The following is a 71,823-nucleotide window of genomic DNA, read 5'->3' as shown; positions in this document are numbered from 1 at the left end:
ATTAACCATCATAAGAGCCTGTGTTGCTAACTTTTCGAGACAGGTTTATTGCATAACGTATCAGGGAATGTTATCAAGATGGTTTATTTACTTCATTCTTGTGCCTATCCCATTGCTGGGTGGAGGACACTTGTCAAAGGAGCTCGCTGAAACGCTTTCTCAGCATGGACAGGCCCACGGGGTTGAATGCCCTGTAATTCATTACTTCCCCTCCCCCCCACCCCCACCCCAAGGAAATCTGAACACAGAGAAGTAGAAGCTGTAGGGAGTTGGGGGGGGCACCTCTGATTTATTCTAGGACATATAGACATTCAGACTCAATGGGGCCGTGAGGATGGGCCAGATGACAAGTGGAGATTGTGCTCATTCCCATCAATGACGTGCCCAGCTCAGTAGAATCTCATATTTTAGAGGATTGCTGAGCTATTTGGCGATAATAAAGCCACGGTTTCAGAAGTGATTCACAGACTTGGATGACCGTGAGGCGTGCTTTTAGGCTTGGGGGCCGGGGGTCATCAACAGCAGGACATTCTGAAATATCTTAGCTTGTCCCTATGACTCCGCAGTATCTCCAGAATTGTGGACCCAAATGGGCGGCCCTCAGGCCCATCTGTGGACAATGGCAAGCTCTCGGAAAGCATCTTCTGAAACCTAGAGGCAGAAATGAACGCATTCCCCTGTTCTTCTAACAGTCTCAGGCATTACAATACAATATTCTCAGCCACTTGATCAAAACTGATCGATGACAAGCACCGGCCCTGTAACTGTGCGCTTTGATGGGAATAAAATTAATTAAATGGGGTGTGGGGTTTTTTCCCCACCCTTCAACAGTTGTATTGCTGCTAGAAATCTATACTTTTAAATATACTTCATTGTTATTCATTAAAACTGCGTGCAACCTGTACTTACACAGCCTCAGTCACACAGGCCATAACTGAAAAAAGCTGGGCATCTCAGGCGAATGTGCTTCTAGCAAGCAGATTTGCTGTGCTCCCCAAACCAAGCTGCATTTAGCTTGAGGAGACAGAATAGTCATAAGGCTTGGCCGAGCAGGCTCTTTCATAAACCTGGCAGAACATGATCAACAGACCCCAGAGGACTCACCGTTAAACTGGGTCTGCAGTAAAGTGGCAGGCATAAATCAGTGCCAGGGATTTAGAGAGGTCGTTTCCATATCTGGTGATGGGCCATCATACCCTCTCTGTAGCTCCTGCTCCCTCCCTGGCCTGCGGCCGCCCGTGAGTCTATGTGGCTGTTCCTTAGCCCCAGCTTTGGGGCCCTCCCGTCCCACATCTCCTTGTCCTCATTGTGCTCCGGGTCTGTCCCCTGTATTAGCGGGTGCCCCTCTCCCCTTGGCTGCCTTCTCTAGCCCGTCCTGGTTTCCCCCATCCTCCTCTCTGAGTTACTTCCAGGATAGTCACTGTCTGGGGAGAAGTATCCTTTGATGCTCACGATTTTTCTACGATTCTATCACAGATGAGACCGATGGACCCAATGGATGTGGTTACAGTCAGAAGCGAAGTTCACGGGCACAGCGTGCCCCAAAGAAGCAAACCCTAGAGTTCAGCTGATGCCATCCCAGTGACAGGGGAGCGGGAATCAGGACCCAGAGATTCTGGGTGGTAACCAAAGAGTGGCTAGCATTACAAAGAACTGCTTTGATGTGTCCTATTTTAGCCTTATAATTCATTAGAATGATACATGTGTCTCCAGAATGTCTTTGTTTAATACAGTCCTCTTCTCTAAAATCTTCGGGTCAAATTGACGCTTTAGGAAAATATACACCTCCCACCGTATCACCACGTAGGCCCAGGGCCAGAGTTCCCTGTTTGAGAAACATAGACATCCATTGGCACGATGAATTTCCACCAGTAATTCTGCCATGCCCATAAAGCAAGTGGGGAAACTGAGACTCACAAAGGTCAAGTGACTTTTTCTGAGGTCGTCTAGGGCTTGGAGTAAAAATGTGGTCCCAAATCCCCGTGCCGACCCACTCCCGTTCAATTGAAGTACTTTGCTTTCCTGTCTGGCAGGCAGCCCCCGTCCCTTGCAGAAGCAGCCTGGAACTTCGAAACTGCTCAGGACATCCCGTTTTCGGAGAGCGTGGAGGGTGACCCCCCCCTCCCCCCGCCGCCCCTGCTCCGCATGTCCCTGCAGCCACAGTGACAGCACACGGCTGGCACGTCACTAAAGAGCAACAGCTAGAAGTTCAGAGGGAAGGGAGCCTCGGTGCCTCCTCGTGCACGTAATTGGATTGTGGATTCAGCTGTTGCCTCCAGGAACGACAATCGTCAGAGTCACAGGGGGGCTGGGTAAGCTGGGTGCCCTTAGCAGAGGGGGGCTGTCTGGAGGCCCCGGGGACTCCCCTGGCAACCTGGACAGCTTCTGCTTGGTCTCCTGCTCCTGCAAGGAGCGGGAGCAAGGTGACGCGGCTGGGGCCCTCTGTCCTTCCGGCATTAGCCCAGGCAGGGGCAGCGTGGAGGGTGAGGCAGGCCGTGGTGGCAGCAGAGGGGGTGGCCTGGGGCCCCTGAGAGCTGACTCCCTGGAAGCAGTCTGATGTCAGGCAGCAAGGAGGGAAGCAGGGCCGGGTCTGGGGTTCTCATCACACAGTCTCCAGGCATCACCCTCAGGTGCCTCGGTCAAAGCCTTGATGAAGTTCAGGAGGACTATTTAAAATTTTTTTTTTAACATTTATTTATTTTTGAGACAGAGAGAGACAGAGCATGAATGGGGGAGGGTCAGAGAGAGGGAGACACAGAATCTGAAACAGGCCCCAGGCTCTGAGCTGTCAGCACAGAGCCCGACGCGGGGCTCGAACTCACGGAGCACGAGATCATGACCTGAGCCGAAGTCGGATGCTTAACCGACTGAGCCACCCAGGCGCCCCACAGGAGGACTATTTAATGACATAGACTCCCGACCGCCTTTTGATGAATCACCCTGCCCCACCCCGACGCAGTGCAGATGCCTCCGTCCAGCATGTTGACTTCCTCTCTGCCTCACTGCCCCCCGCCTTCCTCCCCTCACTGACCCTTGGCCACCCCAAAGCTGCCACTCTCTTCTGTTGCCTTTGTCAGCGCTCATTCCTGCTTCTGCCTAGAGCAGTGTTCCCACTGTGACTGCCTGGCGAAGCCTCACTTCTCTGGCAAGATTCAGCCTGAGTGCTGCCTCCTCCGGGAAGACCTCCCTGACCATCCCAGCCTGGGCCGGGCAGTTGAACTCTGTGCCCCCACAGCCTTCACCCCATATCACAGCTGTTACCTCCACTCCTCTGTCTCCAGCACTGGACTTTGAGCTCCTTGAGATCTCTCTTCCTCCAGTGCCGTGTGGGAGGTGCCGAGGAGATAGTTTTTGGATAAATAAACAGGAACAACGGGAGTGTGCCAACGATAACTACAATGGCTGCCACTTACTGACTGCAGACCGCGTGCCAGGCTCCGTGCTGGGCAGTCGACACGTGTTAGCTCACGTGATCCTTAGCACGGCCCTGTGAGATTTGTCATCCCCATTTTACAGGTAGGGAAACTGAGTCTTAGGTGGCCCGAGGGCACAAGGCCAGGGGGCAGCAAAGCCAAGATTTGAACGGAGGTCTGTCTGGTGGAAAAGTCTGCGCCTTTAACCAGCATGGAGCTTGGGCCCTGGATATCCCAGGCCGCAGCCTGCAACCTGGGCTTGACTTGCACAACCATTTCCGGCCACCTGGGGCAAGGCCTGGGACCCCAGAAGGCCCTCGACATCTCCCTTGGGGGGTTACTACAGCAGCAGTGTCTCTGTGAATGAGTCCCCCGGTGTCTTCGCTCCATCTCAAGCCCCCAGACCCACCCCACCTTACGGTGGAGAGGAAAAGATAAACACGAATATTGTATGATCTACAATGGTTTGTGTGACAAGAAACTGATGTGCCTGTGAGCATACCCGTCCCGGCCCGGGCAGCACTGGGCCTCGTCCTGCCTGCAGGAGCCCAGACGTTGAGGAATGAGCCTTTCAAAGTCAGTCCCCCCCGTCAGGAGAAGCCACATCTCCGGAGCAGTCCGGTGGCCGGCACCGATCCACAGCCCTGCCTGCCAGGCTGTGCCAGCTGCACTGGATGACCCCTGAAGCAGTCGTCAGAGAAGCAGATGAGGGAGAGGACGCTGTGGGCCTCATCCCTGGGTCCCTAAAGTCAAATTGCAGTGCTGTCTCCACCTTGGGCATCTCTGGCCCAATTGTGTCCTTTCCACTCCTAACCGCAGCCTCTCAGAGGACGACTCGGCCAGCAGACCTCGGCCAGCCCTTAATCACGGGTATTCACAATGGGGGCGCTGTGGCCTGGAGAGTCTAAAAGGGCAGATCGTCCAAACTCACCCCATGTCTTCCCTGCGCCGTGGGTAGGCGGTTTTCAGTTGATGTCTCGACACTGGCCGCCTGGGTGTTGACAAAGCTCAGAACCAAGCCTCGCTTTGCAGAAGATGAGAGCCGTCATCTCTGCTCCCAGACCTCGCGCTCCTGCTCTGCAGTCTATAGTGGGGTGCGGATGCCTTAGGGGTAGTGGAGAGGAGCAGAGGAAGACGATGTGGGATGGGTTATTAGCTGACAAATGGACTTTCACTGTTGTTTCATTGAGGCTCCAAGCTGAGGACGGTGGGTGACGAGTTCCTGCACATTGTGAAGACAGGGGTCTGTGCTGGATATTCCCCAGTGTATCTCTGGAGCACAATTCTCCACCCCCGTCCTGCCAGGATGACCTCTACAGACAGCATTAACTGGCCTCCCTTGCCCTGGGGTTTCAGGCTGAATTCAGCCAGTGGGAGGCACAGGCAGGAGATCTGACGGCAGGAGGAGAGAGGCCAGGGTATTTCTTCCTCTGGCTCCTCTCTGCTCGGTCATCGCATGAGACGGGCTGAATCCTTCTAGTAAAGGCTGTGGCACCTGTGTGACAGTCCTAGATCTTGTAAGGTTCCAGAAACATCTCCCTCCCTTTGCCCATTACACTCAAGATGTTTCTCAATCCCTTGTGTTTCCCTGAACCCTGCCCACACCTTTATAAATAATCTCTTTAACTCTCTCCAGTTACCCCTCTGAGCATGCCATCTGTTTCCTGGCCAGAAACTGGCCCAATAGACATATCGCCAGACGTAGCCTTTCCTCTCAGAAAGGAGAAGGTTTGAGACAGAATTTTGGAGGGGAGCTGGTGCTCTGAGTTTCCCTTCCTCTGTCTATCTCAAGCCAAATAAAGGAAGCTTGCAGAAAATCACACGTAGGAAGAGAATGTTGTCTACAAGCAGGAAGAGTGGCACTCCCCCATCCCTGGCTGGATGCTTACACTGTAGGAACTCAGAGACCTGTCTCTAATTCTCCTGGCGTGGACCTCAGAAAAGCACCTGGGAGCTGCCCGCATAGGCAGAGTTTGGAGGTGCAAGGTTACCTCCTGAAGGCCAAAGGGATCATTACAGGTTGGCCTGGCTTGAGCTGTCTTGAAAGGTGCTGCCAACACTGGCCGGAAGGGGAGACCAGGCAGGCTGTGTGGGTGCACCCCCACACAGTTGGGGAGTTGGAGATGCCGGGGAGTCACGAGAGATCAGTGGGAAGCCCACTGCCCCCATCAGAGAACTATCTTATGGGGAAACTGTCTCGTTCCCCAGAGAATATCTCAAGGAACCCACAAGGTTCCCCCACAAGAGACAAAGCTTGCATTCGGACTTCTACCAGTAGCCAGAGAGCCAATAACAGCTTAAACCAAATAAAAAGATCCTCTCTCCCTGCACCATCCATGGAGGACGCAGAGGCAGCACAGAGTAGGGGAGGCGGAAGAGAAAGGTGGGGGCGGGGGGTAGAATAAGCAGCAAGCGGCTTCCCTTCCCCACGGCAGGGTCTCAGGCTTGGGACAGGTGGGGGAGGCAAAAGTGGGAAGAGCTTTCAACTGGATAGGAGACTGAGGTTTTGATTTGGGTTGAAATGGATTTTTAAACAACCGAAAATAAAGTTACTACTGAAGAGTGAAAAGTGATAGGATCATAGGGTAGTTCAGGTTTTCATTTTTGGAGGGACTGCCAGACCACTTTCCAGAGTAGCTGTACCATTTTGTATTTCCACCGTAGTGCACAAAGGTTCCCTTTTGTCCGCATCTTCACCAATATTTCTTATCCCTTGTCTTTTTGATAACAGCCACCCTAACAGGTGTGACATGATATCTTGTTTTCATTTGCCTTTCCCTGATGATTAGCGATGTCGAGTACCTTTTCATCTACCTATTGGCCACGTGTATGTCTTCTTTGGAAACATGTCTATTCAGGTTCTTTGTCCATTTTTAATTGGATTATTTGCTTTTTTTTTTTTTTTTTTTTTTTGCCATTGAGTTGCCTGAGTTCATTATTATATATTTTGCATGTTACCCCTTCTATACAGTTTTGTGACAATTTTCTCTCACTCTATAGGTGGCTTTTTCAGTTTATTGATTATTTCCTTTGCTATGCAAAAGCTCTTTGGTTCGGTGGGGATATATCTGAAGCAAATGAAATCAGTATTTTGAAGAGATATCTGTATATCTGTGTTCACAGCAACACTAGCCACAATAGTCAAGAATATGGAAGCAACCTAAACGGCCTTCCGTGGATGAACGGATAAAGAAAATGTCATACACATATATAATGGAACACTATTCAGCCATGAGAAACAAGGAAATTCTACCTTTTGTGACAACATGGATGAATCTGGAAGGCGTTATGCTAAGTGAAATAAACCAGACAGAGAAAGAAAAATACTGTTTGGTATCACTTATATATGGAATCTTTAAAAAAAAAAAAAAAGCCAATTTCCTAGAAACAGAGAACAGAATGGCGGTTGCTAGGGGCTGGGGGGTGGTGATGGGAAGACTTGGGGTCCTATAGGTAAAGGGCACAAATTTTCAGTTAGAAGAAGAAGGTCTGAGGGTCTAATGTACAGCAAGTAACTATAGTTAATAATGTGGTATTATACCCTTGGAAGTTGCCAAGAGGAGATCTTAAGTATTCTTACCACACCCCCCCCCCCCATACATACACACACACACACACACACACACACACACACACACAAAGCGTTAATTATGTTAACTATAGGAGGTGATGGATGTGTTAACTATCTTGATCTCGGCAATCATTCTACAATGTATATGCATATCAAATCATCACATTCTATACTTTAAATACATAGAGTTATATTTGTCCATAAAAGAAGAAAGAACGTTTCTAGGATCTGCTTCCTGTGGGGTGGGTGGGTGTGTGGGTGGAGAGGGACATCTGAGGGAGCAGGTCTGAATGCAGTAGTGAGGGGAAAGGCCGTGTCCTGATTTTCCCACTGAGCCCGCTCATTCAATAAATTGGCTTTAAAGTCATTTACGTCTTTGGGATTCTGCAGGACTACGGGCTGAATAAAAACATAAAAGGAGGGTAGTTACCTAACCCAGGACTGAAACAATTAGGGCAGGTGGTGAGGTTAATGAGAAGTTGAAGGCAGAGTGACAGGCCACTACCTGTCCCCCAGGTCACATCTGAGGACAAAATGCAGGCAGAATCTGCATTCGTCTCCCCGGCTCTTACAACTTGTACTGAGTGGGGGCTCTGCTGGGCACTTACTTGGGCATGTGTGGGCCTGGGGCAGAGATGCAGACACGAATCCTGACCACGAGGAGCTCACAGTCCAGTGGGATATTTGATTAATCTGCTCCTTTATTTTTCTATAATTGTTCCCTTTGTCCGCCCCCCCCCCCCCGAAAGGAGTCAGCTCCCGAGAACAGAATCCACAGCAGACAATCGCTTACACATTTACTGAACACCTACCGCAGGCCACGCTCTGTACCGACCACGGGGGGACCCAAGACGTCCTAAGTCACTTGGCTCTTAGCCCATGCTGGGCTCAGGGCAGACATGCCATCAAAGCTTCAATTTAACTGCATAGACATGACGGGAAGCAAGCAGACCCCTCTAGGCAGGGGTGTGCAGGGTCTGTGTGGGTCCCCGGTTTGCTCTGGGCTGGCTTCATGCCTCCCCCGAACGTAGCCATGGATAAGACCCAACCCCCGCCTTCAGAGAACTTGCTATCCAGGAAGAGAGATGACAAGTAAGCCCCGAAGAGCAATCACACATGTGACGAGGCACCGTGTAGAAGAAAGTTGGGGTGCAGTGGAGACCGGCGAGGGCAGGGATGGTTTGGACCGGGACTAGGGAGGCCGGGAGAGGCTTCACATGGAGACAATGTTTAAGCTGCAAGTGAAAGGAGAGAAGAACGCTCCAGACCGAGGGAGCCGCTCAGGGAAATCCCAGCATGCACTTGGGAAATGATGGGCGTGGGGAGCTCGGGAAATGTGGGTAAGGGGCATGCTTGGAGCAGTATGTCCTGCTCGTCTTATAGGCCATGCTAAGGGGTTTGCGTGTTCCCCTTTGGGAAGCCACCTGTACGTTTTAATTTAGGGAAACGCTGGCCTCGGATTTGCATTTGGGGAAGCGTAGCATAGGTTGTCATGTAGGACCTGTTAGGAAGCTGTGGGGAAACTGGTTGGAAAGCTGTGGTCGTAATAATCCCATCAAGACCTAGGAGGTAGAGGTGAGGCCAGAGGCCAGAACCTTCAGGAGAAAGAACTGACCAGAACCAACAGGTGAGGCGGGGGAAATGGAGAGGAGGCCGAGCCAGTGGCTGGCGGACAGGCGGGGAAGCCTCATTCCAGTTGGTTCTGATCTGGCCACGCTGTGGGCCAGTCATCAATCCCGGGGCGCAGGTGGGGAAGGCCAGGATCCAGCCTCTGTGCTCAGAACCAGCCAGGGGAGGCCCCTGGGGCCCAGGCCGGGCATCTGTGCCCCAGGCAGGCATCCTCCAGGCCCCCTGCCTGGCTTAGCTATGTCTCCAGGCCTAGAGGCTGCAGCAGTATTCCACAAAATTACATTTTCCTCTTTGAAGGCAGCCTTTGCAAACAGAGCATTACTTAATCGAGAAGATATTTAGATCTGTGTATCTCTTGTAAGGTACACGGCTCCCCATGGTGACATCTTAATGGCCAGGGGCACAGAGAGGAAGGTAAATAATGTTTACCTTTGCTGCGGCCTGGGGATTCTCCTCGTTTGTCAGATATGATTAGCCGTTACCCTCCTGGTCCCCGCTTGTTATTCAGGTCCCCGCTTGTCACAGTCACACCCCTTTGGATGCTCACGCCTTGCTTTCTCTCCAGCTCTCTCTCCCTCTGGTGGCACCCTGACTGGCTAGTAATTTATGTATGACAATATGAGACTAATTCGGTTATTATGTCAAAGGGAAATTGAATCTAGGGTTTTAGTGCCGCATCTGGGAGAAATCTTCAAATGAATCTAGAGTGGAGAAAAAAGCCTCAAAGTTCGATTCATCCGCTTGTCACCCTGTCGGCAAGATTAAGTCATTATAGAGGGCTAAGCCAGGGCCAGAAATGGGAAAGGAGAGGAAGGAGATAAAGGGAATGAGAAGGGGGTGGGGAAGCGTGAGCGCAGGGAGGAGGAGGCAGAGGCTCTCGGCTGGGCTGTGGGAGGGAAGCCTGGAGGCAGCCGGCCCTGGAGGAGGAGGAGGAGGGCTTCCTGCCTCTCTGGGGACTCCCTTATTTACCCACAAAGGCGGTCCTAGCTGTGTGAGAGCCAGGGGACAGATGGACAGGGAGGAGGTTCAGTGGGAGGGCATTTATACAAACATTAGCTTGTCTCCGCTCCTGGGTGTCTTAAACATTGTCTGAGTTAAAATCTGCCTTCCCTGCCTTCTGGGATTAGAGCGCTTTGCTCTGAGGCAAGTGGGATGCATCTAAGCTCAGGCGACCGACCGACGGACGGAAGGAGGGACGGGAGGGTCCCAGCCTCCACACAGTGGCGGGGCCCAGCTATATGCCACGGGCTCGCACGTCTAGGGGACCGTGTGTATATTCACTCTCAGCCTGGCGAGAGAGGAGGAGGCAGATGGGGTGGGTGCCTGGGAGCCTGGGTGGGAATAGTGGGGAATGAGGACCAGCAATGTGCCTGTGACTTGAGCATAAAGGGATCTGATTCCCAGGATTTACGAAAATTCCTTTAGAAGGTTGTCCTACCCTCCACGACGCTCACACCCTGCTTACGTTGTCGGTCCCGTTGTTGAGATCTATTTTCTCTGCCGTGATGGTGTTCTCCACCTTTGACCTTGTGGAAATGTTTAGGTTCACTCGTGCTGGGGGGTATGTTTCCTTTCTCTCCCTTCCACCCTATGGCTCTCCCACTCTGGGTGTACCTGGGTCTCTAAGCAGCTCCTTCTAGCTGCTGGGCCTTCCTCTCCCGGAGGAGGGTCGTGGGGGACTTGGCAAAGGGAGCCACCGTCACACCAGGAAGATGAGCCGCCACGTTGGTACCCTGTGGAAACTGTGGTGCCCAGATTTGAGTGTCTCCCTAAACGTCAGATTTGGACTCTCATAAACTGGGACCACCTACTCACATGGGGAAACTGAATTGCATGGTTACCATGACTACAGGTCTCCCCTCCAGCCTCATAGGTATGATTCTTGCCTCTTAGAATCTCCCAGCCAGGATTCCTCTGGCCCCCAGAGAAAGGTGCCAGAAGGTCATCTTGACCATGCCAATGCCTCCGGGCAGGATTTCAGGGGAATGACCAGGCTGGGAGTGAATCGAGGCTCGTTCCTACACTTGTCTTTCTCTAACCAGCCCCTCTTCTTTCCACGTTCCTGGCCTATCCACGGAAAAACAACTCCCCCCCCCCCCCCAAAGAAAAAGGAAGAAGCTCAAATTTAAAAAAGAAAGAAAGAATTCAAAATAACCCTCAGTTCTTAACTCACGTCAATTTGACTGTTTCTTCCACCACCCACACATCGGCTTCGACCAGACACCCACCTAACAGTACTTATGCAAAAGATATCGGCAGCTGCTACTAACCCGAGAAACGTCTCCGTTCTCAGAGTGGCTTTGTTACCACCCATTTCTTGGGCCTCTGTGCGTCGGGGGGCTTTTTCCACTCTAAGGAGGGTCCCGCTCCCCTCAGAACGACCCTGGCCTGCTGCAATCTTGTGCCCTCGCCTCATCAGCAAACAAGATGGGTAAAAGTCTGCCCCATCTCTGACACCCACCTCCACGCGGCTTAATACCAAGCTTCTGTTAATTGCACTGTGTGATCTCAGGGATAGTTATTTATTAATAGATTATTTGGAGCCCTGGATAGGTTCATCATTACAACCAGAGGATTTGAGAGAGGCCAAGGGACCTCGGGTGGGTATCGCTGAACGTCAGAGGAGGGCTGTATTTGAGTTCAGGCAGACCCTACCATGTCAGTGGTGGAGAACAAAACCCATCGTCATTCTTGGGGGAAAGCTGTCTCTATCCATACTAACGCAAGCTGTCCATTAGGTAGGCCTGCCCGACCCCATGGAGGGACAGGTATCTCCTTAAGTTCATGGACATCCCAGGAGCCCTCAGGCCTGCATTCCTAATAAGCTGGGTGTTCCTAGAAGGGCAAGTTCTAGGGAAGAACAAGCTTGTTGCAATTACTTTGTTCCCAGTCTGCTGAGTCCTGGCATGGGCTTGTCATCAGGGGTCATTTCGTTCATTCTCCTGCCTCCGGGCCCAACGACAGACAAAATAGTTGGACCAGCTAGTTGGGGGGAAGGAGCTCTCCTCCTTCTCGAGTCTTCTGGGAAGAGAGATCACACAGCTCCCTAAAGTCATGCACAGCAGTGCAGGCAGACCCGCTCCTGAAATCCTCCCCAAAGCCTCATGCTGCAAACTTAGCCAGAAGAACCAGATGGTCGGAATACTCTGAGTAGACAGGTAGGGGGTGGCAATGCCCAGCGAGGGACCTCATGCTGACTCCCACCCGGGCTGTTCACTAGCTCACGGGAGACTGAAACCAAGAGCCACCTGTCAGTTTAGACCCTCCAGAGCCCATGCGGGTCCTTGGAGAGTTCATCCAGGCCACTTGCTCCAGAGCAAGGGGGCCACCATGGCATTTCCGTAGACCCAAGCAGAACCCACACACCCTTCCCACTGTTGCTGGGATGGGGCCGTCGGTCTAGGCTCCCAGCCAGCGCTGTTATGTCAGTGGGGACAGTGTGGGGGATACGGCTCCAAGAGCAGGGCCCAAAGAGGGCAGCAAAAGCGGAGGGGACATCAGGAGGGGCACTTTGAAGAGATCCCGGTGGAGAGACGTTGGGTCTGGAATAAGGACTAGACCCCCCAGACACTGGCTATGGGACAGACACAGTTCCAGGACGGAACCTTGGGACCCAAGATGCCTGCACTCTCCCTGGTTTTCAGAGACTGGGCTCAGTGAGGCTGGTGGGTGAGGCTGGGCTTGCAGGGGACATCAAGGGCTGTCATCAAGGTGACATCAGCCGAGGAGAGAGGAGGGGCTCGAGGGCGGGGCAAAGAGCCACGCAGGGCAGGCCGTTTCTGGGCAGGACTGCTACTGGAGCTGAAGAGACAAACGAATAAACCAAGGCTGGATTTAGGGATGCGCTGCTTTCTATCTTGTTAGTGGATCATTCTCTCTAGCTTTGCTTTCCTTGAGAATGTATTTAAATTTTAATTTTATAAGTAATACACGAATACATTCGTGTAACAATCCAAAGGATACAAATGAAGCAAAAGTCGTGGTTACCTCCCTCCAGCCCTCTCCCCTCCTTGAAGGAAATCACTGTTTTCAGTTCACCGTTTGGATAGATGGGCAGGTAGGGAGATAATAGACAGAGATAGGGAGATAGATGGGTGGATGTCTATGGGGCTTGTCTTTTTCACTTGACAATTTCCTTGGTGTGATTTCCGTGCCAGTGAAGAGATCATTTCATTCACTTAATTGTTGCACGCTGCTCCATCCATACGTGGTACCGAAGTTTAACTGTAACCCTATTGATGGCTATTCATTCTGTTGCTGTTGTTCTCATATTTACAATAAGCATCCTTTTGCATGGCTTTGGCAGGTTTTAAAATGGGTTTAGGAGAGATGGGTGGGGATAGGAGTCCCTTGGGATCCTGGTGGGGGTGGCCTGGGGTGTGGAGAAACTGGGCCAGTATTGAAGCAGGTCACCGAACGCTCTCCGGACCACTCCTGTGCCTTGGCCAGCTTCTCAGAGAATCTGCTTTCCGTGGGGCTCGAGTGGCTCACGGGGTTGGGTCCCATTGCTACCCCTCGATGGCTACCTTGAGACCCAGACTACAGCTGGTACAAGAGGCCACATTCCACCGCGACTGTCTGGTAGGAAACGTGCAAACTCCATAACCCAGCCTGTTCTGGGTAGGTTAGAGCCGGACATCGGCGTGAGAGCCAGATAATCTCACTGCACTGATTTCCAACAGACTTGCTCTTTCTCGAAAAGGATCACAAGCCATATTCCTGCAGCAGCCCCAGCTGAGGGACAGGTGCTATTTTGAGCTGTTTTCAGTAATTGGTTAATGCAGGGATGAGTGGGAAGGAAGGTACAAGGGCCGTTCTGGATGCAGGGCTGACGTCATGGGTGAGTTTACAGAGACGTGGTTTCCTGTGTGGCTTTGGGAGCTGTTTCTCCCTCTGATCACGTGTCTCTGGGACAGTTGGGGAGGACGTGACTCCTTTGTTCTCAAACCTTTCACGCAGCCTCAGGCCACCTTGGCCTTTGGTCTTGGTGCGCCATCTTAGGGTTGGGTGAAAGACGCAGGCAGCCTGCCCAGGGGCCCAGAGAAGAGCAGAGAAGGGCAGGGTATCTCTTTGTTTGCATGCTGTGAAAAGAAATCTGCTGCAAGCTCTTGTCTTTCTCCTGCTTCCCCATCCACTTGCCTATTGATGGGACTCCCCCGAGGCTAAGGCCAAAGGCAAGACACTGTCCATCCTCAAGGCCGACCTTGCAGAGGGAGGTATCTGGTAAGAGCAAGGACTCTGGAGCTGGACATCCACTGAGTTTATGTCTTGCCTCGCATTCTTAACACCTATCTTCTCTGTGCCTTGGTTTTTCCATCTGGAAAATGGGCACAATTGTTACCATATTTCTCCTCAGAGGAGTATAGTCAAGGCTCGGTGAGAGGAAGCAAATGCATCACTAAGCACACTGCCCAGCAAAGGGCAAATGTGTAAGAGCCGGTGGCCATGAGGAAGGTTTATTACATCGGATTGTGGTGCTCTCTTTAGCTTTCTGTTGCGTCTGCCAGAGTTTGAGTCCTTTCCAGGGATCAGAATCATCTCCCTTGTCTCCCCAACGCAGGTCCTCCAAATAGATTTCATGAAAAGAAGTGTGGTAGGTGAAAAGTGGCCCCACTGTCTTTGGAATTCCCTCCATCAGAGGTCTATTTCCCTGCTCTGATCTGGGCTGGCCATACAACCTGCTTTGACCAGTAGAATCCAGCAGAAGTGATGTCACCTGACCTCCAAGCCCAGGCTTTAAGAGTACTTACAGCTGGGATACCTCGGTGGCTCAGTCGGTTAAGCGTCCGACTTCAGCTCAGGACCATGATCTCACAGTTTGTGAGTTCAAGACCCACATCGGGCTCATTGCTGTCAGCGCAGAGCCCTCTTGGGGTCCTCTGTTCCCCTCTCTCTCTGCCCTTCCCCCCACACGCTCATGCTCTCTCTCTCAAAAATAAACAAACACTAAAAAAAAAAAAAAAGAATACTTACAGCTTCTATTCTTTGACTCTTGCTGCTCTGAGCCTGGCCCCCAGCCGTGCATCCAATGACAGCCACGAAGGTAAACCCTGGTGAGACCAGCAAAAATCTAGCCCAAATTGCAGAATCAGGAGCAAATAGATGTTTGCCATTTTAAGCCACTGAATACTGGGGTGTTTTGTTTGTTTTTTTAATGCAGCGATGGATAAATGATAACAGGAAGCTTGGGGCAAATCCTTCCTAGAGGTCATAAGAGACAAGAGGGAAAGCTAGGCATATCAGAGTGAACCACAGGACTTCAGAAGGTAGAATTGCCCAGGTTCAGAGAAAACAGTCCCAGTCCCAAGGGTAGAGGCTCTAAAAGGGAAGAGGCTCAGGAGGGCCGAGAGGCGCCCCAACACTGAGTTCTGATGCTGTAATCACAAATGAGGCTGATGGGGAAAAGGAAGGCAGCGTCTAGGGTGACCCACGGTGTAGGAGGAACCCCGTGGTGAGCGCAGACTGTAACCAGGCACGGTCCAAAACCGGGGGCGGGGGCGAGGGCGAGGGGGGGGGGAGGCGGAAAGGGGGAGAGTCCACATCCCAGGCAAGCAGGACCCTTGGGGGAGGGTACCAGTGACACCACAGTCCCGGACGACCTGGGAACGCCAGGGAGAGCGCGGTACATTAATGATGGTGGAAGCAATTGCAAGGGAAGCAGCCCCGTTCTTTCGGGAGGATATTACAACGTTGAGAGAGGACCCAGTGAAACAACATTCCCAGCCTGCTTGTTTCCTATCAAGGGAAGCCTTCAGCCTGTGCGCGTTGCCGCGAGCCTTTATCAAGGCAGCGCGCATCTCGAGCAGGGAGTGGCGCCGCCAAGCTCCTTCCCCGGGAACTACACCCAGCATCTCCGCATCAAGCTGCCATGGTCTCGAACTGTCTGTGAGCATCTGTGCTTTATCATGATTTATCTTGGGCAGCCATTAGCACGCTGTGCCCTCAGGTATCACCTAAGAGAGGTTATTTGCGGGGGGCGGGGGGGGGGGGAAGGGGAGGTGGGCAGGGGGCGGTCTGGGAACACCTAAAACTTTGCCACATAAATTAAGGGTTATGGTTTCTTCCCTTTGCACCGTTTCGGCTTACAAAAGATCTCACAGGAACACTGCTTTTGGATAGTAGAGGAAACCTGTATTTGCTTGGGATTTTTATTCCCGGGCTAAAGTGTGTTTCACCCCAGCGCTCGGGAAAAGCTTCACGCGGGATGGACACGCGGCACCATCTCAGGGTGGTTGAGCCCCTGGCATCAGGATCCACTGGGACACATTCCTGTCGAGAGCAGATTCCTGCCCACAGCCTTCCCTCACCCAGCCTGACTCATCATCTCTAAGGCTGGGGACTGGGAACATATATTTATTTAGCCAACACATGCATACCACTTACTGGCGCTGTTCTGCACAATGTATACATACCTCTCCCTTAATCTTCATAACGATTCCACGTGGGAGAGCCTCTTGTTACTTCTATTTTAAAGATAAGAAAACGGAGGCCTGGAGAGATTGAGTGAGTCACAGTAAGTGACAGGGCTGAGATCTGAGCATGGGCATTCTGGCTCCCGACTCCGTCGTGCAGTCAACCACTATGCTATGAGGCCACTCGTAGATTTTAAACACTCCACAGGTATCCCCCTGGCTCACTTACATTTGCAGACCACGGCTCTGAAGGATCCTGGGAAGGGCGCCTGGGTGGCTTCGTCGGCTGGGCATCCGACTCTTGGTTTCGGCTCAGGTCACGATCTCACGGTTTGCGGGTTCGAGCCCCGCATCGGGCTCCGCACTGACAGTGTGGAGCCTGCTTGGGATTCCCTCTCTCCCTCTCTCTCTCTCTGCCCCACCCCTGCTCACTCTCTCCGTCTCTCTCTCTCTCTCAAAATAAATAAATAAACTTAAAAAAAATAATTTAAAAAAAAGGATCTGGGAACAGAAGAGGAAAATGGTGTCCCCATTTACTGCGAGAAAGGCATCCCAGAGACTGTCGTCCTTGGTAAAACTCCAGCATTGGTTTTTAAATAGACGGTTTGTGGACACGAAGGGAAACGGTGAACATCGGGAACCAGCACGGACTCACGAAGCACGAGCCAAGCCAAAATCATCTCATTTATTTCTCAAGAGTGTGGCTGGACTAGAGGATCGGAATGTAGTGAACACGTCAATTCCACCAGATGACGGGTTCAGTTTGAGGCAGACCTGAGAGAACGGAGCCAAGGACACACGAACATAGAGCTTTGGAGAAGACAATCCCGTTTCTCTCTCTCCGGATGGGAACGAAGCGTGTTGTCCAATTACTCTGGCAGCCACCTTCTGAACAGGAGGGCAACCGGACGTGAGAAGCTAGTGCTGTGTGTCTCTTTGACAAATGGTGCTGGGAGAACTGGACAGCCACGTGCGGGAGAATGAATCTGGACCGCTTTCTTACGCCATACACAAAAATAAATTCAAAATGGATGAAAGACCTAAATGTGAGACTCGAAGCCATAAAAATCCTGGAAGAGAATACAGGCAGTAACTTCTTTGACATCATCTGTAGCAACTTCTTTCTCGATACGTCTCCTTGAGGCAAGGGAAACAAAAGCCAAAATAAACCGTTGGGACTACATCAAAGTAAAAAGCTTCTGCACGGCGAAGGAAACAACAAAACTAAGGGGCAACCTACTGAATGGGAGAAGGTATTTTCAAATGACATGTGTGATAAAAGGTTGGTATCCAAAATATATAAAGAACTTATATAACTCAACACTAAAAAAATAATCCAATAAAAAATAGGCAGAAGACATAAATAGACATTTTTCAAAAAAAGATATACAGATGGCCAACAGACACATGAAAAGATGCTCAACATCACGCATCATCGGGGAATCGAAACGACAGTGAGATATCATCTCACACCTGTCAGAATGGCGCCAATCAAAGACACCAAAAACAACAGGTGTTGGCAAGAATGTGGAGAAAAAGGAACCCTTGGGCACCGTGGATGGGAATGCAACCTGGTGCAGCCACTGTGGAAAATGGTACGGAGGTTCCGCAAAAAGTTAAAAATAGAACGACCCTACAGCCCAGCAATCACGCTGGTAGGTATTTACCCATAGAATACCAAAATACTAATTCAAAGAGATACAAGCACCCTGATATTTATAGCAGCATTATCTACGACAGCCATGTTATGGAAACAGCCTAAGCGTCCCTCGAGTGATGAATGGATAAGGAAGATGTGGCATAGATGTACAACGGACTATTACCCAGCCATAAGAGGAATGAAGTCTTGCCATATGCAAGACTTGGATGGAGCTCGAGAGTGGAATGCTAAGTGAAATAAGTCAGTCAGAGAAAGACAAATACCATGGGAGTTCATTCTCACGTGGAATTTAAGAAGCAAAACACATGAGCAAAAGGGCAAAAAAAAAAGGAGGGGGGGAGGGCACGCCAAGAAACAGACTCTTAATCACAGAGAACAAACTGATGGTTACCAGAGAAGGGGTGGGTGGGGGGATGAGTTAAATAGGTGATGGGGATTAAGGAGGGCACTTGTGATGAGCACAGGGTGATGTATGGAGGTGCTGAATCACTCTATTATACACGTGAAACTAACATTACACTGTATGTTAAGTAACTGGAGTTTAAGTTTAAAAACGAACGAAACCCAACCAGCCAAACAAAAAAGGTAATGCTGTGGATGGCAGACGAGATGGGTAGAATCGAACCTCTGGGGACATCATCAAGCCACTGGATCAGCCAATCCTAAAGCTGTACCCATCCCTGGGCTTCTCGTTATGTGAGACCTACGGTCTCCTTACTGTTTAAGCCAATTTGATTTAGGGTTTCTATAACCTGCAGGGAAAAAAAAAATCCCGATATAAGGGGGATGAATGCCTTACCTATGAAACACTTTAATTTTAGAAAGTTATTTGCCCACAGTTTTCATCCTTATGGGCAAATTGGAGAAACAGGGCTAAATAATATCATCAAGAAGATTCCCAGCCAGTGGATCTAAAATTGCCCGGAGGCCAGGTGGAACAAGGCAGGGGGTACCTTTAAGACAGCCAGGTGCACACTCAGAAAGGTTGTATTATCTGCGCCTTTAAAAGGACCCCCAGGCCAGCAGCATTCAATCTTCTGGAATTCATCTGGACATTGCCTAAAACACGGCTCATTTGTCTCTGCATATTCCTAAGCTCAAACTCCAACTTTGGTGGATGCCGCCCCGAGCTACTGACATTTCCAGCCCAGAAGCCACAACCTGTCACCCTTGCTTCCTGGACAGATGTGACTCTTACCGAGTTTGACGGTTCTCCCTTGACCTTATCCTTTTCTCCTGGATTGGTATTGACCTTTGTCCCCTACTTCCCCCCAAGTGACCCCTGGCATATCTCTAGTCTTGGTCCAAATACACAGGTGTGATGGCACTTGACATTGGAACCGGAGTAATGCTTTGTAGATCAGTATCACCTGCTAGGAGGTGTCTAGGAGGTGATACAAGACTCCGCCCTTGAACCCTGGCCTGACTTTGATCAACTACTTGGCATAGACACTCAGCTTACCCCATCTGCAAACCCCTCCAGGCTGCAAGCCTAGTGAAAGTACCAGCTGACAAACTCCACTTCAAAATGATCTTAAAAGTGGCTGGAATAATAAGCTGAAAACATTTTTCTTATTCTTAACTACAGCGGTAGTTTATAGTAGTGTATGTAAAATAAAATCGCCAGCTAACTAAAGTAAAATAAAAACCCACAGTGAGTTTCAAACGGGACACCTGGGTTGAGCGTCTGACTTCGGCTCAGGTCATGATCTCGCAGTTCGTGGGTTCGGGCCCCGTGTCGGGCTTTGCGCTGACAGTGTGGAGCCTACTTTGGATTCTCTATCTCCCTCTCTCTCTGCCCTCTGCACCTCCCCTACTTGCTCTCTCTCTCTCTCTCTCAAAAATAAATAAACATTAAAAAATGATGTGATGTTGCTGTCCAAAAGGCCAGTGACATCTTAGGGATGCACCCTTCAAGTAAGTTGTCTAAACAATGGAGGTGATTTCCCACTGAAAATGGAATTCTTGGGGGGGGGGGTGCTATATTTGGAAGAGGGCATCAGAGGAGAGGGACAAGCCTGGAGAAAAGGGAGGCGCAGGAAGACAGGAAGAGGCCTCTGCAAAGCTCCAGCACGCAGATCTGAGATCAGTTGCAGAAAAGCAGAGTTTGGTTCATTCTGAGGAACGGTCTCCCGTGCCATATAACTTAGGACAAGTTCGTGTGACCTGACGGTGCAAGCAGTGTGTAGTCAGACAGTCCCGGGTTCAAATCCCAGCTCTGCCACCCGCCCCGCCCCCCCATGGCATCACCATGCACAAGTCAGTTTTTATGAGACTCAGTTTAAATTATTTTTATTTGTTTATTCATTTTTGAGGGAGAGAGGGAGAGAGACAGAGTGCAAGCAGGGGACGGGCAGAGAGAGAGAGGGGGAGACAGAGAATCCAAAGCAGGCCTCAGGCTCTGAACTGTCAGCAGAGAGCCCGACACGGGGTTCGAACCCACGAACCGTGAGATCACCAGGCGCCCCCTGAGACTCAGTTTAAACTTCCATTAAATGGAGATAAGAAGGCCTACCTCACTGGCTTATCTGCCATAGTCTACCTAAAGTGCTTAGCGTAGCACTGGGCACACAGTCAGCACTCAATAAATGATAGTCCTCCTTATTAATAGCAACAACCAGATAGGGTTCCAAATCGGGTAATAGGTTCTCCATCACCGTGGTGTTAGGCAGAGGCTGTGTGTCAACACATCAGACTGTTAGAGAGGATTTTTCTGCTCTAGGTTGGAGGTTGAAATAGCTGATTTGTCAGGCCCCTTTGAACTATAATTCTGTGATTTTAAGTCATTACGAGAGCCCAGGCTCCTGGCCGGGTCAGGGACAGCAATCTATTAGTGGGATTGAAATTCTCTGCTGGCCCAAGGGGACAGAAGTTTCCCTGTGTGAACTGCTGTTCAAATATGTCATGCGTGTGCCCGTGCATATCTGCACGAGGATGCAGGCGTGCAGGTATCTGTGCGCATCTGTGTGTTTGCACACGTTGGGAGTGTGCGGGCACGTGTGCGCCAGGAACCGTGCGCCGCTCCACACGACGCCCGCGCACCGCGTGTGAAAACGCGCCGTTTGAAGGCATGATGCACGTAGATCCCGCTGCGACCGGGGTCCACATTCATTTGTGCTCTTCTGCCAGATCTACTCACGGGGGATGCGTCCCTCTGTTGATGTTTATACTCGGAGGGGAAGTTCATGGACAAGGGCCTTAGCACCATTGATCCTTTCCAACCGCAGAGGGTCATGCCTGGGAGCGGGGATTTGATAGCTTGGGGTGGGTACCCTGGGCACTAAACTTCTTCAAGCCCCTCGAATTTGGTTTCAGCCCCCTTGCCTCGATTCCCCCTCTAGACTCTTTGCCCCCTTTAAGATGCTTTTCTCGATCCCACCAGACGCACCCTGTGCCCATCTGTTTCATCAGGCCCCACCTCCTGGAGGAAAAGCCTTTGACGGACAAGTCACTGGCGGTTAGTGCCTGACGAGACCCACCTTTACCCCCAGGTCACTCGCTCACTGAGTGCTAGTGTGCGTCGGGACTGTGCCTTCTGCCGCCAGCAACATAAGGGCTTACGATTCAGCGGGAAAGTTAGAGGCAAAGAATCCCATAAGGATACCAATGTTTCCGTCACTGCTCAGAGGTCAGGTTAGGGGATGGGGGGGGGGGGGCGCGGATCCCATCTCTCCTCGGGCCCAGACCCTTGATTCGGTTCTGCCTCAGTGAGGGTGAAGGTAGTGATGCTGGTCCTGGGGTAACCAGGGTGTGGTGGCCAAGATATCTTGGAAAAGGAGGCATTCCCGGGCTACTGCCCATCGTCCCACATGGGTAACTGTCTAATAGCAACTGAGTATTTTGCAGAGAGCCTCCGCAGTCCTCTCTCCGGTGATATCTTCGAGCAACAAATTAGCTGTCATTGCCTCCGCTTTGCACACGCGAAGCCCAAGGCCAGGGAGGTCACGTGACTAGCCCATCGCCAGGTATGACGTTCCAGAGGCAAGACTTCAAACCAAGCCCTTGAATTCCACATCCCATGTCCTTTCCAGCACATCTGCTCTCTCCTGGAAGCTGCCAGGCGGATGCGCCCTGCCTGGCGCAGCCAGGGCCCCTGTAGAATGCCATCTGAAGCAGCGACGGCCGCGGGACAGGCTGGCCACGCAGCGGGGTGGCCGCTCCCGGGAGCAAGCCTAGAGGCTGAGCGGATGTGGGCCACACAGGAAGCCTCTCTCTGCTTCTGCCTTATCTGGCCCTGCTGCCGTGGGGTCCTTTATGGACTCTCTCCTGAGTTATTCCCTATTTATGTTGTTATTACTATCGATCCAGCCTCTAAATAGCAAAGACCCCAAGGCTCAATTGAGACCATCAGTCACGTCGATAATTCCTTTATTTGTAATAGTGTCACTTCTGAGACTCTTTGGACGCCTCCCAATATCCTGAAAAGGTGAAGGAACTGGCAAAGATTATCTCCCCGAGAGAAACTGAGGCACAGAGAGATGGGGAGTTTGGCCAAAGTCCACGGAGCAGCACAGGCCCCGGGGCCCCTGATAACTTCGCTTCCTGGCTCAGCGTCTCATATTCCATCTCCTCTCCTGCTATGGGATGTTCTGTGCTGGGTTGAGATTCTCCGCTCAGGGGAAGATTCCCCAGGGCCCCCGTGAAGGCAAGGTGCCCTTAGCCACGGAGTGGAGGCCTCCCGTGTCTGACTCTGTTCCCCTCAGGCCCTAGCAGCCCTCAGCCCTGCCTCCCTGCTTTGTGCTCCAGACTCAAAGGGGGTAGAGTGAAGACTTTTCCTATTTTCCTCCATCCCAACCCCCCAGATATTGAGAACCGCTTTGTAAGAGCTGGAAGAGTCTTTTTTGTAAATAGGGTGGGGAGGGGGGTTGGGGGTGGATGTAACATCACAGATGCTTGCCTTTTCCATTCTGAGAATATTGGCAGGAGAAGAGAAGTTAAGGTGGTACGTGGGTACCCGACTTTCCTTAAATGCACAGAACAGCGTGTCTTCCGGTGGGGGCATGACAACCTCTTTCGGCAGCCAGCGGGGAGCGGTTCTCTTCTCAGAGTCCACAGGCTGGCAACAGGGGCTGTGAGGTAGAAGCTGATGGTGAATGTGGGCCGTGTTTATGCCGGTTATTCAGCTCCCAAAGTGTTTATACTGGCAGCATCCAAGACAATCTCCGCAGGGGACAACAACCACCAAGTACCTGCCTCTTCTCCAACATACTGCTTCGCTCTTCCTTGGCCCTGTTGGTTTGGGCCCTAGGGGTGTCTGTGCCCCCTCCCAGCAGCCACACCCTTCCCCGCGCACCCATTTCAACAACATGCCAAGGGGACCTCACCTTTCCAACCTTCCCGGTTCGTAAAACTTGCCACTCCCTCCATGCAAGGTGGGGGTGGGTTCGTCCCTTTTTTTATCTCTGGGGGAGAGCGGGCGCAGATGCTGCTGATGGATGGGAAGTTTAGAAAGCGAAGTCTTGGAAATCGATAGAAGAATATACAAGCTATGTATCATGTGAGCGCCTCTTGTCTGCTCTGCAGTAAATCAAAAGTAATGAATGGCAGGCTTCTGCAACCCAGGACCCCTGCCTTTCCCTGAGGGCGGGGTTGGCTTCGTGGCTGGGTTTTCAGAGTCTGAGCACATATTTTCTACTTCAATAGGCCTAAAAATAAGGGCTTTTACGGATTTTTTTTTTCCTTTTAATATCTCTGCCCCCACCTCAGCCCTTTCCCTCTGTAATTTCCATCGTGCAGGCTCTTGGCGTCCCTTGTAAGAGGAGCGATGTATTGCAAGATAAGCGGCCTCTGTGGCTTCGCGGATGGACGGCGCATCCCCAGGGCTGTGTTGCTGCGATATTAGCAAACTCTGATCTTGCAGCAGTTTGAACACCTCAGCGCCTGCGAGATGATTATCTCTCAGGTTCCTCAGACGCGGGGCTGCAGGCAGCACTTGGCTGAGAAACCGCTTGGTGGAGATCTGCTGCGCAGGGGTGGGAGGAAAGGGGGTAGCTGGAGGGCCCGGGCCACCCCTTCTCTGGACACCTGCCTGCCAGGAGGGGTCCATGCCTCCGCCTCGCCATCAGTTCCCTATCTTCCTCCCTCCGCACACCAGCCTCCCTCCGCCTCTTCTCTGAACGTGCCCTTCCCTCTTTCGCTGACTGGCCCCCCTCTCTCTGGCTTCCTCCCCACCCCCCATCCCCACACACGTAGGGGGCCGTCTTATCCATCCTGGGGCTGGAGGCCGGTCCTCCTGGCTCCTCACTTATCCACTTCCTGCCAATATCCATCCCTCCTCCTGACAGACACCCAGATCTGCGTCTAGGGTCAAAGACTCGACCACTTTCCATTTATGATCCCTCAACTCAAGTGGGTGCCGGCTGCCGGCTGGCAATATTCATCATTTCTCCGGTCCATTCCTTCTCCCACCTCCCCTGCATCCTCAACTCCACCAATAACCTTGCTATCTCTTCACTGGAAAAGTGGGAAGGGATCGACGACAGCCACAAACTCCCTTCCCCACAACCGTCCTCCCCCCGCCTCTGTTTGCAAACTCTGTACCTCCCTCCTGTGCCGTGGACAGACCGCCAAGGCCGGTCCCCACCCGGCTTGTGCACCAGCCCCCACCCTCCGCCACGCAAGGTGGCCACCTGAGCACCGCCCCTGCCCTACCCTACGCCTCGAGTCTCTCATTCTCGCCTGGGCCACTCCTATCAGCGTGCAAATCTGCTGTTCTCTGTCCCACGGGAAAAGAAAAGAACAAAAAAGAAAAGAAAAGAGGAAAAGCACTCTGGGCCCAGCTCCCTCCCCTGGCTACACCCCTTGAAAGAGCTGTCCACCTTCATGCTTCCTGTTCCTTTCCTCCCTTCTCCTTGAGAGCATGCTCGTCCAGCCAGCCTGCCCCAGCATTCCAGAAGGCTACATTCACCCGTGAGCCCCCAGCCCCCACCCCACTTGACCCATCTCCAGCGTCTAGTGGTATTGATCACTCCCTGCTTGTTCAGATACTCTCCTCACAAGAGTCCGGGACCCCACGTGCTCCCGGTTTTCCTCTTTCGTCGCTGGCTTCCCCGTCTCCTCTGCTGGCCCTTGATATTGGAGGCGCCCAGGACTCAGCCCCTGGGCCACTTCTATTTTTCTCTCTGCGCACAGCCTCTTGGTAATCTCATCCAGACACGCAGCTTTAGATTGGCTTTATAAGCAATCTATACGGTGGCAACTCCAAATTTATGTCTCCTCTGAACTCCAAAGCACATCCTGGACGTGTCACTCCCGGCCTAAGCCCTGCGGTGGCTCTCGTCTGCCCGAAGGATAAAGTCCCAAAGCCGGAATGGGGCATAAAGGCTCCTTTAGGCTCTGCCCTACTCCCTTTATTTTCTAGCCTTAACTCTTGGTCTGGCCCTGCTGGGCCCTCTGTGGCGCTCTGTTTCTGCGGGCATGCTACCACACTGCCCCTCACTCCAGCCTTTGTACGCCGTCGTCCTCACCAAGGACCCCGGCCACTCTCCCTCTCCTCCTCTTGCTTGGCTAATTCCTACCTCTTTAGGTTGCATGGACCTCTGGGGCGCTGTTCCCCCCACCCCTTCCCGAAGTGAGGGCAGACGTCTCTCTTAACGATCGCACAGCACCCCAGACTGGGTGATGTGGAAACACACAAAAGTGTACCCCCTCTCAGGCTAACTCTCTCTGGGAACTTTTCTGCGATCCCCTGCTGAACGCAATCCTGACCCAAACCAATCCCCAATGCTGGCAGAGCTCCCGGCGCCTGGAAGACACGATGGTGCCGGGCAGGACCAGAAAGACCTCCCGTTTTCCAAACCCACACTGTGCTTTCCAAAAGCCCTTGCCTGGAGTGCCCCCCTCTCTGCCCCTCTTCCACCCCATTTTCACCTATTGAAAAAGACACTTCTCTTTCAAATCCCAGCAGGAACGCCCCCTCTTTAAGTTGGCACTGACCACGTCCCCCTCTGTGCCCCCAGATTTTTTAATGTTTATCACCCCCCTGCCCTTTAGACCGCGAGGACTGGCGCCACTTGTGGCTACTCATGGTTGATTCTGAAGTCCCTGCCTAGAAGGTTCTGGCAAGTGGGTGGTTATGTTTATTTACCTCTCACCACATCCCTCTCCAGCCTCCACTCCACACAGAACCTAAAATCCTGCCTTTCACATCACAGGTCATCAATAATTGTTCTTTGGATGAAAGGTACTGCTGTTCAATTTCTCAACCCACCTTCTCAGAGAAATCCCTCCCGGTCACGGCACCCTCTTCCCGTGTGGCTCTTTTGATGACTAGTTATCGTGGCCTCGTCTTGTTTTTGTTGCCTAGAAATGCGTTGGAAGCCCATGTGTGGCAGGAAGTGTCTCCAAATCTGTGTCTCTGCTCTCTCCTCCCCATTCCCAAGGTATTGCCCGTACCTCATAGGTAGTGGGGGCAAAGCAGGCTGGTCAAATGCTCGATCTGGGGCCGAAGCTGATGATAGCTGTGGACAGTGGGGGGGTGTAACACCTGCCTCCGTTTCCCTCTAAAGGCCCTCCAGAGACATCGGGTGGTTTTCAGAGCCTTGATTCCTAAGATCCCAGCCAGAGACTCCAGAAGCATTCTATGGGACCGGCTTTTATTTCTCAAGGCAGATTCCCTACCGCTCATCCCAGTTCTCGGTGACACAGTCTCTCTGGACCCACCACATGCCCTCAGTTCATTCTCAGGTCTCTCCTCTCTCATCTGCTTCCCCTGGGGCCCTTCTTTTTCTCAGATGATTCTAGGCATGAGGGAGCTTCCCAATGGGGTGCAGATTAAGTCTAGGAATCTCTCCAGGGGCTTTCCTAAAAGTGTAATTCTAGACGAACTGAAACCCCAGGACCTCAGCCTTCAGAGCTTGGAGGCAGGAAGTAGTGCCCAGGAACAGAAGCGTTTGGCCAACGAATTTGAGAATCTGTGCCCTTGATTCTTGGAAATCTAAGCCCATAGCTTGTTTGAGCAGGGGATGTAAGAGACCAGGTGCCCAAAATCAGATGCCACAGGGACCAGGAAGCGGATGTGAATGAGTAAACGGAGGGTTCAGATAATAAATGACAACTGGCCCCCATCTTTAATGTTGGAGATCATCTTTGCCTGGCTTCTCCCAGAAAGCGGAGCCCGAGGCCAAGGCTTACGTGCCAGGATTTGATCAGGGAGTGCAAGAGGGAAGGGCAAGGGGAGAGAGGCCGGGAGGGATGGAGAGATTGTGTTGTCAAGCTGGCCACCACCACGGGCAGCTCAGTGCTCAATCTCAGAGAACCAACCCCAAGAAGCTGTAGAAATTCTCTGTCCAGGGGAAGAAAAAAGGAAGATTTTGCTACCAGTTCCAACACCCTGTTTGTCAAAGGTTGGCCCCACGGAGTACTAAATTCGCTTCCCTTCTGGGTTGTAATCCTTGAGTGCCAGAAGATACCGCTCGGCATCCCAGGTCTTCGGTCAGCGGTGCCAGAGGTGAGAGGTGTGCAGCGGGCAGCACGGACACGAAGTAAGCCCTCTCGGGTAGCACCTGCATAACGTCCGTTGAGCCCGTGCAGAGATAGTCACCGCTGCAGTAGGAAGAGAGGTGGGTCAAGCCAAAGGCATCTGAAGTAGGGCCTAAGAGATGTAGATAGAATCCACCCTGGCCGGGCCCACCTTGACTTTCCGTCACATCTGGCACTCAAAATGCAAAGCAAGTCCTCCTCTCTTGTGAACAGAGATCTTCCCCCTTTTCTGAAGACGGAGGTATAAGCACCATCGGTCACGGAGTCCCCCTGAAGATGGTGGCCAGAGGGGCGCCTGGGTAGCTCAGTCGGCTAAATGTCCAACTGTTCGTTTCATTTCTCCAGTGGGCCGCTGGGAGTCATGATGAGAGGACCATGCCGACTTCTACACCCTGGTCCTCGGTTCTGTGCATTCTAGCTACTGGGGGACACAACACCATATACGGGCCATCATTTCAGCACATACACCCACTCCTCAGGGCATTGTCCCTAAACTGGTACCCTCGCTTAATGGGACATTCCGCCATTTTTAAGGCCGCTGCTTCGGGGTGATAAGTTCACGACAAGACCATAAATCCCATGACCGTGCGCTTATTGGCACACCTCCCTGGGTGACCTGGGTTTCTTGGTTTGAGACAACATCACATGGGATATCGGGTGTTTTGTACGCCCTCAGGTGCGGGTGCTAGGGGAGGTTCTGTGGACAGGGAAGGCAGACCGATGTCCAGAGTCGTAGGGGCAAATTGCTGCCCCTTCCAGGCTGAAGGAGGCTGGTGCAATCCACCTGCCAACAAGTGACTAGTCTCCTCCAGGAATGGCGCCATATTTAGGACTCAGTGTCGGTCTCTACTGTCGACACTTAGTATATCCAGCTGCGGTAGTTGCAAGATCGGTCTCGGTGAGAAGGAGCCCATGATGTTGGCCCACGCATGGCCTCCATTCCCGCCACCATCGTCACCCCGTGCCTGCTCCCGGGTGACCGACGAGAGAGGCTGGCTGACGTCCCCAGGATGACTCATCCTTTCCACCTGAGTGGGGAGGGTCAGCTCTGCTATAGATGCTTCTGGTGGTACAAACATGGAGATCTCTGTCCATCCATACCCTCCTTCTCAAGGCTTCCTGGTGCCTGGTCTTCCAATAGCATTCTTTCTAAGCCCCTGACTCAGCGGCCAGCCTATTCACCATCACCCAGGTGTCCGTGTATATTCGTACTTCAGGCCACACTTCCCTCCGTAAGGACTGGACAACTATTCACTATTCCCGGCTCTGCCCACAGATGGGATTTTCCACCACTGATCTTCGGGCCATGTTTCCACCGACATGATGTGCCAGCCTCTTTGCTGTCCAGGCCCCAGTTCTTTGTCCCTCTGTCGGTCAGTTGTAGGGATCCCCCCGCCCGCAGGAGTCCATAGGTGTGGGTTAGGGGAGAGGGGTTGGTGCGATAGAGGTCACTGATACGGGGATCTGTTTATCCGTTCATTTGTTTGTGCCTTTGGACCCTGTGAGGGCCTCTTTCTGAATATACCATTTCCACCATACAAGGGACTCTGCCTGCTTGACTCCATGACTCAACGGTAAGAAGCTGGCCCTTGGTGACAAGCGTGAGTCTCCCAGTCACTTGGTGTCGGGTGGGCTCCACTAGGGCACAGGAGCACACCAAAAGGAGCTTCTGAAGGCCCGGCCCTGTTCTAGAACCCCAGGGGGTGTGCACTACAACTCTTGTACCGGGGCTTTGCCAAAGGCTCCTCACGGCGACTTTCTCTATCACACGTACCTGCAGTGCCCTCTGGTCTGCTGGGACACGCAATCCCAGGGCTGGGGCAGCTCGCACCAGAGGCAGAACCCCTTGCAGAGCCCTCTTTTGCCTGGGTCTCCCTCAAAACTGGTAGCTTTTCAAGTCACCCAACAAATGGGTCAGACGGCTGTCCCCAAATGTGCCGTAGACTGCCTCAAAAATCCAGAGGCCCACTGAGCACTGTGCCTCTCTCTCAGTGGCAGGAGGAACGCAATGTGACAGTTTGTCTTTTGCCTCAGAAAGGAGGCTCTGGAATGTTCCATGCGCCTAGACCCCTAACAACATCAGCGACGTGGCAGGCCCCCAGATTTTTGTCCTGGTACAATCTGCATGAGGTCATCATTGCAGTGGACCCGTGTGAGGTTCCGAGGAATTCAAGATGATCGGGTTCCCTTTGGACCACACTGTGACAGAGAAGAAGAGAGTTAGCATAGCCCTGGGGGGAGACAACAAATGTACCCCCAGCACATGAAAACGAACTGCTTTTGATCCCCCCTATGGGTGGGGAAGTAGGCGTTTGCTTGATCAATAGTCTCATACAAGTGCCAGGGGCTATTTGACCTACTCTAGTAAAATTACCACATCTGGCAAGGGAGCTGCAGTCGAGGCCGCCACCTGGTTAGGTTTATGCTCGTCCACAGCCGTTCCCCATGATCCATTTGGTTTTAGCAGGGCCAGAATGGCGAGCCGAACGAGGGGGTGATGGGGAGCACCAATTCCGCATCCTCTAAGTTTTTAATGGTGGCACTAATCTCGGCAATTTCTCCCACAATGTGGCAATAATTCTTCTGACTTACTATCTTGGCTGGAACTGAGCTGGAGGGTAGTTTCACAGCCTCCCCCTTGGCCCATCCTACCGTAATGGCCCTTCATTCACATTTGTGGGACCAAATGTGAGGCTTCTGCCAGATCCTTAGTCTATCTATCCCAATTACACACTCAGGAACGAGGGAAATAACCACAGGGTCAGCCCATGGATCCACTAAAAGACAGACTTGGATCCAAGTCCATTTTGCCACCCGAGCTGAAGGCCCCGCACCAACTGGAAGACCGTGATGGCAGATCAAGTCCCTTGTCAGTGCTGGCTCGGAGCTAGTACCCAATAGCCCCTAGAATTGTGGGTGATCTGGCCCTTCCCTTCATGCACACTCTAGCAAATGGCTGTAGGTCCTTTGGGAAGAGATCGGAGGGGTATTATGTATCATATAAATTTGTGGTGGCCTTGGATGGTCCTTCCTCAAAAGGACTCTCTTTCTACCAGTGGACCCTGGGTATGGCCTTAGATCTGGAAACCAAGGGAGGGTCTGATGTCATCCTCCCGCTCACCATTGCTTGATATCTTTTTAAAAATGACACAAGTTAAGCAACACCCTTGCCTCCTGTCCCCTTTTCTCACATCATGGCTGATCAGTCATTACCAAGTATTCCCGGTACCATTCTGGCCTTGCCATCCATTTTGCCTCTGATGCTGCTGTGCCCCTGCATGGCCTCTGCCTTTCCAGAATCCCATTGTGTCCATTAGAAACAGGGAGCCTAGTTTCACCATCAGCCCCCCCTCCCCCCCGCACCGTCCCAACCCCACAAGGACATCCCTTATAAGGGGGGGGGGGGCGGTTCCTTTAGGCACTCCTGGACTTTCCTAGGGCTGCCATAACAAAATACCAGAAGCGGAAGGTTTAAAACAACAGAAATTTATTCTCTCACAATTCTGGAGGCCAGAAGTCTGAAATCAAGGTGTTGTCAGTGCCCCACTCCCTCCGAAGGTCCTGGGGGAGGATCTTTCCCTGCCTGTTCCAGTTCCCTGGACTATGGCCACATCGCTCCAGTCTCTGCCTCTGCTTCTCTGTGTGTGCTCTCCTCTCCTTATAAAGACACCAGTTATATTAGGGTTCACCCTAAGGACCTCCTTTTAAGTTGATTATATCTCCAAAGACCTTTATTTCCACATGAGGTCATATTCACACGTATAGGGAGGTAGGGCTTCAACATATCTTTTTAGAGGACCCAAGTTAACTACAATAGTTGACAACAGTTTCCGGGTCCTACATGGAAAATACACTCTAGAATTCTCTCTGAGCCTCCTGACCCCTTCTTCAATGCTCTGCCAAGAAAGTTCTGGCCTTTCTATTCCATTTCTATGGCCCTTTGTCATGGCCAAGCTCATACTATCAGGACCTGCTCTGAGCTGACACTGGACCCTGAGTCCAGGGTGAGTGTTCCCATGTACTAAATTCTCCCCTGTGCAGCCCCACGTCCCCTACCTCTACCCTACCCCCTTTCTCTACCTAACACTGCCACGTTCATGTCCACATCTACCTGTGCTCATCTAGCCCTGGTGGTTCCCACTAGTCAGGACCCGCCATTCATTTGGCATATCAGCTCTTTCCTCTTGGCGCAAAAGACTGTACTTTCCAGCTCAGGCTCTTTTTTTTTTTTTTTTTTTTTTATTTTATTTTATTTTATTTTTAATATATGTTTATTTTTGAGAGAGAGAGAGTATGAAGGGACAGAAAGAGAGAGGGAGACACAGAATCCGAGGCAGGCTCCAGGCTCTGAGCTGTCAGCACAGAACCCAATGTGGGGCTCGAACCCACAAATCGCAAGATCATGACCTGAGCTGAAGTCAGACGCTTAACCGACTGAGCCACCCAGGCACCCCTAGCTCAGGCTCTTTTGAGATGCCGAGGGGGCAGATTTTTTTTTTTAAACATTTATTTATTTTTGAGAGACAGAGAAAGACAGAGCACAAGTGGGGGAGGGGCAGAGAGCGAGGGGGACACAGAATCAGAAGCAGGCTCCAGGCTCTGAGCTGTCAGTGCAGATGTGGGGCTCGAACTCACAAACCGTGAGATCGTGACCTGAGCCGAAGTCGGAAGTTTAACCGACTGAGCCACCCAGGCGCAGGGGGCAGATTTTGCGGAAAACAAGTATCGTCTCGAGAGGCACCTCTCTCGGGTGATGTCACTGCATGCTCTCCAGGCCAGGGGACGCTTCTCCCTCTGTCAAGAGGATGGTGAATCCATTTGCCCAGGCTGAAGTGGCCAGGGCCCTGGAGATTTCACCTGCACGTCTGTCTAGGATTCTACTGGTGAGAGCTCTGCACGCCAAGGTTTTTCTACCCAGCTGATCACCAAGCCATGGGGTTCTTGTGTGTGTGTGTGTGTGTGTGTTTAATTTATTTCTGAGACAGAGACAGAGCAGGAGCAGGGGAGGGGCAGAGAGAGAGGGAGACACAGAATCCAAAGCAGGCTCCAGGCTCCGAGCTGTCAGCACAGAGCCCATCGCGGGGCTCGAACTCACGGAGTGTGAGATCATGACCTGAGCTGAAGTCGGACGCTTAACCGACTGAGCAACCCAGGCGCCCCCCCGCAGTGGTGGGGTTCTTAACGCCAGGCCCCAACGAGTAACCCAACTCCAAAATTCCACCTTGAGGTGCAGGTTTCTAGAGCCAGTCTTGGTACCGGTGCCTTTAACCTGGGTTTCCGAAGAGCAGAGCCTGAAGCAATGGCCCGGGGAATGGCTGCTTCTTTATTAAGAAATGCAATTCCAAGAAGCAGGAGGAGGCAGGGAAGGGAGAGCCACTCTAAGGACACATTACTGAGTTGGCCGCCGAGTGCGACTGATTGCTCAATCTTGCAAGACCATTTCAAGAAGCTGTATGTCTCAGGAGCATCTGCGGTGAGGGAGAAAAGGAAGAATTTTCCACGAGCTCCCATTTCCCATGGACCAAAGTTTTGCCTCACTGAGCATCGCCTCCCCAGCACTTTTAGGTTGTGCAAGTGTGGGTGCTGAGAGGGGTTCCGCAGGGTCCGCAGCTCCACACGGAACGGGAAGCCCCGGGGTCCGAGGCAAGAGGCCTGCGGTGCACGGAGGAGGCTCCAAGCAAGGCTGTGGCCGGTTTCACCTGCGTGGAGTCAGGTGGAGCCCACCCACGGCTGGGAGCAGCAAAGAGGCTTGGAGACCCGGGACGGGCTGAGGGAGGGATCAGGGACCCGGGGGGGCCGACGGCAAAGCGGACAATGTGTGCCTGAGAAGGGGAGCAGCTGTATTTTGCCCGGCTGATGGCAAGACCTTCTGACCGTTTCTCAAGGAAGCCAGCTCTCGGAGTTTTCTTTCAGAGTTGACAATGAAGTCAGATCTAAACTGTGATGTGCGCCCACGTGGCTCAGGGCCAAGAAAGCGTGTCTGACTCTTGCCCGGGCGCGGGGGTGGGGTCTGCTGGTCCGCAATTTCCCGTGCACTTACCTTATGAAACTGCGGCCACGAGGAGTGAGGGGCAGAGCTGGGCCTGGTGCCGGGCCCCCCCGCAAGACCCAGCTTTGCTTTACTTTTGCAAGCTGCTGCCACAGGGCTCAGGGCCCCAAGCCTCTGGAAAGATCCCTCCTCTGCCCTGAGCTGCCCCCGATGGCGGTTTTCCTTGCTAGGACCTAAGCTCACGGGGAATAAAGCATCTTCTGGAGCAGAGTCCCCCCCCCCCGCCCCCTGCCCCCCAACTCTCAGCCCCGTCGGCCTGGCTAATGACATAGAGAGGATGGCTTCCCACCACACCGCCAACCTGAGACCGGGGACCCATCAATCCTGCTTCCCCATTGTGGAGGATGCCCCAGTGACGGATGAAGGGCCCTGGCCATGAATCATCTCTCTTACCTTTCCCCATCTCCCAGCCAGCCTCACAGAGCTGGGAAGACGAATGTCTCCAGAATCTCACCTGCTCTCTTGAATAATTTCCCTTTAAAAGAGGCCACTTATCAGTAATTCATTACTCGCCTTTGTTAGCACAAACAAGGCCCGGGAGGTGGGGAGGGGGGAGGCGGAGGGGTCGCTGCCTGCCCCTCTTCTCAGCCGCTGCCACTTCTGCCTCCATCAGTCCCTGTCACATGGGTTGGCCTCCAACCTCAGCTATACCTTCCCGCTGCGGAGAAAGGCAGAGCCGGGGTGATCAGGAGAGCGGCTTCCAGCTGGTGGTACCCACTCTGGCAGATGGCTTACAGCTGTTTCTGGCGACATCTGGATGAGCACAATCAGCTCCAGTTGACGATTTCTTTTAATCTTGAATTAAATGTCACATGTTGCCTCTTGCTTTTATGGCCCGTAGTCACCCCTGTCTGTGTTGTCCATAACCGCAGCGTAAGATGTTACTGGCCAGGGACCGCTTCTTTGAAAGGCAACCTTGTCCCCCGGCAGCCTCTGTCGTAGGAGCCTGAGGAAGTCTCTGGAACAGCAGGAGTGACCCTGGGAAGGATGAACATCCAAATCACGGAACAAGGAGGTCATAGCAAGGGAGGTCGATCGGGGTTGCTCCGCTCCCCTGGGGCCCTTCTTGGTATGGGGGGGGGGGACGTGCGGCACTGGAACGAGTACCTGGAGGGGGTGGTGTTTTCCACCGTAGCAGGTGCGTGTCACAGGTGCGGTTCCAGAGGTCCCCCACGGGAGGACAGCAGGCAGGAACCAGGGCAGGGGGACAGATAGGCAGGGGAGTCCCCCACCCCTCTCACTCCGCGAGGAAGTGAAGAAGAGGACCTCAATTTAGGTTTAGTTTGTCCCGCGGTTAGGGACCGCGACTAACTTTTTTATGCCACCACCAGGGGACTAGGAAGCAGAGATTTTACTCGGGGCCTCATCCCTTATCCAAGTTCTTTGACCAATTCTCCTATCCAGCCACGGTTCACTCACAATGACCACGACGACATCACATGGGCCATTCAAGGCCACCATTTTTACCTGCCTGACTCCGTTCATTCCCCAGCAGCCGTGGGGACATATTGACGTCATAAGTCTGATCGTGCCACCCCTTTAAAAACCCTCGAATGGCTTCTAGTCACTGTCTTCAGGATCACGTCCAAAGTCCTGAACGTGGTCTGTTGTGTTCCCCGGCCTCTGCCTATCCTCGACTCTCAAACTCGTCCTCACTCACGCCGCATAAAACCCTAGAACCTTAAAAAAAAATTTTAATGTTTATTTTTGAGAGAGAGAGAGACAGAGCACAAACAGGGGAGGGGCAGAGACAGAGAGGGGGATACAGAATCTGAAGCAGGCTCCGAGCCGGCAGCACAGAGTCTGACGCAGGGCTCGAACCTACGAACTGCTTGATCATGATCTGAGTTGAAATCGGACGCTCAACCGACTGAGCCACTCAGGAGCCCCAACCCTAGAACCTTCGTACGTACCAGTCTCCCTGCCCGGAATGGATTTACACTAACGTAAGTGCCAGGTGCCCAGGGAGTCTCCTTTGCCGCCCCAGATTATGTTAGACATGCTGTGTTTTCCCTTTGCCCTTGAGTCTGCGCACCTAAAAATCGTTTGCTTATCCATTCTTCCCCGAAGGCGAGGACTATGTAGGAGAGGAGGGACTGTGTCCTCATCCTGCTCCTTCCCCAGCGGTGAGTTCAGAGACAGCCACAGAAGGGCCCTTTGTGGAATGAACAAATGAATGAATGAGGGCATGCACAGGACAGAATTGAATTCCAGGCCTGACCATTATCAGCATGGCGATCTCCCTGCTGGCTCATCTCTCCCAGGCTCTGCCGTCTCCAGCCTCCGGCCTTTCCTCCACCATCAGAGCGATGTCTGCCCTCTGTTCAGACCCCCTCGGCCATAGCCGGATCTCCTTATCTTTCCTGGTTCTTGAAAGTACAAGATCCTGGCTCTGAATTCAAGTCCACCACGTCTCTGGCTTCAGGGTGAAATGGCTTTTTAAGGCTCAAGGAACCCAACCTCACCGGCCTCTTCCCCTGGGGAGGATGTCAGGCTCCCCTCCCCCTCAACTGTGTCTCTTCCTCCCTCAGAGCTCTGAGACCTCCAGCTTCCAAGGCCCGCTCCTCCCCCCCCCCCCCCCCACCTCAGGACCGGCCCAGAGCTCACACTGTGTATCATCTGCCTTTTCAGACTCCATTCTGGGGTCATAGTTCATCTCAGACAACACTGGCACCGATTAAACAATACAGCACATTTGCAATTCAATGACCACTCCAACCTTTTGCCTCCCGAGGCCTGAACTGAGACCCAAATCCTGCCTGGTTTTCAGGAGGTTTGAGGATGTTTGCCACAGGATGGTGATGTGATGACTGGCATCCTTGCTGACAGAGGCCAGCTGTCCAGTGGTCGGTGCTAATATCCTTTCTCTGGGAACTCAGAGAGCGGTGCTGGGACCTCATTTGCATAGATTTGCATAGCCTAGGCTGCCTTCTCTCCCAGGGTCTGCCACCTTGGGCTGGGGAGCCAAGCTGGCCAGCGGGCTGGTTTTATCTGGCAGCCCCCCCCGACCCTGGCCATTCCAGCCACGGACTCCGCTACCACACTCTCTGTGACCCTCGCAGGCCACTCAGCTGGCGGCTCTGCCTCGTGCTCCTCAATAGTCCGCCAGACAAGGGCAGCTCAACTGCTTCTCGAAACGCCCTCGACTCCATTGCCATCGGTCCTGCCCACCCCTTGGCTGCTCTCCCCTGTCCCACCCCAAGTGGAAGGGGCTTGGTAATCTGGCATTTGCTTGCTCATGCATTCATTAGGTGCACTGAGCATCTCTCTGTGCCAGGCACTGTGCTAGGGACTGGGGATGTAAAGAAAGTAGGGGGGCCATCCTGAGATGCTAGCTCCCTTCTTCACCATGCCTGGGGGTCCCACAGCCTGGAGCTGGGTTCTTCCCACCGGTCCTCCCTCTGCCATGACGCACACTGGAACCCTGGCCCCCTCCCCCAGGAGGACAGGACCCCTTCCTCTTTGGGAGTGGGGGGCACACACAAGTAAGCCTACTGAAACAGGCCGCTGCACGTCCTTTGGGGCAGAAAGGGGCCCCACTCCCGTGGGCAGGTTGGGGCTTCAATGACAGTTTTCCTTTCTTGGCTTCTGATCCCCAAATGTGAAAGGCAGACAGGGCAGCAAGGAGGCAAGCTGGGTTACACTGGGTTAGCAATGGGAAAGCCAGATTCCAAAATGGGCCCTGTCTTGGGAGACTCTTGGGGGACTTTGATCATGACCCGGCCTCTCTGAGCAAGGTTGTCTTTTGGCCAGTTCCCAAGAGGCCCAGACACCAGACAACGGCCCAAAGGCTCCGGCGGGCAAGGTCAGCTTCCCCTTCCCCAGCCGACGGAGGTAAGACTTCATCAGTATCTTCCCTCCGGGTGGGCTCTCCCCCTCTGTTCCCTGTTTCCGCTGGAGGCCCTTTCAGCCCTCCTTCCCCTGGGCAGCAAGCCTCACTCCTTCCAGGACACCGCCCTTCCTTACAGGGCAGCCCACATCCAGAACATCACCGCGTCCTGTCCTGTCCTGCTGTCTATGCTACTACACTAGCTGAGGTTGCAATGCCCTGTGGCCGGCACCACTAATGTAACCTCTTTTTTTTTTTTTTTTAAATGTTTCTCATTTATTATTTTTGAGAGAGTGGGCAGGGAAGGAACAGATAGACAGAGGGAGAGAGAGAGAGAATCTGAAGCAAGCTCTGTGCTGACAACAGACAGCCCTATGTGGGGCTCGAACTCACGAACTGCGAGATCATGACCTGGCCAACGCCAGATGCTTGACCCACTGAGCCACCCAGGCACACCTCATGTAGCCTCTTAGCCAGTCTCCCTGCCCGTTGACCCCACAGCCAGGTTAAAGTGCCTAAAACAAAATCATATCAGCACCTTTCCGTTCGAATACTTTCAGTACTTCCCTAAAGCCCGTAGAATAAAGTCACCTTTCATTGTTGGGCCACAGGAGTTTTTGCAGCACCTTGCACAGCGCCTATGACAGGGAATAGTAATGGTGGCTATAATGACTATGTGCCAAACCCTAGTTTATGTGTCTTAGACGTATCATCTCTTTTAAGTCTATTCAACAACCTGAAAGGTAGCTACTAATTATTATATTTTCACGAAGGAGTAAACTAAGGCACAACAGGATTAAGGAACTTGCCCAAAGTCCCACAGCCAGTAAGTTGTGGAGCTGGGATTTGAAGCCAGTCTGAGCCCAGAGCCCCCCGCTTTCAGCCACCATGTAGAATATACCCCTAGATGTATAGATAATCTGTGTCTTGGGACTCAACACCTGCATTCGTGAATCAGTAAGTGGAAACAAGGAGTGAAGGAATGAATGAAGTTACTCCATACCCTAGGTCACCAGGCACATGTACTGATGTCTCCTAAAACAGTTTTTTTCTGTCCTCTTCTGAGAAGAGACAGTATAGCATAATGGTTAGGGACATGAGCTGTGGGGTCAGATGGACCTGGGTTTGAATCCTGGCACCACCTCGTGTTGGCTGTGTCGGATGGGGCAATCATTTAAGCTCTGCAAGACTCCATTCCACTCCTGGAAAAGGGTATGGCGATAGCACTTACTGGAGATGAAGTGAGATTTCACGTGGTGCTCAGGGCACGGTAGGTCCTCAGTACCTTACCTGGCCGCCATCATTCCTGGGAGGTTGTTCCCTGTTCCCACCGCCCCCGTGGGCAGTCTGAGCAGGAAGCTAAAAATGCCTAAGAGAGTGATTGTTCTCTGTTGGCTAGAGACGGTGGGTATGATGGGTGATGGGGAGGAAACCCAAGGGCAGACGGGGAATGTAGGAAGGGGGTGACCCCGGCAAGGTTCAGGACAGGGCTCCGGCTTGGAAGGAGGGTGCCTAAACGGTAGAGAGGATTCAGCATACTCCTTACACAAACAGGGCTCTGCAAAGACTCTCCCCTTCCCTCCCCTGGTTAATAGGAAACAACGAGAATTGACAAAGCCCTTTTTGAAACCATAAAATATTTGCAGTATTTTTCTTCTGTGCCACCGGTAGGGCTTGGGTTTTTCTACTTCTCTCTCTCTCTCTTTTTTTCCAGATTCTCTGCTGTTTAGCAAACACAAACTGTCTTCCCAAAAATGTAATTCTGGGACTGGACACATTTAAGAATGTTCTGCTCTGGTCAAACCCGTAATGGCTTTTTTTTTTTTTTTTTTTTTTCTATTGAGGACTCCTCAGTTCAGTGAGTCCCTGCCAAGGAAACTCACCTGGAGGCCAGAACTGTCTCTCATGGCAAGTGTAAGACAAGCATCCTGGCTTGAGTCCTCTCTCTCCCAGGTGGTAAGCTGCCTGGGAACCAGGATTGGGCTCTTCCTGGCATCTCGAGATGCCAGCACAGCGTCTGGCCCAGGTCAGACGCTCAGTGACAGCATGCGGGATTCCGATCCTGGAGCACTACCACTCGCCATGGGAACATGGGAAGTAATTTCACACCTCTGAGGCTCAACTTTCTCATCTGCAAAATGGGAATAGTTTTAGTAACCTATTTGATAGGGTTATGGTGATGCTGTCTCCCTCCCTCCCTCCCTCCCTTCTCTCTCTGTCTCTTTCACTCATCCAGGTGGACCCAAACCGTTGTTCTGGTCCTCCAGATCCCATGTGTTCCGTAGCTCTCCACAGTCCGCAGGGCCCCCCAAATACATTGCCTCGTTGACTATGAAATAAGGGAATAGTAGCATTTCCGTCTTTCGGCTGATGATGCTGAGTTCAACATGTGGCCAGGACCATATAGCTAGTAGTTAGCAGAAGTAGGACTCAAACCAGGTTTTTGGACACCACGTGTCGATTCCTTGGGGTGAAAAAGCCAGGCAGTAGTTCCAACAGAAAGCACATTTACTCGTTCTGGTTGCAATACAGCTCTCAGATAGCCTGTCACTTCACCTGGGGAGAAATCAGGCAAACCGGGTGTTTGACGCTGAGGGAAGCCAACAACCAGTGATGAGGCTGAATTTTCCCTTTTGCCCCAGGTGGCTTTTTGGGGCGGGGCTTGGGGGGCAGCCTGCGGAGACGGGGGCGTCAGGAGGAGCGGCCGCGATGTCTGTGAGTGACCTCTGTGAACCGGCTGCCTCCAGGTGGTGGCTTCCCCTAGATGAAGCAATGAAGGAAGGGGACACTCCCCAAGACTTCTCTGGGACGGGAGTGTACCCACGTGGGGGCACCTCTCACCCTCCCAACCACTTGCCTAACAAGATAAGATGGTGACTGCCGTGGGTTCCCATTTTGAAGATGGACAAACTGAGGCTTGGGCTGTTCAAGGTCACACAGCTAGTAAGTAATGAACACACCGCCAGCTGGGCGTAGCCTTTCTGGTTCTACAGTAGCGGGGAACCCGCCCTCGCTGTTTCTGGGCTTTAGAAGGGGCTACATGGATACCAGATGTCTCCAGTCACCAAGCAAGTCTGTAAAGGGCCAGGCACGCGAGCCGGGTACGTGACCTCCTAGCCCCCCGCCGCTCCCTCAGCCTCCCTTGAGGGTTTTCAACACTGAAGAGGGTGCCAGGATTCGAACACCGGCTGAAAGACCCGGGTAGTCCTGGAATCCCAGCTCCACCCGAGGAGGGGAAGTTCCCGCCTGCCAAGGAAGAGTGAGGCTCCGAGAGGAGCAAGCTTCTGGGGCGGCTGCGAAACGTCTGGTGACAATATTTGTGTCTAAAAATATAGCAGCCGAGAACCAGCTAATTACAGCCTCTGGAGTCATTCATAACTTGGCATTTCCCTGTTAAACCTGGTCTCTCTCGCTGCTTCTCTGCAGCAGCAAGCCACAAAGGAGGCCGCCTGCAGGTGGGAACCCCCTGTCGGGAGGACCCGGGATGGGGCGTCAGCCCATCTATCCTCTGTCGCAGGAGCCCAGCCTGCTCCCTGGTGTGTGGCTGGCACCTGTCAGTGAAGTGAGAGATAGCAGGACTTTCTCGAGTCAGCTGAACACCCTCCCCCCACACACATGCACACAGATGCCCTTGGCTGCTTGCCTGTCAGGAGCCTATTCCGACCTGCTGGGACCCTCCAAAGGTCAATGGTCTGGGTGTAACCTCACGATGAACGACCTCAGGAGAGATGCTCAGGGCCCAGGCCCCGGTGCCGGAGGGTCTCTCTCCTGGGGCTGGGGCTCTGGGAGACAGGCACGGGGCCCCCACACCTCCCTGCTCTGGACCCATTCCTGCCTGAACACTCACAGCGGACAAGGGCCACGGCAGAAGTGCAAGAACGAATCCCACGTGAGGGAATGTCCTCACCCCTTTCAGGAGAAGGGAGTTTTGTTGCTGTTTTTTTTTTAAGTCGAGGAGACGTTTGAAAGTACAAGGCCTAAGTAACGCTTGGATAGCGTATTTCACTTGACTTGCTGTCACATGTGTGGTGCTCTGTGGTTCCCATATTAATTAGATGAGGTGGTATCTATTATGCCCACTTTATAGATAATTAAACTGAGATTGAGAGATGCTAAGTCATTTTCCCAGGGTCACCCAAGTAACGGCTAGCCTTGAACTCAAGGCTCAGTCTCCTCTCCAGATTTCAATCTCACTGGGAGTCTGGGGGCGCCTTGGTGGCTCAGTCGGCTGAGCCTCCGATTTCAGCTCAGGTCGTGACGTCGCAGTTTGTGAGTTCGAGCCCCGCGTCCGGCTCGCTGCTGACAGCTCAGAGCCTGGAGCCTGCTTCGGATTCGGTGTCTCCCTCTCTCTCTCTGCCCCTCCCCCACTCATACTCTGTCTTTCTCTCTCTCTCTTTCAAAAATTAATAAACATTTTTTTTTAAAAAGCTGCTGCTTCACTGGGAATCTGGATCCATTAGCCTTTGACCTAAAAGAATAAGCCAGAGTCTAAGAGAAAGCAGGCACCGAGAGAATAGACAGGGAGTGAAATAGCAGTTTTCCAGGGTGAGACCATCTGCTTGTTGGTCAGCACTTCTTATGAGCCTGAGCCAGGTCAGCTGGGGCTTCCAGGGTCAAGAGAGCACCAGGCCTGGCTCCTGGCTGTGAAAGGCTGGGCTGTGGACAAGACCAGACTCTGTATCTGTTGGCCACTCAGCACCCGGGAGAGCAGTGACCCAGAAACAGGCTGTTGCACCTGTTACACCTTCTTGCTAATCACCACTGCACATGATTGAACACCTTGACATTCTTTAGCAAAAGTTCAGCTGGACCACGACTCAGGGCGCTGCATGAAGAACGAGGCTTAGGTGGAATCCCAGAATCACAGAAATTACAGATGAAAAAGGACGCCGAGGTCAGAAGCCGTCAGTCCCCAGGAGCTGTTTACGGGTTCTTCGCAGTAATAGACTTCCCCCTTCTTCCTCCAGTCTGGGCTGCTGCCTCCCCAAAGACCAGTCTCTGCTGTTTCCCAGAGAAGACATTGTTTCTAGAAATGAGAGGTCTGCGCCGATCCGTACATGATTTGCTATGAAATTTATTAATCATTCAGCAGCGGCTGAAGAGGGGAGACCCAAGCGTGTGAAGTCACCTCGTAGCCAGTGTGCCTGAGCAGGGAGGGGAGGAGAGCCGGGGCACTCTGAAGCTGGCTGTAGCCCCGGGGTGGTGTGGCACAGTGCGGTCTGAGCACTTACTTGCTGTGCAAACTATGGCCAAATTTACACCTTTCTGAGCCTCAGTTTCCTCATCTGCAACATAGGCTGATGAAGCTTCTGCACGGGGCTGTGGGAGGATGAGGGGAGTTGACGTAGGAGCACCTCACTTGTGCCTGGCCTGTCTAAACTGCTCTGCAATTTATTATTTGAAAAAAAAATTTATTATTTTTAAAAGAGGGAGAGAGACAGAGAGAGAGACAGAGTGCGAGTGGGGGAGGGGCGGAGAGAGAAGGACAAAGAGAATCCCAAGCAGGCTCCCCACTGTCAGCGCAGAGCCCGATGCGGGGCTTGACCTCATGAACCGTGAGCTCATGACCTGAGCCAAAATCTAGACTCAGACTCTTGAGTGACTGAGCCACCCAGGCGCCCCTAAATCAGTCGCTCTTAACCTTGCTGTGTTTCCTACCCTTGGCTGATGCCCAGCCGCACCCAAAGCAATGAAGTCAGTGTTGGTGGATGGGACCCAGGCATCAGAGTTACTTTCAGCACTCCAGGTGAGACCCAGTGCTGATGTCCCTGTGAAGAGAAAAGGGCACCAGACCTCTGCTTTTCGCCACTTTTTTGATAGTGCTGAACGGCCTCAGTTTCCTTGTCTGGGCATAGACGGAACTAATACTCCCCGGCCGCAGTGAAGGGGAAACCAGACTTTGTGAGGGTGCCTGGGAAGGCCTGCCTGGGTGAGCTGTCCCGGCCTGTGACCCTCCCAGCAGGGGCTGGCTGGGGGAGCTTCCTCATCCAACCAGACAGTCCAGTCATCCTGAAACTGAACTGCAACCCCAGCCCCTCCCCTCCCCTCCCCCACACCCCTCCCACCTTGTCCTTTCTCCTCCCCCATCCTGGCTGCCCCCCCCCCTCCCGCCACCACCACCACTCCTGCTATCATTAGATGCTGCATTTCCAGTACCTTCTGCCAGAGAAATAACTTTTTTGGTGCCGGCAGATGTCAGGGTTTGAAAGGGGCTGTATTAATCACAGTGAGATACATCCTGGTCAAGAGTACAGCCAAGGTCCTCTGGAGAACCCTGGAGGAGAGCTGGGGGGTGGGCAGGACCCATCCGCCACCAGCCGCCATCCAGGCCCACCAGACCAGCTCCTGGAGTGCTCTCTGTGGGCTCAGGCCTGGGCTGGAACCCCAAAGGCTGAGGAGACAGTATAGAACAGTCCCTGACCTCACCTGGTTTATAACCTATATCGGGAGTGACGTACGCCGGGCTTTAAAACGCTTGCACAGCAACATACAGACAAGTGCAAAGCAGTGAATCAGGGTTGAGGAAGGGTGAAGAGAAAAAATATCAGTGAGAAGCAGACCTGGGGGTGGGGAGAGGGGGTAGGAATATAAGAGGAGGTTATGCCCTGCATGGGGAGAGGTGGGGTAGGGAGGGGAGAAGGGGAGGGGAGAAGGGGAGGGAATTTGCAGGTGGTAAAGGAGGTATTGTTTTACCAAACTTTTGTTTCAGTTTTGTCGGGTGTGTGTGTGTGTGTGTGTGTGTGTGTGTGTGTGCGCGCGCGTGCAAGCACGCGCTGGGCCCTGCTATAAAATGTGTTTCTTGGGGGCGCCTGGGTGGTTCAGTAGGTTAAACATCCGACTTCAGCTCAGGTCAAGATCTCGCAGTTTGTGGATTCAAGCCCCGCGTCGGGCTCTGTGCTGACAGCTCAAAGCCTAGAGCCTGCTTCAGATTCTGTGTCTCCCTCTCTCTCTGCCCCTCCCCTGCTCTCTCATTCTCTCTCTAAAAGAATTAAACATTAAGAAAAATTGTAAATAAGAAAATAAAATGTATATCTTACTGTGAATCGTGGTCTAACAAGTATGCATCATGGCGGTCACAGCTCTGGGTTTGAGAGTAGCACACGCCTACTGACTTTGGCCCCTGTATCTCGGCCAAAAACCATTTCACCTTTCAGCACCTCCTCCCTGCCAGAAAAAGGTGGCTGCCACTCCCTGCCCCACTCTTTCCCTTCCCGGATTCGCTGGGAGGCTGAAATAAGAATCTATACATGGAAGCACTTTGTAAACTAAATATTCCGAGTATGAAGAATCCTCTCTTATTAGGTGAGGTCACTCAGAGGAAACCTATTCACAAGAGGAAGATACAGAGCTGGGTTCTGAAGACGGGGTGATGATGATGGTCAGAACTGCTCACCCTTGAAAGGAGCTTGCTGGGTGCCTGGCGCTGTCCTATGAAGGGGCAGAAAGGGGACCGTGGGCAAGGAGGTGGCCAGGGCACTGGGGCCAACCTAGGTGACCAGGAAGCTTGGGTGCTGGGCCAGCAGGACGTGGCGAGTCACAGCAAACAGAAATGCTAAGGTTGGGTGCTGGGTGCCCCTTGGCGCAAGGACAGCTAATCTGGAGTATGAATCGGCTACATTTGGGTGTCCCCAAAGTCCCCAGCAGAGGCGTGCCGACATGTGTCCATCTGGTTCCCTTCCTGCAGGAGAGAGAACACTTTTGCCTTGGAGCATGGTGTCCTCCCTTTGCAAACGGGGAAGGAACTGTTAGCTGTGAATCCACTTCCACCCAGAGTCTGTGTGGACGTGTTCCAGCGTCTCCTGTCCTCAGAAAAACCAGAGGCATGACTCTGGGCAGATGGCTCCCCTGCATCCCCGGAGACGCTCTTCTTCCCCGCCAGAGGCCCGTGCTGGCCTCAGAGGAGCCCGTCCAGGAGAAATCCCAGACCCCGGTCGGAAGGTTGTGATCAAGGAGCAATTAAAGGCCTCGCTGCAGGAAATCGGAGCTGCCAATCTCCTAACAATTGGGGTATTTTTTTTTTTAACACTATGCATTTCACGAATGTACGGCAAGTGCTTGGGAATCACAAAAGTCCTATAAGTGCTCCGTATTACAAGTCAAATCCTGTTACGGCAAGTACCATTGCAATGAAACTTTCTGTATGACAAAAGCAATTTCCATGTCCTAGTCGATGGCCCACTTATTTCAAACAATATTCAATATGCCGACAGTGATAGTTCCCTTCTCTGAGCACTCGGCTTGCTGATTGCCCATTCCGCTCACTCGGTAATGCACGCATGTACCGTCTTGAACCATTCACCACTGTCGGATGCTTATTATCCTCGCCTTCCCGTCTGGATGAAGAAGCCCTCAAGGACGGGAGCTGGCTCCGCCCTGGGGCCCAGCGTGCATGCATGTGGAGACCGCAAGGCCTTTGTTGGTTCCCGCACCGTATGTTTCCCGCTCACCCGCTACAAGGGTTACACCAGGTGTGAGATGACATGCCAGTAAGAGGCGGGTCCCGCTCTCAAGGGGCTCCAAGACTAGCAGGGGGGAACCTACAGCTCATTCAGAATGAGAGGTCCATCCTATAACAGGCCTCGGAGCAGGAATAGATGGAAATGGCACCCAACACAGATCAAAGGGATCCAGGAAGACTTCCTGGAAGAAATGACATCTAAAATAAAAAAGCTGAAAGATGAGCGGGAGGTATTCAGTCAGGAGGTGGAAGGGAAGGGTCAAGGTAGTGCAGGGAGCTCGACTAGAATCCTGGTGGCTGCACCAGCGCGATAACAGTAATCCATTTGTATTAAATGCTTACCATTTCCAGGCTCAAAATAGAGACTTTAACAACTTTATTTTATTTGGGCCTCACATCAACCCTGCTGTCCCCATTCAACAGATGAGGAAACTGAGGTTTTGAGAGGTTAAACAGTTTGCTTAGTTAATTTGTACAATCTAAGTATTAGCTGTCTTTATGATTATCATGATAATCACTGCAATTGTTATCTCCAAACCTGAATTCACCTTTTCTGGTAAAATCGGTTTCTGATTAACCTCAGCTACTGACAAGGTCGCATTGCTAGTTATGGGCAGTGTCAGGCTCTGAACCCAGTACTTAAGGCTGCAGACTTGAAAACAGGACAGGGAGTAGCTCAGGCTGGAACCCTGGGCTCTGGAAGGGGAGAGAGAGGTGGGTGGGGCTGGTGAGGTGGGCGGGGCTGGTGGTGAGGTGGGCGGGGCTGACCGAGCCTGGCAGCCATCCAAGGCGTCCTGCGGAAGGGTCTGCCAGCCTGGGGCTTTAGAAGGAGTCTTCTGGCTTCACTACAAAGAATGTGTCCCAGGGACACAAGTGGGAGCAAGGAGACATGTTAGGTGCTGTCTTCTCTGGGCAAGAGGTGTGGGCAGCCTGAATTCAGGTCTCCTATGTATCAAGAAGCGGAAGATGAGGCGGGGCCTCATGCACACGGGCTGGTGAGGGGAAGGCAAGCGTGGACCAGGGAAGAGACCCAATTACAGAGGCTGGCTGTGCGGGGTGGGGAAGGCACCTGGAGGTCCCACTGCCCGTGCCCAAGGGCGCTGGAGAGGTAGACGGGGTTCTGGTGGCATGGTGGATATTCGGGTGATAGGTGATGCTTGCCGCCAAGCGGCAGTGGCCTGCGGCTCGGCAGGAATGGCCCCTTCACGGCAGTGAAGCCCCCATCCCCCTGGGGAGGCTAAGGGTAGACATCGGGTACAGCCAGGCAGGCTAGTTTCCGAATAGTCAGGAGTCACAGGGTTACGTCCAGAAAACAAAGACTAACCGAATCCCCATGGGCAGGTCGGGGTAGGAGGTGTTAGGGCTGCAGCTCTGGGGGGTCAGGGGGCTCCCACAAGCAAAGACAGGACTGGCTTCAGGGGGCATCCAAGGCCGCTGACATCCTTCCTGAGGACCGGGGCACCAGCGACTCCATCTGGGTGGGCCGACAGGGGCAGCATCTTTGTCCTGGTTTGCTTCCTTCCCCGCCGGGCTCAGCCCAGAGGCGGGGACATGCCGGGCACTTGGCAGATGCCAGTTAGTTCCGGAGTCCGGCATCATGTTCCAATTTACATCCCCATCCTCAACTTTTGAAGTTTGTGGTGTTGACACAGTGTAGAGTTTGGAAATCCTAGAAGGAGACAAAGTGCTCAAGGGGATGATTCTAAAATAGGTAGCGATGCTCCCCAGCCGATATTTTGTGTGTTGTGGGAAGAGAAATATACCCAGAGACAGTGACATCAGAACGCTACGCGAAAGCTCTAGAGAATTTAGTGCCGCTGCGTCCCTTCTCCCTCTCATTAGGAGAGAGCAGCGGTGTTTTAAATTCTTTAAAGTGGCTCTTCAGTCAAGGAGGAGTTTATAAAAATAAATTCTGCAGCAGGGAGGACAGCGGGTGACAGGCGGCAGCTGGGCGAGAGGTTGAGAGGGTCGGGAAGGGAAGCTGAGGAGGCCGGAGACAGTTGCTGGTGGGTAAACAGGACAGAGCCCTTAACCCCGGGGTTAAGCAGAGTGGGCCCCATCACAGGCAGCGGTGGGCAGCCACGCAGCCCGAAGCAGGGAGGGGCTCAGCGGGCTGACGGCCGGGTGACAGCTGGCGGGTCCTCACTGCTGGCCTCTCAAGTCCTATCGGGGCTGGCCTCAGGTTGCTCACTCCTAGTCTGTACAGAGCGTCTCCAAGGGGCCGGGCCAGGAGAGCCCCTTCGGCAGATACGGCTCTGCCCCAGGATGCAGGCAGAGCACAGCCGACTCTTAGCCCCTGGGCCGGGTGCCCTGGTGCAGCAGTCCGGGGGACAGAAGGGACTACATCCTGGGGTGGCCGTGGAATAGGGAGCTTGCAAGCAAAACTGGGAATCATAGCCTCCCAAGAGGAATGAAGGCATCTTAAAATGAAAAAAAAAAAAAAAAGAAAAAAGAAAAAAAAAAGTCCATTTTAAGATACAGAAGCAGAGAAGTCTCCTGATTAGCCAAGGCAACCATAGGGCCTGGGGTAGAGGGTGGGGAAGGCCAGAGCAATCCCACCCCCAGCTAGAGCAGGCCGCTGGGGGCCAGGTGCTTTGCTCTGCATAGTCTCACTAAATCTGCGCCCGTGAACGCCCAGTGGAGGGAATGTCACAGAGGTCTCATGACTTCCCGAGGGAGGGGAGAAGTGGGATTCAAACTCAGGTCATCTGACATCAAACCCAACTGTTGTCTTAGGCAGCCTCAGTGGTGTGGGAGATGGCAAAGAGGGCCACCAGAAGTCTCCCAGCCCTGTACGAGTCTGTTCCGTCCCCATTTAGAGGTCGGATTTATTTCCCCTTCCCTTGACCTGGGCTGACCTGGGCTGACCCCGTAACTTGGCATTGGCCAATGGAGTGCCGCAGAAGTGACGCGGTGCCGGGCCTTAGGCCCAAAACCCAGCCGCCTTGCAGAGATGCACAGGCCGGGCTTTTGGCTTCTGGCAGATCCCATGGCTCGGTGGGGCACAGCAGAAGCACAGGAGGGAGAAGCGGGGCAGCCCTCCAGCCACCCACGTGCCTCAATGCAGCCTCATGAGCAAGCCAACCTGACACAGCGCGTCGAGTGGATGAGCTGCCCAGCGGAGCCCAGCTGCCCCTGGAATCATGGAAAATAATAAGTCACTGCTGTTTCTCACACTGTGCCTCATCACTGAGACACCCAATTAGTGCCAGACTCTCCCCCTGGGGTGCTGATATTGGAAGGGTGCCCAGGCTGCCTTCCTGGCTGTGATAGCTGAACGACACCAAGCGGGAATGATCTATAGCGACTCGACTGCCATTCGTCTTGCCCTTGTTTGTCTAGAGAGACCCTGCTCTATATCTAGGGCTGTGCCTGCCCTTCCCTTCTTCCTCTATGCCCTATTGCTCCCCTTGGGAAGTCCACGCGGGCAGGACAGTGCTTTGCTTTGCTTCCTCTCCAGACGTGGGGACAATTCTCTGCACACATCGCGTGCTCAGTCGTGGTGTTGGTCCATTAGTCTGCCCCGCTAATTGGCCGACTATTAGGGGAAATGCCCAAATCAGATTCTGTTGACCATCCGCTGGAAGGGGCTCTCTGGTGGGTGACTTATTTTCAGTGGGATGATTCAACTTCAGTTTGTATTTTGCTGCTAAGCCGGGAGAGCTTGGTCCCGCTGAGGGGGGCCGGCTTTTTAGCTTTCGGTCTTTGCTCCGTGGAAGCCATCATAGGCAACTCAGAGGTTCTGAAATACGGCCCCGCGCCCTCTCCACCAACCCCTCACTGGCAGCATACCTTGTCATACACGCTGTGCCCGGCTGATAATGTGTTGTCGCATAAGTTAATTATAAAAAGACTATCGTCAGTTTCCCTTTCATCAGGGAAGGCAGAAGGACTGGGGACCTGGGGAGGGGATGGGACCACTGTTAAGTGGAGCCACGTCTTTTCCATGGAGAGAAAACTCCACAGGATCTGGGTACTCCCAACATTTCTCCATCCCCAGCCGCCTCCATGAGCCTCTGCAGGGAGATTTTTCTGAATAATGGAACATTTTCCTGTTTTAATCAGATGCAATTTTGCAAGCAGTTTTTATGATTTAGCAAGTCCATTAAAACTGGCATTTGTTCTGCTCCGACACTCGAAAGGGGCTCCACAGAGCATAAACATTGGAAATTACTTGTAGGGAAAGACAATATTAAAATTCCCCAGCCTGGGCCTGTTGTCTGAGAAATTCTGTTATCAAGCATCATGCCAGCTACCATCAGAGGCGCTTGAGATATATGCTGTGTCCTCTTTACACACTAGCTGGGGGCGCTGGAACTCAGGCAGCAATAAAGACTGGATGCTGTTATCTTTCAGCACTTTTGGGCATCAGGAGGCGAGTAGGCTTTAAAGGGAACTCATAGGAAGGGCAGGTCACAAAGCACAAAATCTCAAGGGAGAGGGTGTGTAGGCACATGCTTAAGGGCAAGCTGGGAAATTGCTTTCCTGCCCACAGTGAACGATGGGGTATATCGGCTTGTAATTAAGAAGATCAGTTTATCAATTTCACTTGTAGTCAGTTCTCAATTATCCGTGTATGGACAGATGACCGGGGTCAAATGAAAACTCTAATGAAACTCTCCTACCGCTCCCTCTGCTTCCCGTCAGCCCTTCCCTCCCCGCAGTCTTCGGGGAGCATTTCTGCTCTCCTCATCAAGGCAAAAGCAATCGCAGAAAGGTAAAACCTGGCAGATCAAACTACATGAAAATAAGAATTTATGCAAAAAAACCCCAAACTAATGCTTCTATAAAAAACAAAGAGTGGCAGGCCAGCACAACAATAATCGATGTTGTCGATCCACTATAATACGCTAGAAAAAAAATTTTTTTAATTTAAAAACAGACTAAAAAGGGGCATCTGGGTGGCACAGCCTGATAAGCAGTAGACACCTGATCTCAGCTCAGGTAATGATCTCACGGCTCATGAGTTCAAGCCCCACACCGGGCTCTGGGCTGGTAGCACAGAGCCTGCTTGGGATTCTGTCCCTCCTTCTCTCTGCCCCTCCCCTGCTTGTGCGCTCTCTCTCTCAAAATGAATAATAAAATAAACTTAAAAAAAAAAAAAAGCAAGACTAAAGAAACATATTTGCTTGCAACCTTCAGGCCAAGTGTTAATGTTTTAATATAAAGAATTGATATGTAAACTGAAAGGAACATTCTAAGAGTCCAGATGGGATAGGGGTGGGGTGAGGAGAGCAAACATAAAACAGGTAAAGTATACAAATGGCAACAGAAAGATGTTTTGAAATGAACATATGTTACAAAGTACAAGGTCACTTGTGACTAAAGAAATGTGAAGATAAGATACAATTTGGACTCCCGGCTCACGGTGGAGGTTTGAGGGTGTATTTCTTTCCTCTCCCTTCCAAATCCCCACTACCATGAAAATAAAGAACAAAAGAAAGGCGTCAACTCACAAGAACCCAAAGAACAAGAGGGGAGATGGGGGAGGAAGCCAAACACTTAGAGTCTGCAGGAGGGGGCGCCTGGGTGGTTCAGTCGGGTCAGCAGCCAGCTCTTGGCTTTGGCTCAGTTCATGACCTCACAGTCTGTGAGTTCGAGCCCTGCGTCAGGATTGGCACTGACAGTGAAGAGCCTGCTTGAGATCCTCTCTCTTGCTCTCTCTCTGCCCCTCCCCTGCTCACTTACACTCTCTATCAAAATACATAAGTAAAGTTAAAAAGAAAAAGGACTTGAAATCCTTAAAAAAAAAAAAAAAGGAGTCTGCAGGGGGGTGGACTTAGAAGCCTGGGGATTCCCTGTAGACAGTGCCCCAAGGCACCAGAACTAGAAGGCACTGGGGCTCAGGAACAGGCCAGGAAAGACTCAGGGGCAGACTAGAGTTTCCACGGGCCAGAGAGAAGGATGTAGGGGTGGGTCGTGGTGGGATTCAGGGGCAGGACTTCTAGTTCAGCAGTGGGGTGGCCTAGATAACTAAATGCATTCCCAGGACAGAGGCCTGGAAAGGCAAGTAATCTTTAAATGCCCAACTGACCTTTAATGAAGTAAGAACATTCACCCCAGAGCCAGACAATGAACCTGGAATAAGAGGCACTTGAACTGATACAGAAACCATTACATGATTTTGGTAGCTTTGGTGACCCAGGGACGTGGGGCCCCGGGACTAGGCTCTGGGCCTTCTCAGGCGTGTTGCACCTGAGTTCTCTGCACAGAGCCTTGACTCGCAAGCGGTTACACTCCCACCAAAGAATGGACAGAAAAAGACCACTGTGAGTCCAGAAGGATGACAAAGACGTTTGTCCCAGCAAGACTGGTGCTGGGTCTCACCTGGTAATTTATCACCAGGGACCAACTCCTCATGCAGAGTTGGCCTTTGACTTTACACTAGCAGCATGCACAGAAATAAACAAGCTGATAATTTTGTCTCAAAAAGTGGTCCTGGTTTGGTGGATAGATTTGGGACTCCTAAAACACAAGATGTTCTTAAGAGAACATTTTCTCATCTGGGGCTGCCTAGGATCCTAGAGAAGAAATGCTGGGGAGATGAGTTTACGAGACAAGTTAAAGACACACAAAGAGGGGCACCGGGGTGGCTCAGTAGGTTAAGCATCCGACCTCGGCTCAGGTCATGATCTCGCGGTCCGTGAGTTCGAGCCCCGCGTCGGGCTCTGTGCTGACAGCTCAGAGCCTGGAGCCTGTTTTGGATTCTGTGTCTCCCTCTCTCTCTCTCTCTCTGCCCCTCCCCTGCTCACACTCTCTGTCTCTCTCAAAAATAAACATCAAAAAAATTCAAAAAAAAGAAAAAAAGACACACGAGGAACTTGGCGATAAAAGAAAGAAGAAAAAGAAGGGTGATTGCCACAATGGAGACCAGAATGAGAATGTCTGACATGTCTAATAGTTAAAGGAGGGACATGAGGGGAGAGGCAATATACTAAGAGAGGGTGACTGAGAATTTGCCGGAATTGGAAATCCTTGTATTTGTGAAGAATCCCAAGTAGGATAGATGAAATTGTATGCCAGGAAGCATTACTGTGAAATTTCAGAGCACTAAAGGCAAAGAAGATCTTTGAAATAAGCAGAGATAAAAGTCACAGATTAGCTGAAAGCACATTTGTGCTGAAAATAGGGGAATATTTGTCTAGAAAATACTGGAAGACTGTATCTATAGTTTGGAGAGAAAACAATTGTCAACCTTGAATTTTACACAAGTTAAGTCATTTTTTTCAAGAGTGAGGGGGAAGTAAAGATATTTTCAGATAGAAATGATTGAGAGTCTTTCACTACAGAGCTTTGTTGAAAATACTATTATGGAATAAATGCACAGAAGCATAGCAAAACCTTCGTAAAAACATGGTACATGTCAGTAAATTGGAATAAGCCTATGCTGTTATTAAAAAAAAAAGACAGACCACATAATAATAATGACATATTGAAGTCATGAATCAAAGAGGAGTTAAAATATGAACAACGGAATATAGAAATTAGGGAAGGGGTGATAAGGAGTTAAAACGAGGAGTTCTGAGATCCTTGTTTTATTTGAGAGGAAAACAGGCACTGGTTACCTTTGGGTTTTATGTTATATATAGATACAAAAAATTTAAGGGTACACACTTTTTAAAAAGATTTTAAAATTTTTAAGTAATCTCTACAACAAACGTGGGGCTCGAACTCACAACCCCGAGATCGAGAGTCACATGCTCCACTGACTGAGCCAGCCAGGCGCCCCAAGGGTACACACTTTTAAAAGTCGAAATACAATGTGTAACTTCCAAAACCATAGGCAGAATACGAGAATATTTTTTTTAGAAGCCTCAACTGTTCCAAGAGGAGGCAAGAAAGAAAATAAATAAAGCAAATAAAAAGCAGGATGTGGTGGGTTGTATTTTCTGAAAATGCCCGCAATATTTCCAATCCCCTGTGCTCTTCCAGAAAATTGCCACTCCCCACCAAGAAGTCAAGTCTACTATTCCTCCCCTGAACCTGGGCAGGCAGGACCTTGTTATTAGCCTGACAAATGGAATGTGGTGGAAATAATGCTCTGTGATTTCTGAGGCTGGTGTTTAAAAGGCACCATGACTTCCACTTGGCACTCTCTCCCAGGATTCTTGCCCTTGGAACTTGGCCACCATATTGTAAGGAACCCCCAGCCACACAGACAAGCTGTGTGTAGGTTGTTTGGACTGACAGTCCCAGCCAAGGTTTCAGCAGACAGCCAGCATCAGCCCCCAGGGGGCAAGTCCTGAGACAAGTGTCACCTTCAGGTGTTCTAGATGAGGCCCCCAATGCGGTGGAGCTGTGCCCTGCCCAGTGTCTGACCCACAGAATCTAAGACATAATAAACGTCTGCTTTACAGCGCAAAGTTTTGGAAAAAATTGTTAGACAGACATAGCAACTGAAATACATATAAGCAAAAAAAAGCACAAAATAAAATGGTAGCATTAAACCTAATGTATAAATAATCATAAGAATGTATCCCGATGAAACTCACTCGTTAAAACAAAAATTGTCAGGTTGGGTTTTTTTTAAAAAAAGGTTTGTGTTGTTTATAAGTGATCTTAAAGAAAAGGCACAGAACATTTTTTTTTTAATTGGAAAAAGATGCACCTGTCATGTACCAAACCAAAGAACACTGGTATAGAAATATTTTGTTATATATTAATATAGCTTTTATTATTAAACATAAAGATGGGACACCTGGGTGACAGTCAGTTAAGCCTCCAATTCTTGGTTTTGGCTCAAATCATGATCTCACGACATGAGTTCGAGCCCCGCTTTGGGCTCTGCACTCCCTCTCTCCCTCTTTCTCTGTCCCCACCCTGCTCGCTCTCTCGTTCTCTCTCAAAAAAACAAGAAGAAGAAGAAAGATGGACACACACACAGAAGAATAGAAATGGACACCACATGACATTAAAAGGATCCATTTGTCATGAACATATAGAAATTTTAAATTTGCATGAAGCTATTAATACAGCCTTAAAACACATAAAGTCGAGGTGTCCCTGGGTGGCTCAATCGGTGAAGCATCCGACTTCGGCTCAGGTCATGATCTCGCAGTTTGTGAGTTCAAGCCCCACGTCAGGCTCTGTGCTGACAGCTCAGAACCTAGAGCCTACTCCGGATTCTGTGTCTTCCTCTCTCTCTGCTCTTCCCCTGCTCATGCTCTGTCTCTCTCTGTCTCTTTCTCTCAAAAATAAATAAGCATGAAAAAATTTTTTTTAATAAATTAAAACAAATAAAACATATAAAGTCAAGGTTGACAGAATTCCAAAAAGAAATTTACATATCATTAAATCATAATGACAATTGTAATACAGCTCTCAGTAATTGATAGACTAAGCAGATAAAAATGAGTAAGGACAAAGGTTTGAAAAAAATGTAACCAAGATTGAGCTGCACCTAACAACTGGAGGGCACGCACCTTTTCAAGTGCACATGTCATATCAGCAAAAACAAACTACGTGTGGCACCCTAAAACAAGTCACAACAAACACCAAGGAACTAATATCATAAAGGCTATGTACTCGATCCAGAGTGTAACTAAGCTAGCAATACATTCTAAAATCTTTTTAGAATATTCCATTCAGCCATACATTTTAAAACACACTTTTAAATAATTCATGGGCCAAAGACAAAATAAAAAGGGAATTAGAAAGCATTCAGACCTAAAAGAGACTAAAAATGTGATGCGTCAAAATATGTAAGATGCAGCTATAGCAGTAACACGTGGAGTGTAGATAGCCTCAAATAATTAGATCATAAAAAGGGAAAATTAAACAATTAATGAGCTAAGAGTTCAACTCAAAAAGTTGGGAAAGGAAGGCAGGGTAAACCCAAAGAAGGTGGAAAAAAGATAAAGGCAGAAAAATAAAGAAATAGAAAATGTTATAAGAGAAGAAGTCAATAAAACGAGAACCTGGTTCTTTGAAAAGACTAATGAAAACAGACAAACCTCTGGCAGGATTGAAGGGGAAAGGGTATGAGCACAAACGGTATTAAGGTGAAAAAAAGGAGATGTAACTCCAGCTGCAGCAGAGAATTTAAAAATTATAAGATTCAGGGGTGCCTGGGTGGCTCAGTGAGATGAGTGTCTGGCTCTTGACTTTGGCTCAGGTCATGATCCCAGGGTCCTGGGATGGAGCCTCACACTCGGTGTGGAGCCTGCTTGAGATTCTCGCTCTCCCTCTGCCCCTCTCCCCTGCTCACACTCTCTCTAAAATAAAAAAAATAAATTAAATAAAAAGTAAAAATCATAAGATTCATATGAATATCTTTTTTTAATGAATAAGTACAGTAAGAACCATAGACAAAACAGGCAGTTTTCTAGAAAAAGGAATAACTTACTAAAACCTAGAAGAAAATTAAAAAGCAGAATAAGACTGTAGTCATTGAAGAAATTGGGTAAGTAACTAACCATTTACCTACATCAACAACAATAGCCAGGACTCCCAAAACATCATCGTCAGGTGGTTTTATAGGGAATTTCTACCACATATACAAGAGATGGAGGGATCCCAGTCTTACAAAATGTTCTAAATCAGTGCTTCTCAAACTTAAATGTGCAGTCAAATCACCTGAATCTTGTTCAAATAAAGAGTCTTATCCAGTGGGTCAAGGGCGGGGCTTGGAAATTCTGCATTTCTAAAAAGCTCCCAGATTATGCAGGTAGGAAGCCTTCTCTATAAATCACTAATGTAAAGCTAAGCCAATAGAAACTTGGGCAAAATTACATACAGACATACCTCAGAGATATTGTAGGTTCTGACCCAGACCACCACAGCAAAGCAAATATTATGATAAAGCGAGTCAAATAATTTTTTTGCTTTCCCAGTGCCTATAAAAGTTATGTTTACACTGTACTGTATTAAGTGTGCAATAGCATTATGTCTGAAAAAGAAATGTACAGGGGCACCTGAGTGGCTCAGTCAGTTGAGTGTCTGATTCTTGATTTTGGCTCAGTTCATGATCCCAGGGTTGTGGGATCGAGCCTCTGTGACAGGCTCTGCCCTGAGTGTGGAGCCTGTTTAAGAATCTCTCTCTACCCCCACCCCCCACCCCTTCCCTGCTCATGATCTCTCTTTCTCGGGGAAAAAAAAAAAAAAAAGAAAGAAAGAAAAAAGAAAGAAATTTTTAAAAAAATTAAAAAGCAACGTACATACTTTAATTTGAAAATACTTTATTACTAAAAAATGCAAACCATCATCTGAGCTTCCAGTGAGTCATAATCCTTCTGCTGGTGGAGGGTCCTGCCTCCACGTCGATGGCTGGTAACTGATCAGCATGGCGGGTGCTGAAGGTTAGGGTGGCTGTGACAATTTCTCAAAATAGGACAGCAGTGAAATCTGCTGCCTCGACTGGCTCTTCCTTTCACAATTTCTCTGTAGCAGGCGATGCTGTCTGACGGCATTTACCCACAGTAGAACTTCTTTCCGAATTGGAGTCCATTCTCCGAAACCCTCCCACCGCTCTATCTGCTAAGTTCATGTCATGTTCTAAATCCTTGGTTGCCACTTCAACGGCCTTCACAGCATCTCCCCCAGGAGTAGATTCCATCTCAAGAAACCACTTCCTTTGCTCCTCCCTGAGAAGCAACTCCTCATCCGTTCGGGTTTGATCCTGAGACGGCAGCCGTGCAGTCTCATCTTCAGGCTCCGCTTCTGATTCTAGTTCCCGTCTTATTTCCACCACACCTGCAGGCACTTCCTCCCCTGAGGCCTGGAACCCCTCAAAGTCGACATGAGGGTTGCAGTCAACTTCTTCCAGACTCCTGTTAATGTTGATATTCTCTTCCCGTGAATCACGAATGGCTTCTAGAATGGTGAATCCTTTCCAGAGGTTTTAAATTGACTTTCCATAGAGGAATCACTATCTATGGCAGCTATAGCCTTATGAAACGCATTTCTTGAGTGATAAGACCTATAGTCAAAGTTACTCCTTGATCCACGGGCAGCAGAATGGATCCTGTGATGGCAGGCATGAAAACATCATTAATCTCATACTTCTCCATCAGAGCTCGTGACCGATTGGGTGCAATATCAGTGAGCCATAATATTTTGAAGTAAATTCTTTTCCTGAGCAGTAAGTCTCAACAGTGGGCTTGAAATATTCAGTAAACCATTCTGTAAACAGCTGTGCTGCAACCCAGGCTTTGTTGTTCCATTTATAGAGCACGGGCAGAGTAGATTTAGCATAATTCTTATTTATTTATTTATTTATTTATTTATTTATTTATTTATTTTAATGTGTATTCATCCTTGAGAGACAGAGAGACAGAGCATGAGTGGGGAAGGGGCAGAAAGAGGGAGACACAGAATTCAAAGCAGGCTCCAGGCTCTGAGCCATCAGCACAGACCCCGACGCGGGGCTCAACCTCACGAACTGCGAGATCATGACCTGAGCCGAAGTCGGATGCTCAACCGACTGAGCCACCCAGGCGCCCTGAGATTTGGCATAATTCTTAAGGGTCCTAGGATTTTCATAATGGTAAGTGAGCATTGGCTTTAACAGTCGCGAACTACATTAGCCCCTAACAAGAGAATCAGCCTGTTCTTCGAAGCTCTGAAGCCAGGCATTGATTTCTCTGCAGCTATGAAAGTCTTAGATGGCATCTTCGTCCAATAGAAGGCAGTCTAGTCTACACTGAAAAATCTGTTGTGTAGTGTAGCCACCTTCATTGACTATCTTAGCTCGATCTTCTGGATAACTCATTGCAGCTTCTACACCAGCACTTGCTGCTTCAACTTGCACTTTTCTGTTATGGAGGTGGCTTCTTTCCTTAAACCTTAGGATCCAGCCTCTTCAAGCTTTAAACTTTTCTTGTCTCAGCCTTCACAGAATGGAGGAGAGTCAGAACCTTGCTCTGGATTAGGCTTTGGCTTAAGGGAATGTTGGGGCTGGTGTGGTCTTCTATCCAGACCACTCAAACTCTCTCCACATCAGCAATAAAGCTGTTTTTGCTTTTTTTTTTTTTTAATCATTTGTCTGTTTCACTGGAGTAGCACTTTTAATTTCCATCAAGAACTTTTCCTTTGCACTCAACTTGGCTAACTGGTGCAAGAGGCATAGCTTTCAGCCTATCTCAGCTTTAGATGTGACTTCCTTGCTAAGCTTAATCATTTCTAGCTTTTGATCTAAAGTAAAAGACCTACAACTCCTCCTTTCCCTTGAACATTTAGGCACCATTGCAGGGTCATTAGTTGGCCGAATTTCAATATTGCTGTATCTCAGAGAATAGGGAGGCTGGAGGAGAGGGAGAGAGATAGGGGAGTGACCGGTTGGTGGAACAGTCAGAACACACGCAACATCCATCAATTAAGTTTGCTGTCTCACCCTGGTGCGGTTTGTGGCATCCCAAAACAATTACGATAGTAATATCAAAGATGGCTGATCACCGATCATCATAACAAATATAATACTGATGAAAAGCTTTGAAATAACCGTGAGCGTTACCAAAATACGGCACAAGGATACTGAGCAAGCAAAAATTGTTGGGAAAATGGTGCTGATAGTCTTGTCCAACACAGGATTGCCACAAACCTTCAATTTGTGAAAAATGCAGTATCTGCAAAGCATAAGAAAATGAGGCATGCCTGTGCGTTGAGTCCACAAAAGAGGAAGCTTGAATGCCAACACAAAGGTGTCAGTAAGCAAATGCAAACTAAGAGTAAGCCCCTGTTTCACACGAACCATATTAGCAAACCTGGCTTGTTAAAAATATGGACTACTGGCAAATATGTGGAACAAGAAAACCCTCCATTGCTGCTGATGGGTGGGAGGATAAATTGGTGTATTTGCTTTGGAGAACAAGTTGCCAACAGGTAGCCAAGTTGGAGAACCGTATGTGCTCTGATGCAGCATAGATGTCTAGAGAAATTTCTGCACATGTGCCGGGGGAGAAAAGTACAAGAATGTTCAGACTAGCACCTGTATGTAAGCGTGAGAAATTGGAAACAATTTGCACCCTGCATCAGGCTCTCTGCTGTCAGCGTGGAACCAGCTCTGGATCCTCTGACTCCCTCTCTGTCCCTCCCCCACTGGTTCTCAGTCTCTCTCTCTCAAAATAAGTAGATAAACTTTAATTAATTGATTAATTAATTTAAAAAACATGCATGGGAGTGAAAAACACAAAATCAGCAGTGGTTGCAACTAGAGAGGTAGGGAATAGGATGGGGTAAGGGTATATGCCAGCTGAATAGATAACATTTTACTTATTTATTTTTTAAAGCTAAGAATAAAATATAGCCAAATGCTATGAATGAATGATTTACCAGAGCTGAAGGGGTAGGTATGTGAATATCTTGACATTATCCCCCATACTAGCCCGCACATTTGTAATAATGTATAATAATAATAGTAATATATATAACAAAGAGAATGAGAGAGGGCATACCAGCAAACAAGAGATTTCTTTAAATGTCTTAAAGGCAGCAGGTGATAAAAAGGTCACTGATAAAGCTAGAAAAAAGAGGGGTCTGCTACAGAGAAAACAACCAACCTGCCTAGGGAAGCAGATTTTGATCTCAGAGGTAAGGGACATCAGAGAATGGAAGTACTATTCGGGGCTAAATCAGGGAGGCTGATTGAAAATCCACATATCAAACAGTAGCTGCCCATCCCCACACTATATAGAGTTCCTGGAAACCATATTTCTACCCTCCAGATTAAAAAAAAAAGTTTCTTCTAAAAATAAGTTGAATGACTCTAAAAACAAAGACCCTGCTTCATTGTGACACTTAAGTGTCTTCCAGTAAAATGACTGGCTCATAGCCCAATCATCCCGAGATAAAGTCCATCAGGCAGCCAGTCCTGTCCAGCTCCCAAGTGGCTTTTAATTTTCTTGTTCTTACATATGAAAAGATAGCCAAGAATCCCAAATACTCGGAACTAAAAATTAAAAAAAAACAAACAGAAAAAAACCAACCCTGGAAGAAGATAATACAGGCAACAGAAAATAATTTTAAAACAAACATTAAAAAGACCAATTAGATCCTCATGGAAATTAAGAAGATATTGTATACATGTAGAAGATATTGTATACATGTAACAAGAACAGGATGCTATGAAAAGAGAATAATAAAACACAAAAGAACTCTTGAAAATTTATTTTTATATGTATTTAAGATTTCCTAAATTTTAAACATTTAATAGAAAGCTAAGAAGATAAGGTCAAGGAAATCTTCCTGAAGGAGAACCAAAAGCAATAGAAAATATAAAAGAAAAAATAAAAGGCGTAAAGGAGCAATTGAGGCAGTCCATCATCTGGTTAAGAGGATCCCAGAAAGGAAACAGAAAAAAATACAGAGAAAGGAAGTTTCAAAACAATGCCATGAAAGAATTTCCCAAAATCGGAGGGGAATCATTTTGGTTCAATATTTCTATGGGGAACTCAAGAAATGAATGTAAATTGAGAACACTAAGGTTAAAGAAGGATGGGGTAGTGAGAGTGGTTATACTGGGGGGAGGAGATGGCGACAAGTCATCTACAGAGAACCAGAATCAGACTGGCATCACTGTTTTCATCTGTAACATTGGATTCGAGAAGACATTCAAGCAAGTCTTCAACAATCTGAATGGGAATACCTTTCAACCCTAGAAACTTAGAATTCCACACCTAATTGCGTATAACAGCAGAACAAATATATGTTCGGGCACATAGGACTCAGATCGTTTATCTTTCATGCTCTCTTTCTTGGGGATTTAGTTGAGAGTGTGCTCATGAAAAATGGAATAAATGAAGAAAGAGGAAAATATGGGCTGAGGAAAACATTGGATCTAACCCACAAAAACAGTAAAGGGCAATTCTGGGACTGATCGCTGTCCTGGTCGTCCAAAGAACAACCAGTCCAGACTGGCACAGGAGGACTGAGGTCTCTGTAAAGAGGTTTTCAAGAAAAAAAAAAGAGAGGCTTATTGAATACCTAAGAAAACACACACAAACACACACACACACACACACACACACACACACAGAATTCTATAAAGACACATAATGCAAGACAAAAAGAAAGGAATTAGAAACTCTAGGGAGAATAAAAAGTTATATAAAAAGGACATGCAGCTAATTGATGAGGCAGTAAACAGTATTTCCATAAGCAAAGTAATAATTATATTGATTTTTACCAAAAATAGTAATAGTGGAAGGATGAGGGAAGGAGGGGGTAAGATAATTAAATACTCGACCATCATCACAAGGGAATCAATAAATAATGTGTAAAGTACATAAATTAAGACATATCCATAAAAACATATTATTTAGACACACAAAAGTAATTACCAGAATAAATCAATCAAAAAGATAAAAAATGGTAAGCCCCTGGGGAACACAACTGAAATTGTTGACAAGTGTAGAACCAGAGACTGTTGTATTTCATTATAAGCCTTTTGGTACTTTTGGCTTTTAAATCGCTTGTCCTGCTTTGATTTTTAAAAGCACATCCTTCTTTCAGGCTCTGGCTAGCTTTGCATGCTTCCAGACTGAGAGACTGCATTCGGTTCTGTACACACAGGGGAGCCATGGGAAGTTTGGGAAGATAGGCGGGCATGGTCAGATCTAGATGCTGGTACAGCAAAGTCCGTCTCAAAGTGGGACCTCCAGGGCTGAGCGCATTGCGCCCAGTGTTAGCATAGCCAGCACGCAAACCAACAGGATCCTTAGGGCTACAGCAAAGCAAGGGCACTAGCTTTTTGAAATCTGATCTTTTACATTTCAAACGTAATCAACACTGTTTTCAGGAGAAAACATAGAATTTTCTGGACTTTACCTACTCTTATTTTATTCTCTGCCATTGATTTCTTTGGAGTGACATGAGCTGGCAGTGGGCACACTGTTGCACTTTTTGGTGCTTCGAGTCCCTAAAATTTTAGTTCAAGTCTGGCTCTGGATGAGTTGAGCTCATCTTCACCTCTGTATCCTGCACCCTGCATTCCATCAACAAAGCCGAACATTGTACTGACCTTATCGACGCCACACACATTCTGTGGCTCAAGATGAGCTTAGAGTCAGCTAAAACCTCATGTTTGTCCCCTCCTTTCCCCTATTTCATGAACTGCTATCAAGTTACGGTGTCACTGTTCCGTTGCTTTTTAACTTTCTTAATGTTTATTTATTTTTGAGAGAGAGAGAGGCAGAGCCTGAGCAGAGGAGGGGCAGAGGGAGAGGGAGACACAGAATCCGAAGCAGGCTCCGGGCTCCGAGCTGTCAGCACAGAGCCCGATGCGGGGCTCAAACTCACCAGCCTTGAGATCATGACCTGAGCCAAAGGCGGAGGCTCAACCGACTGAGCCACCCAGGCGCCTTTGTTTCGCAATTCCTTTCTAAAATCAAGTACAGGATTATACTTGCTGCTGTAAAATTTCTCCTTGGTTTCTATCCCCTATCGTAATCTGCTCAGATGGTTTAAAATTGGACTCTATCATCTTTCCCTCTCGACTTGAGGTCACCTCTAAATCGGATACTCCTGTTTTCTAGGTTTTCATTCCAAATCATTTATAAACATGTGGAACGGGATGGAGTACCAAATAGTCCTGTGGCATGTCTCTAAGACCGCCCTGAAAGTCAAGGATGGCCAACGGGTGGCATGTCTGTTCTGACTGATGGCTGAGGGCTGCATGGAGCCCTGTGCCAAGAAGGGCTCGGAAGCTCCATCGGGATTCAGGGGGAAAGAGTGATGTGGGTGCTTAGCAATGCCAGCCTTGGGGAGGGCACAGGGGTGTCGGGGTCACAGGTTGCCGTGCCTGCCCCAGAACAGCCTCCCATCCGTTAAACTGTGTGATTTGTGTTTGTTGCTCAATCTCCCTTAAGTCCATCGTTACAGAGTGCTGTCTTCCAGCCCACATTTCTCCGCCTCGTTCGTAAGGACGTGAGAGGCTTTGTCAATAGGACTGCGGAATCGATACACATTATGTCTGTAACATTCTCCTTATCTACCAGTCGAGTAACTTCTTCCGAGAGGAAAATGAGGTGAGTCTGGGAGGCTTTGTTCTTGGTGAACCCGAGGCCGAGTTCTTAACGGCCACCACTTTATTTTCTAAAATTGGGTGCAACAACTTTAGATTGCCTGTCTCCCGGATGTTTTCCCAGCCTCTAGGAGTTCTCCGGGTGTTTAGACAACGGCTCTGACATCCTATTAGTACGTTTTCAGCACCAGAGAAGTAAGTCACTTGAACCTGGAGATATGAAGGGTGAAAGCAATCAATTCCCTTACTATGTTTATATATATCGATCACCATCTGTGCCACTGTTGTATTCGTTATAAAGATAACGCATGTCTATTCAACCTGGACACGATGGACAGATGGAAGGAAGCAAAAGCATGCGTGATCTCAACTTCTTTTCTCTTGTATGATTTTTGAGACTTTGCTTTTGTGTCATTGTAGATAGCTAGGACCATGATGTACGTGCTAGGACCATGACGTACGTGCAACTTTGTATTTTGAGTTCCCACGTAACATTATATCTTAAAAGAGTTTTTCAAGGCAGTATTAATTTTTCATCGGCATAATTTTTGGTAGCTGCATAATATTCCATCTAGGGGATGTGTCCTGGTCTATTTAACCATTCCGCTACTCCTGTTGGCCTCTCAGGCTGTTTCCGTCATTTGCCTACTTGAGATGCCCGTTCTTTTGTGTATTTGTCATTAATAAATGTGGATTATGTGCCAGGCACTATGCTAGATGCTGAAGATGAAGAGAGGAGCAGCCCTCAGGGAGCAAACAAGTAATGACAGTGGAAGCAGGGGAGGTGGAGAGAATGGGGGAGGAGGGGGGCAGGCATAACCCCTCCCCATGGGCAAGCTAGGGAAGCCTTCATGGTAGGGGGAGAGGCGTGCACATGCCTATGAGCTTCTTGCACCCTGGTAAGGAGTTGAGATTCAAACCCAAGGGAGCTGCTGAAGGACGGTCGGAAGCCCTAAATGTGAGTTCTAGCTCTGCTCTTGCAAGCTGAGCGCCCTTAGGCAAATCACATAATTCCTGAGTCTCCTTTTCTTCTTCTCGAAATTAAGGATACTAATTTCTCTGCTACCCGCCTTCCGATGTTACAGGGCGAATCAAAGAGAGGTAATCGATACGGGTTTTGTCAACCAGAGAGCACCATAGAAAATGTGAAGCACTGGGGGAGAGGCTGGATAAAATCCTTGTGGAATTGAATTCAATTCTCTCAGAAACCTGGTGTGAGCAGGGAGTGGGGTGGGAAAAGAGCGGACAGGGCTCAGGTGGCCGTGTCTGCTTCTCCGGGGCACCTTTAGAACAGCGATGGGAAGTTAGAGGCGGGTTGGTCAAGGCGAGGCTCCTTTTCCCACAAAACTTCTGGACATAATCCTGCCCCCCCACCCCCCCCCCACACACACCCACCCCCCAGGCTCCCTCCCTGAGGTGTCAGAGCTTGGCTGCACCTCTGGTCTCTTGTTTTTCTTCTGATACAAGGGTAGAGTGAGACCACAGTTACATCAAAGGCTGGCCTTCCTCCTGAACCCTTCCTACCCCCATTAATTTTCACCAGAGGGTACTTGAGCTCTTCTGATCTTCTCTGGCCCCTCTGTGTAGCAATTTACATGGGAACTTGGGAATGACATCTTGGAAGGGCCACCTGTCCGTCTGCCCCAGTGGATCACATAGAATACATACGCTCGTGCACACATGTGCACACCCACTGTGAAAACTTTGTGAAATGTATTTATCATCTCGCAGGGCTGTCTCATTGATTCTCACCACCACCATGAGAAGAGAAGGGGGTAGGTACTCTTTTCCCCATTTGACCTAGGAGGAAGCTGTCAACATTTGCAAGGAGGCTGCAAGGCAAACAGAAATGTATTCAGGGGGGTCTTAGGAATTGCAATCTGGGAGACACAGATTTGGGAGAAAACCCAAATCGTGCTCTGCTGAGGGGGAAAAGCAGAGGAAAGGCAAAAAGGGGAATTCCAAGAAGGCTAACATAAATCGTTTCACAAAATTATAATTTGCTGAAAGAGTCTGATGTCTGTGGAATTTGTAGCTTGCTGTCTAGGGCTGCAAGAAGGAAGACGGTGCAGTTTGGCAATGAGCTATATTCGAAGTTCACGTTCTGTGCAGGCGTGGACGCACGTAAGACCCGCTCCCCTAATGGCTTCCCAGCTCCGTTTGGGATGTGCTTTCCTGACGGGAGTGACCCCATTTCAGGTTTTTCCTTTACAAAACAGAGGCTCAGAGAATCGAGGTACCCTGCCCCAGGGCAGGCAGTAAAAATAAGCAGAAGTCAGTCTTCCGACAGGATGCTCTGGACTTTTCTGTGCACCCCTCCGGGCCACATCCAAGCAGGCAGGACTCGGGATAGGCGGCCTCAACCTGGGATAAAAGGATGATGGGAGATGAGCCGTGGCCTCAGGTCGGCAGCCTTCCCCCAACACCCTCCTTCTCCTGTTTCCCTGCCACTTTCCCCGTGGATGTGGGAGGAGGGCTCGGAACTGATATCCTCAGTATGAAAATCTGTCTGCGGAAGCCTGGGAAGATTTGCAGCGATCCCAGAAACGCAGAAAGGGCCAGCTGCCCCCTTTCCTTCAGAATTGGACTTTCCACAGGCCTAGAAGCCAGCAGATGAAAGGGGGACCTTGGGGTATTTTGTGTGTCCCAATAGCATGACAGACTCCAAACCGGCTTGGCAAGAGCAAACCCCAAGGCGAGGACTACGTAGGTAATCCCACCCCGAGGAATGTCTCTTGTTTCTTTGTTCTGGTTTTCACTTCTAATTTGAGGCAGCGGGATAAATAAGCAAACAAAAGGGGTCATGCAAACCTCAGAGTCCTAGGGAAAGAGAAGCCTTGGGCTCTGACATTCTCTGTGTTTCTGGTCCCTAAGCTTTTTGGAAACTTCCAAAAGCTACAATCGTCATTGAGAGGACTTAGGCTGAAAGTAACAGAGGGCCAGATTGTCTTTGTGCCGAATAAAGCCACCCCTGTGGGGTCTGAATTCTAGACAGAGGTATTGGGGGGGGGGGTGATGGTGGGGTGCTCAACCGTATTTCTGCCCAAACTCCCTGCTCTGATTGTCTCAGGGGACAGATAAGAGCTCTGGGGCGCATCGGCTCTCTCTCCCCTCCCCACAGGTGCCTTGGGAAGGGCTCCTGGATAGACCAAAAGCCTTGGTGTCCTGGCCAGTGCCCCACATCTGAATCCCCTCTTTGGCTTCATCAAGTTGGGGGGGGGGTTAAAAGATTACTCCCACTCCCCTGCCCCCCGTGCTTCAGCATTCGTAAAGAAAACAATCCCTGGTCAACGATTGGATCCATCTTTTTGGGGGGGAATGCTTGTGCGGTTGTCATAAAGTTAAGCTGTGCGGAATGCCTCTAAGAAGGTGGAATCTTGCCAGAAAAAAAAAAAAGTGGTATTGAAGGAAAAGAGGGTCTTCCCCCAAGAAACCTGCAATTGTGACGGAGGTGTGGATGCACGTGGGCCTGGATATTGAGGATCGTAAATATTTTTTCCGAGCTCTGCTAGGTGAGGGTCACTAAAATGGTGTCCGCCCCGTGGAAGAAAATCCAGAGATACGGAATTCTTGAAGCCGACGGGGATAGGATTTTATTAAAGAAAGATGGCATTTATTTATAATTATACATTGATTAAAAGTTCAATTAGAATGATTTTCCCCTCGAACAAGGGAACAATGCGAGGTAGGGGGCCTAGGAGAGAGAGATCACTCCCAATGGATACAGCGGCTTTCAAGCTTTCATGTTAGCAACAGGCACCTCGCTTTTTACCAGAATCTTCTGTGGGATGTCCGGATGGAAAACGGATAAAAGCGGAGGTGTTCTGGTTGAAGAGGGACATGAGGAAAAGTCTCTTCCACCTGGCCCCTTTCTGTTTCTGCTTGTTTGCAAATCGTCCCTGAGACATTTCCCAGAATCCTAGGATCCCTGACAAGCATCTGAGAAGCATTCATTCTATCCAAACTCCCCATCTATATGGATGAGGAAACCTAAGTTCAGAGAAGTGAGGCGACCTGGCCGGGCTGGTTAGTGCACAAGTGGGACCCCAGTCGCAGGGTTCGGAAGTAGAGCTTCCCAAAGCGGGGTGGGCATCATGCACTGATGAACTGCTGTGAGGTCTCAGAGCTCTGCAGAGCGGCAGGTGGGGGTGGGGGCTGTTGGAGAGCCCTTGCCAAGGTTCCTTGGAAAGTAGCAGGAGCAGAGCAGGGTATCATGGTGAGTCCTACGGTCCTCCTCAGCAATGACCCTGAACTACTCCCCCACGCTCTGCCACCCCGTGATGTTGCTAAACGTGGCCCAGGAGATGCTCCCGTGCCTGGGTGTGTACTTGAATTACCAGCTCAGAACCTGCCACTGCCATTTATTGCTGGGGGACCCTTGGTTTGGAACAAGCCAAGCTCAAGGCACAGACCCCAAGACGCTGCTGGACAGGGCTGGGGATGGACGCAGAATGGGGGGGAGGGGGGTGCTGCTGGCAGATACGCCTCCAGGCAGTGGCCCAACCCTGTATCTTCACGAATATCAAACACTTCTAAACATTTCCAGCTCCTGTGCACCTTTTAGGGGCATCCAAACAAGCTGCAGGGGGACTGTTCTAACAATGCACACACCTGCTACAAATTAGAGCCTCAGCATTATCTTAAAATACTTGATATGAAAAAGTTCCAGAGCACTCAAATCCATTAGCATCATGGCAAGATATTTTAACATTACATTTGTCAATGAAAGAAAAGGGAGAGCTCTCCGAGGGGCTTTGAATATAATTCCGACGGCCGTAAAATTTTGAACGTGCGGCTGACTTTTGCACATGAAGTTTCTTGTCAATGAAGATGAGCAAGAATTTGAAGAGATCTGGATTGAAAACCTGGAACAAGAATGACATGGAAACGTTTCAAACACAAAACCCGATACAAAAGGTTCCGTTCGTGGAAACAACATTAAGTTACCATCTAAAAGTGAGAAAATGTTTTCTCGTTTCCGAAATCTAAATTCCATGCAAATTTAAAATTTTAATGTCATCCCTAAGAGTCTGTATTTTGATTCATTCCTTCAACAAATATGACATGAAACCCAGGAAAACCTATCCCTCAATAAACAGGCAAAGGCCTCTGTCCTTTGGGGTTTATATTTTCACGGAGAGAGGCAAAAAATAAGTCATAACATAGTCATGTGAGGTGGTGAGTACTAAAAAGGAAAAAAAAAAATCCAGCTGAGTAAAAGAGATTGAGAAAACAAGGTGGTCAGGGCAGACCTTACTGAGAAGCTGATGTTTGAGCAAAGATTTGCAGGAGGTGAAGAAATAAGCCAGGCAGACATCTGCAGAAGAAAATTTGGGCAAAGGAGAGACCAAGTGCAAAGGCCCTGTGGCAGAGCAAGTTTGGTGAGTTCACAGAACAGCAAGGGGGCCTGGGTGGCTGGAGAGGAGTGAGTGGAGGACAGAAGTAGAAGAGGAGGTTAGAGAGGTGATGGAGAACAGATTATAAGGGGGCTTGTGGGGTGTTTTAAGACCATCGCTCTTAACTCTGAGTGAACTAGGGAGCCATCTGGGGCCTGAAGCAGAAAAGTGACATTATCTGGCACTTCTAAGGATCACTCTGGCCATTGCATTGAGGAAAGCCTGCAGGCATAGAGATCAGAGTAGGCAGACCAGTTAGGAGGCTATTGTAAGAATTCAGGGGAAAAGTGGGGCGCCTGGGTGGCTCAGTTGGTTAAGCATCCCATTCGTGATTTCTGCTCAGGTCAGATCTCACGGTTCGTGAGATCTAGCCCCCACATCGGGATCTGCACTGAGAGCTTGGAGCCTCCTTGGGATTCTCTCTCTCTCTCTCTCTCTCTCTCTTTCTCTTCCCTCTCTCTCTGCTCCTCTCTTGCTCACTTTCTCTCTCTCTCTCAAAATAAAGAAGTATTAAACAAAAAAGAATTCAGGGGAGAAGTGACAACGGTTTGGAGCAAAATAATAGCAGTGAGGGTGGTTAGTTAACGAACATATTCTAAGAAAATACAATGAGCTTTCCCCTACCAAGCCATACATCTCCCCCACCTCCCTCCCTCCCTCCCTCCTCACCACCCTCCTCCCTTCCCCAGTTGTCTCAAGTTTACCCCAGCCTGCCATCAAGTATTACATTATCTATGGAAAAGCTGGGGAGCCTTGAGTTCTAATTTTGCTTTGTGTGTAGAATGGATAACCAGCTTTGGGCACAGCCATGACAGAACTCTTACTTCCGGTGGCATCTATTCTGATTGGCCGGCGTCGGTGCCCCGCCAGTTGTTAAACGGCTTGGAACTTTGCCCCTGGTGGTGGTAGAGAGAGCACATGATTTGGAACCGGGAGGTTGTGGCTTTTGTGTTTGCTCGGCCTCTCCCCTGCTGGGTGGGGGCAGGGGACGCGGGTCTGGTTTGCTACTTCGTGAGAGGTTGGCAGCTCAGTTCCGGAACCCCCTTTTCCGTTCCGGAGCCCTTCAAGTGATTCTTGGTAGGAGTCAGGATCCACGACGGGTGTCCTGACCCTGGCATCATGGCCTGCTAACCCTCAGATGATGCTACTTGGGACTCTGGAGTTTAAGATAAGGATATAAAGGCACGGAAAGAGTTTGAAACGCATTTTGGCAGTGGCCACGGTGACACCCAGCGTCCAGTGTCCCCTAACAGACTCTTGTGGGTGTGGTCTTGACCGTCACCCAGCCATCTTGGCTCACCGTGTGCTCCCAGCTTCCCATGCGTTCTGTAAACCTTCAGTATCTCCCCCCGCACGTCCTTTTCTGTTTGTGTTAGCGGGAGTGGGTTTCTGTTGCCTGTAATCGTGACCTAGGGTAGGCTACTTGCCTCCTCTGAGTCTCGTTTTCTCCTGTTCTCACTTCTCTCTCCGTGGAGACAATATCCACCTCACAGAATGCGAGACAGAAGGAGACAACAGCTTCAAGCACCTAGCGCAGCACTTGGCAAACGAGCTCCTTCAGCACCATTCTTTCTCGGAAGCAGACCCCTCTCTCCCTTGGCTGCCCTTGGTTCCTTCACCTTGGAAGTGGAGATGACGGAGAATGCAAATTCATTCCTTCTCTCCAACCCCTTAAGAGGACGGCCGACTGGTTCACCGGGTCACAAGGCATGGGTCTGCTGAAAAGGCGAGAGAATTGGGAACAGGGCAAAATTAGGGCAGTGACGGGCTCGCTGGTGTCAGGAGGAGTCTCATTAGCGAGTCCATAACTCAGCAGATCAGAGTGCATGTGCCCCTGGTTCCTGAGTGTTCTGCAGTGCGGGGGACGCGGCCTCATCCATCAGCCCGCCGAGCAGAAACACAGACAGCAGCAACCGCAGTGACGCCTGAGTCAGCCGGGGAGCCGTTAGTGGAGGGACGGAGGCTGGGGCAGAGTGAAGTGAAGGTTCCACCAGCACCTGGCATTTCTAAGGCTGTATTAGCAGGAGGCTGTCAATCTCCAGGCAGAAAAAGCAAGAGACAGAAAGAAGAAACAATCGAGAATCAGACAGCGTCGAGAGAGGGGGGCAAGAGGCTGGAGGACTATTTTAGGGAATGTTTGATAAATTACCTGCCTGTCCTGGCTTCCCCGGAAAGGAGACGCCGTGGAGTTGATGTTTGCGTTCGACAGCTCACCACAACAGTAGGGCTCAGGGATAAGACAGGCCAGGGCTGAAGGAGACAGCTGTGTGCTCAGGTGGGGGGGTGATGCCCACCGGTCACAGGTTCACACGTGCAGTATTGCACACACACACACACACACACACACACACAGAGGCACGCAATGTCTACATGCACAGGGAACATGATAGCCATGCCCATTCTTATGCACACGCACACACAAAGGACACAGGCATGCCCGTGCCATGGTCCACAGGAGGGCCTCCCCCTCCGGGTCAAGGACAATGGCAAAAGGCATTCTTGGCTGGGGTGCTGTCTCCAGGGAGGCAGGAGAAGATGCCCAACCGTGAACAAGCACCTTAATTGTTGGCGAGAGGAGACAGAGGCTTTGCAATTTTCCAGAAGTTAGCTGCTCCATCCTGAATCTTGCCTAGATCTTTGTGCTGCCCTAGGGAACCCCCCAAAGCCTATTAACAAGGACTATTCATTTAATTAACAGCCTTCTGTGAAAGTGGCAAGAATGCTCTAGCGAGGGTGCTTCTAAATAGGGCACCTGAGCCTGAATGTTCACAGAGCCGCTGCCCTCCCCTGCCTCTCTTGACATCTAACCCGCCCTCCCTGCTTGTCCCAACAGAACCATCAGAGCACAGGTTGAGCCCATCGGCTTCTCCACCTGAAAACGGGGATATCGTCACCTACTTTTGCCTGCCTCTCAGGGTTGTTACGAAACTAAACTAAAATGAAGGTGAAACTTGTGTTTCATTGGCTATC

This window comes from Panthera onca, chromosome D1 (genome assembly GCF_046562875.1).
Source record: "Panthera onca isolate mPanOnc1 chromosome D1, mPanOnc1 haplotype 2, whole genome shotgun sequence".
NCBI lineage: Eukaryota > Metazoa > Chordata > Mammalia > Carnivora > Felidae > Panthera > Panthera onca.
This window is presented reverse-complemented; position numbering follows the sequence as displayed.